Below are 67,141 nucleotides of genomic sequence, written 5' to 3'. Positions count from 1 at the left end.
TTGAATGTAGAAAATGTAAGCGCTAACTGCAGCACATTCCTTTTAATTCACAAGTCTGTCAACAGGTGAACACCACCGTCATGTTCTGCTCCTGTCGGATTTGATTCAGCATCCATGACAAGTGAAAGACTATTTCCAAAACGAAGAGTGTTTACCAAGTGAAAGTGTTGTGATATGTGAGCTTGTGGGGGCTTGATTGAGGTTCTCTCTCTTCCACTTTCACTCTCTGATTCCCAGACTCTCTCTCTCTCTCTCTCTCTCCGTCTTTGTCTCTCTCGCACTCTCACATGCAGTCAAACCCATCTCTCATCACCACTGTCTGGCAGGGCGGTGTTTCTTTGTTCCTCTCCAACTTTTCACTCCCAGTCTCAAGCTCCGAGTCCTGTTTCCAAACCGCCAGCCGACCCCACTCACTCACACCTCACTCACCCTCACTCCCACTCCCACTCCCACCTCTTACTGTGCAGAAACTGGTTTATTTTTAGAGCTCAGTTGATGGTTTAAGGATGCTAAGTCCACTTTTGTGCCATGGATTTTCTGTGAGGAAACAGGCTGTTTCTTTTTTTGCCCCCTCACTTCCATTTCATTTCCTTCTCTGCATCCTCTCTTTCCCCTCTCAAAAGCCCTTTCTCCATAACACCCCCTCGCCAACACACTTTCTCTTTCTCCCATACCTTAGCTTCACCCTGTCTCTAACTGCCCAATTGTCAACATACAACACCACTGTCATGCTCTCACCTCCGTCCTCACACCTACACTATTCCTGTCTCATTCTCTCTTTCTCGTCTTTGTTATCTATCTTCCTAGCAGAGAGCTTATGGTTTTTTTTTTCTTCCCCTACGTGCAATCTGGGCCTGTCATCATTCAGACTGCTCACCCACTCTGCTGTCTGTGTACAGATGCTTTCAGTATGGCACCTCACAGCGCTGCGTTCCTAAGCCCTACTTCATGTTTGGGATGTACAGAGCATCCCAAAAACGACCAAAAGTCCACACCCAATACTGTACATCATAAAATCCTGAAACAACAGTGGTCACTTTTGACACATTTTGGACTGCCAGGCTGTTAATCTAACTCTGGTTTTGTACACTAGGTTACTGATTTTTGTCAAGTCGCAGAGAATTTTAACTAAAAATACAGTATAAACCAGATGCAGGGATTTTTATAGCTCCACATCAGCTGGCTCCACGGGAAACTTCGTATTTTCTTTAACGTGAAAAATACAGTTACAGTTAAAGTTCCAGAAGCTAATGCAATAGAGGTAACAATGCTGGAATTTTAAAATTAAGGAGAAATTTTTTAGCATTTGTATACTCAAGGGTATGTAACTTGTTGAGAAAGGTTCCCAGCACAAGCTTGACATAACAGACTGCCGCTATCACACTTGTTTCACAGCTCAACTCTGCCCTCTATCACTGGCTTTCTGAAATGCAGAAACAGTATGTCCATATCTGTCATTTTCAGCAGAAGTGTGACACAAACCAAAAAATAAAAGACTGATTGGCTTTGAATAAAAACTAAAAAGTGTGAAATGTTTGGGCATTTTGGGAGATTTTATCAGTTGCTCTCACTTTGACAAATGAAAACAGCTCTAAAGCTACTTTTTTTTTTTTTTTTTACCCATCACCTGACAAAGCGTTTGAGCTAGTACACTCTGCTGTCAGAATGCAGTCAGAGAGCTGGCACGGCCACCTACTGGCATCTGTGTGTCTCACCAGCCATCTCAAATAGCCTTCACCATATGTTAACACTTTACTACCCAAATACCCGTGATGACAGCGTCGCTCTGTCTCTTTAAGACCCGTTGTGGAATGCTGTGGTTTGCCTAGGCGTTTGGGGTAGTGCCCTCATCCACACATAAATACAACCCTAAAAGTGACTATGACTCACACTCCTTCTCTCTGTCTCTCTCCTCTTTCCTTCTTAGATGCTTCCCTAGCCTTGTCCGCCCGTGTGAGGAAGTTTCTTGTGATGTTTCGTGGCTTGTACTTCTCTCCAGTGTTAAAACAATGTCCTGCCCTCATCTGGGCTGGCACCGTGTCAGTGAACAGCAGCGTGTTTCCTGTTTCACATGTTTGTTTGTGCCACAGGTGAAAAGGGAGGGTGCCATTGTTGTCTTTGGCCTCAATAACCCCACAAGCCCTTTTTATTTTCAAGCTTCACATAGTTCTGAATAGCAAACAAACAGTTATCTTGCAGATGTAAAGCCCTTGAGGTAATATTTGTTCACAGTATCCTTGGATAAGTCACAGGTTCATGTAAGTTGCTTTTTAAGTCAAACATCATTTAAAAAAAAAAAAAAGTTCCCTTAAGATGTTTTTATATCTTAAAAACGAATCACCTGAGCTAGGTTGCTCAAAAACTTCATCACTGGTCATCTCGATGACTCCCAGTCTGAACAAAGGGTACCTAAGTCCTCAATGAGCCTCCCCTAGCTTGAGCCAGAGAGCCCTCCAGTGGCGAGAGTTGGCAGCACCGCTCCCTATGAATAGGATCAATAGGCAAGCTCCCTTTATTAGATCCAGATTTGACCGTCTGAAGGCACAGATGAATGATTTTTGTAGTCTGGTGAGCAGCCCACATCGAGTTCAGCCTGTCAGACATGTCTGGGGGGACGTGGGGGAGGAAAGAGAAACGCGGGCCTCAAAGTAAAAGCCTTGAGAATGCGGGACAGGGGTAAACCCTAAACCTGAGAGCTCAGCCCGGGCTAGTAGCCTTCCAGGGAACAACACTTTTCTTATTGAGCCAGCGGGCCAGACCCAAATGAGAAGTGACAGCGTATTCATTTCACTCAGTGTTTTTCTTTAAGGGCTTTTTAAAATGCTGCTGAATGATGAGCGGTCAGTGGATTTATAGTTCAGGGGATGATTTGGGCCTTCTAAATGGCACTGCCTTCCTCCTGCTCTCGCTCGCCCTGCTTTTTTCCACAAGAGCAGTCATTTTCAGGGGCTTTATTTCAGCCTCATGTTGTTCATGTAGCGATGCCTCCCCCTTGGCAACCGAGATTGATTTAAAATGTGAAGTGAGCACCTTGGTTTCCATGCCCAGTCTGGACTAGAGGCAGGGTGTGTCCACACTTGGAGCTGAACTGACATAAGATAAGTGGTCTGGGAAATCCTTGTGCATACCCAAAAAGAAGGGAAATTCACAGTATTTTGTGGTGTTGTGGAGACTAATTATAACACAATGTAGCTCCATAAAGCATAGACACACACATAAACACTGACAAAAACACACTCTCTTTTCTTATAATTAAGCGCATACCAGAACATATTGTTTGTAATGACAACATGCATTTTGTCTCGACACCATATGTTCTTCCCCAAACATCGAGTCTCCCAAGCTCTCGTCCCGGCATTACCCCTGGGGGCGAGAATACCAAGACTGAACAGATAAGGTCATACAGTTGACGTATCAAGTGGTTTGCTCTGGACCCGATGAGTGGCAAAACATCAGGAGGCCCGGGAGGTCGTTAATTTATAGGGATGCTGTTACCTACATAAATGCTTGCCTCATAAAAGGACTGCCTTGCTTTAATTTAATACTTCCCCTTGCTAATTATCACCGCACACACAAGCGGGCTGCCGTCTGCACTGTGCATTGTGTGAGCGATTTTAAATGGACAGGCACTGTACGAGTTTGAATAGGTTGCTTTGAATCTTGCTGTTCCATACTCCTAGTTGTTTGGGTTAAGTGTCTTGATATTAGCCTGGGACGACCAGCACAACTTCTGAAAACTTTCTAACCCTTTTCTTACAACAGAACCAGCTAATGTCAACTTTGACATTACACTCACATGCCGTTCCATGTCTGGCCGATGACTGCATAGAAGCTTGCGTGAAAAGATTTGATATTCTGCCCTGCCTTCCCTGGTGCCACACTGCCATTTTCTCTCTCCCTGAGGAGTGAAAAAAAAAAAGGCTGGAATGAGACCGATCTCCATCTCCAGATCATCTCTCGGTAGCCCCTTCAACTAAATAAATAACTCATTACAGTTCAGAGTAAGGAGCTTCATTTACTCTAGGCGATGTAATCACAGATGTCTGTAGGTTGCCCACATCATCTCAAATACAAGTGCTTTTGGTGGGATCCCAAGAGAAGGAGCTCTGAAATGTTAACATACCAGTGAGGAAAGACTGGTTGTGGACTGCATATGGGAAACTGTTGATGGGAGGTTGTTTGGCCTTACTGCAGAGTGGGATTAAGTCTTCTTATTATTGAAGAATATGTATCGAAGAATATAATACAGTAACATAAGAGGTATGATAACTTCCCATTTAAAGCCATTACCACAGCAAAGCCCAGAAAGAAGAAGTCCTAGATGGTGCAAGGCTCGATGAAACAACCAGTGGACTTGAATGATTTGCAAATATATTCTGTTTTTTCACCCCCTTAAAGAACACAAGAGAGGGTGTTGCCACACAGGACAAAGCAATCAGTGTCAGAAGGTTTAGACAATGACTGCAGGCCAATTCAACAACCTCTGATATCTGACGTGGTGCTATTTGAATTGGCATTATGCTTTTTGCTACCTAAGGTTAAACAAATGTTAAAAAGAGTTACAAGTATTAATGAACTTTGTGTAGTATGGTAGCCTATAGAACAGTGGATGTCATTTCCAAATTAGAATGCCTGCCTATTTTTTTGTCTTTTCAGTGCATATGAATCCCAACTTCTTTTTCTTCTCATTCTAAACTGAATCCACTGAAAAGAGATTTAACTCAATATGTGTTTAATATGATGAAAGCTTATGATTTTGGACATTAAGGATTCCCTTCGAAAGCTTTTTTTTGTTGTTGTTGTTTAATTGGGAAAACTTGCCCGGGTGTTCTATTCATAGAGCTGGATGCTTCTGCCTTTATTAATATCAGAGAAATAAAAATATAAATTAATATTAGCACAAAATACTATATACTATATATATATGTATATATTTCGTCTTTAGCTTTTTTGGAGAATTTAATAGTTGCTTTTCAAATGTGTTAGAAAACTTCTTCTACTGTATCCTGAGGAAGGCAACACAGCAGGCGCATGAATGCCATTTTTCAGTAAAACGGATGTTGGGATTTCCGTCCATTGTTTCGTGCTGGGAACACTATTATCAATGTTGTTGTTCTTAATCATTGCATTAGGAAACGGTGCAACAAACAGAGGGTCTAGCCGGTGATGAAAGACGACCTTTTTACCAGATGAGCCCAACACTGTAAAAAAGAAGTCGGTATCATACTGCGTTTTAGGATTGTGCTGTTTTTATAAGTGATTATTTTTACATAGTGGTGTGTCGTTATTGAATTTCCTCCCAAAATAAACCAACCTGTTTCAAGTGAAAGTATCTATCAAAGAGTCATGTCATTCAATCACCATTTGGCAGAAAATAGCAGGTGTTGTCAAGTAATAATGAGCGGGGGGGGGGAATAATCCTAATTTTATGATCGATGTCTGTTGCAACGAGCGCGTGAAATAGGCCCAAATTACAGCAATAGTCCCCAAATCTCACGCTCATCCATGGCATGTCTTATGGGCCCTCTAATGCAAAAAAAGTTACAGGCGGCTTCTCTGTTTCACTTTGGTTTGCCCTGCGTGAAATAGCGACCTTGATGAGGCTGTAAAATGCCATGGCTGGCCGACTCTCCTCACCGTGAATTGCCCCACATCCTTTGGCGGGACTCTATGGTCGAAGGTGAGGGCAGGGGAGCGAAGGAAATGAAGTTAGTGAACTGAGTGGGGTCAACTGAGCAGGAAAAGACAAACCCGCTGCAGAGGAACTCGTGTTGCTGTTGTATTCCTGCGGGAACTGTCACCACGAGGACAGACAGGAACAGGAATGAGCATCTGCATAGAAACTCCAGGACAGATGCTCTTGGTGACTGATTATTAAAATAAATTATACACCTTTTTTTTTTTTTTTTTTTTTTTTTAATAAGAGCTGACATTTGGCTTTATTCGTCCTCAGCCTAACTGGAGGGGATGATGGTTTCCTTTGCAGAGCAGAAGTGTAAAAATCTAGAAGATTGTCTGGTTTTGCAGAAATATTCCACACCAAGTTTGATCCCATTCAATGATTTCCCTGTTTTTATTGGGTCATTCAAATTTGTCGGATAAGATTAATTTTGTAGTAGTACTGGAGCCCGAGCCCGTCCGTGAACACACTCCGTCCGCCACTTAATTTGCGGAAGGAAGGTTTACAGGTGATAGAACATGCAACCCCGGTTTCTTTCTAAGTGAGTAAATTGGTGATTTTGCAGTGATGTTCTCTGACTGTTCCCACAGCAGTTTCCCCCGCATGCACCGCTGCTGACCGGATCCACGTGCAAATGAAGACTAATAACAAATAAAACAAGCTAAAAGCACCTAAAAAATGTCTTCTACATTTTTGCCGACACGTTTCTCCACCAGAAGACTCCGTGAAGCAGATTTATGACACTCTTTCTCTCCCTGCTTTCCCCTTATTTCATGGTTCAGTGGCCTCACACTGCGGGCAAGGGGAGGTTTTCTCTCGCTGCTCATTGGTCGCGGCTCTCCCATCTCAGTCACATTTCCATTCATACACCCGGCGCTCCTTTTCAGCCCCTTTCAAAAATAACTCACTGTCACCATCAGTGGGAAAACGGCTTTGCCCGGACAGGACTAATTATTTAAAATTGGAGGAGGAGTGATTGAGTCGAAAGAGATCGAACGGTCGACACAACGACGACAGGTGAGTGAGAAAAACAACGAGAACTGATCTGCGTGCGCTAAAGTCCCGCAAACTCCGCAGCGGAGGTGTGCGTGCAGGAGGGCAATCGATGATTTCCACTTGTTATAATGCTATTGCTGATGCGAAGTCATACTGTAAATTAAAAAAAAAAAAGCAGAAGATTGCACCTTAATCGATCCGAACCCGTGCGGACGTTTGGGGAGGACCGCGACAGAGACATGAAACTGCAGCCTCCACCTCGATATTCGTGTTAATGTTTGCGTCTTATTGCATCAGACTCGTCATTCAAAGTTGTTTGCTTTATTCGAGCTCTTGGGTTGAATCGAAAAAACACTGAGCCTCTGTCAGCCCGCTTCGTTGCAGTTCCCACTGTAGGGGAGTCTGTAGGTGAGGGAAACAACGGAATGCGTATTAGCTGAAAATCAGTTGGCTCTCGCTTATGATGGATAACACCAAGGTAAGATGCTTAAAATGTAACACTAGAGGGGTCCCAGCCCACGGGGCTGTCTCGGAGGAAGGTTCACGCCGTTATTCAACAGTCCTCCTCTGCCTAATTGGCTGCAGATGCGGTATCCTATGCTCTTTTTACCGCGTAGAAATTGGATGCATTTGGGGAACTTTATGAGGCGAGCCCTACGTTTGCCTGCAGGAGCTGAGGAGACAAAAAAAAAAAAAAAAAAAAGAAAAAAAAAGAAAGAAAAAAAATGGGTCCCCTACAAGTATTTAAACCGTGCCACGTTCATGCATAACCCCCCTTCTTGGCTGATTTATCATGGGGCAGAATTCAATGCGCAAAGAAACTTTAGCAGAAACGTGAAATTGCGAAGTAAAAAAAAAAAAAAAAAAAGAGAGAGAAATTGTGGTGCTATTAAACCCCTGATCGCGTGTAGGAAAGTACAAGTCTCGCTGTGCTTTTTATCCTTCTCTTTCTTTTTAGTCGGATATCCCTGTCAGGTATTGGCCTAAGATCACAAGGGCCCGTGAGCTGCAACCGCCACTAATTATGCTCAAATGCACAGTCGGAGAGAGGTCCGTGATTGTTTATTTGTAATCCCGAGAAGCCGGAGCATGCATGCTCCTGAACACAAGAGAAAGATGTCCCAGAGGCCTTGTTAAGATATGTTGAACTTTAATGGTGCGTCCTGAATACCATTATAGAGCTCCATATACTTTCATTTGCTTCATCACACAGTCTATATAACAGCCATTTGTGATGGTATATGCCACTGCCTTCCTAATAATTGCACGGGGAGGGGAGGCCTAAAGACACCGTCCTCTAAGTGCCCTTTCACCCCAGACTTTGTAAGCTGCACTTATTAAAGCGAAAAGTGTTTCAATATGTGGTAAGCTTTAGGGTAGAACGTGATGGGGGTTGGGATGGGGCCCTCTTCTTCTTCATGCTGCCCAGCTCCTGTTGGGCGACGTGGAGAAATTCATTCATGCACCCAAACTGTTGATGTTGAAGAAGAGCGGGCAACTGTAGTTAAAACCCGTGTCTAATGCCACTGACCACTGACCACCGTTGAAAGAAGGGGAAGAAAAAAAAAAGAAAAAAAAGAAAGAAAAAAATGGGTCCCCTACAAGTATTTAAACCGTGCCACGTTCATGCATAACCCCCTTCTTGGCTGATTTATCATGGGGCAGAATTCAATGCGCAAAAGAAACTTCAGCAGAAACGTGAAATTGCGAGTAAAAAAAAAAAAAAAAAGAAGAGGTGTGGTGCTATTAAACCCTGATCGCGTGTAGGAAAAGTACAAGTCTCGCTGTGCTTTTATCCTTCTCTTTCTTTTTAGTCGGATATCCCTGTCAGGTACTGGCCTAAGATCACAAGGGCCGTGAGCTGCACTACCACTTCAATTATGCTCAAATGCACAAATCGGAGAGGTCCGTGATTGTTTATTTGTAATCGAGAAGCCGGAACATGCATGCTCCTGAACACAAAAGATGTCCCAGAGGCCTTGTTAAGATATGTTGAACTTTAATGAATTGCGTCTGAATACCATTATAGAGCTCCATATACTTTCATTTGCTTCATCACACAGTCTATATAACAGCCATTTGTGATGGTATATGCCACTGCCTTCCTAATATTGCACGGAGGGAGGCCTAAAGACACCGTCCTCTAAGTGCCCTTTCACCCCAGACTTTGTAAGCTGCACTTATTAAAGCGAAAAGTGTTTCAATATGTGGTAAGCTTTAGGGTAGAACGTGATGGGGGTTGGGATGGGGCCCTCTTCTTCTTCATGCTGCCCAGCTCCTGTTGGGCGACGTGGAGAAATTCATTCATGCACCCAAACTGTTGATGTTGAAGAAGAGCGGGCAACTGTAGTTAAAACCCGTGTCTAATGCCACTGACCACTGACCACCGTTGAAGGTTTCTGTGAATGAGTCAAGGCATGCGCGCAGTCACACATACAGGGGGCCATTAAGCAAATTTGAGTTTCCCTTTATTTTGGTGGAAGTGGTAACCCCTGTGTGCCCTGTGTGGAAGTTCACAGAACGAAGAAGAAGGTGATCAAGAAGAAGAGGGAGCAGAGGAAGAAGAGGAGGAGGAGGAGGGGGAATGTTATTAAGTTATGACTGATTCCCTATCTTTATCTTTTCTCAGGGCCCACTGGACACTGAGCAACCTTGGGCCAGTCTGTCAAGTAGACATGTTTCAAACTGTCCCTGACACGTCGTCTTACGTCAAGGTAAGACACCACCGTCTCTTCGAGCAGGTAACGTTGGAGGGACAGAGTGGGGTCCTTTCATTTCTTATGACTCAAGCTGAAAATATTGCTCAAAAAGTCCAAAGTACAAGACTGCTCGCCGGGTATTTCCAGCCAGGAAACCCGTGATGATCTTCAGAATCAAGTAGAATTAAGTGTTTACGCTGCAGTTTCGGCAGATTTTATATGAATAGAATAATATAAAAAAAGACTTGTATCATGAAGTTATGAGTTTGACACCTGTAACTTTACCCATATGCGACCATTCAGGGCTTATTTCATTTGATTGGCCCCTTGTTATTTTTCCCTCTTGCTGAAAATGCCTCCATGTGACACTGTCGAAATGTGTCTCTGTTGTGGTCTATCTCAAACGACAATATCGATTTGATTTCGACGTCTTCAATCCAAAACTGTTGCTGTTATGGCTCATTATCGTGCTCTCTCTCTCTCTCTCTCTCTCTCTCTCTCTCTCTCCCTATGCCACAGTCCTGGAAACGTAAATAAAGCAAACAGCGCACATATGGTTTTCACATAAAAACTGCATTGCGCCACATATGGCGCAGCGTGAATACCTGCGACTGCTCCATATCTGAGGCACTCCAGCCATTAAATATTTATTTTTGACATAAAACCGCATATGACCATATAATGCCCACACGATGTCAAGTTCAAGGTGCACTCTGCTCGCAGCTGTATCTGTGAATTTGGGTGGTTGCATGACGTTTGCTCACATCCATCATAATAACCCTACCGAGGGTAACTGCTCGGATTGTGCCTCATTAAAATGAGCCATTGTGCGGAGTCGAGCTATGGTAATATCTCCACAATCAAGGTATTTTTCCAAGGGCGACTTGTTAATGTTTTGAAGACTTATTCCCCCTTTGAATAAGGGCTCTTTTCATCCAGGCCCAGCGTTTGTGCCACTGTAGAGAGACTCGGCGTTTAGGGCTCAGAACAATTCCTGATTTGTTGTGAGGGGAGTTGAATGGCGAGGAATGTTTTAGGAGAAAATATGCTTTTAAAAGAGTCGCTCTGCTCCCGAAAAAAAAAAGAAAAAAGACAGGAGGCCAATGAAAGAGAGAAAGAGGTTAGGGGGACCTGAGTTAACTTTCGATTCGATTTGTTATGGAAATGCAGCCAGGATTATTTTTGTTTGTTCTGGTTCCAATAATGCTTTTTTCTCCTTCTTCTTCTTATTATTCTGCCGGGATTCAGGGTTAGCGTGTATTTTTTTTGCGTGCAAATGCTGCACTCACTTAACTCACACACATTCAGGGAGATATTGGTCAGAATGTGGCACGCCTCAATACAAAATTTAAAAGAAATATCCCTCATTCAAGCGAATCCGCGGCCCGGCATTTGGTTTTGTTTGGTTAAGGCCAGGCGAGACTGGAACTCTCCAATAAAAATAAATCTCAAATTAATTATGGCCTAGAGCGAGGGGCCAGACAGTTCGTGCTTATATGTGCTGCAGACTCTACTTTTTGCCCTTAGTATTTTGACTCGGGCTGTCTTTTAGCCTGAGAGAAGGAATGATCTGAATACAAGTCTGCATTCTAATAAACAGCAACTTTAGCAGGCTCTCATGGACAGGGACTATTTCTTCGGCTGAATAACAGTGCCCCGAAAGGTTTTCTCACAACACTACGGTTCCCATGTGTTCCCAGGAGTCACCAACTGATGTTCAAAATATACAAATCCTGAAATAAATAGACTACACTGTAAAAAAAACAAAAAAACTATGGTTTGATGCAAAGCGTAAGACAAGAAAAAAGATCATTTGATTGGGACAAATCCACATGCATGCAGACTTGTCTCGTGAAATCGCATATTCACTTGATATGAGGTTGATTTTAGAAACAAATGCCAGCACCTCGGCACACTGTCAAGAAAAAATGAGCTGTATTAAAGAAACTTCGTTAAGTTTATTTCCCCCCTTCATATCGCCCTTTGGACAGATTGTTTTCCATTGTTGAGCCTATGTGACAAATAAAAGCCTCAATAGTCCCTTTTTTTTCTCATCCAAGACATTTAACTCCATACTCTAAATCTTAGTAGATCTTCATATAAGCTGAAGACGAAAGGATGGCCCTAACAATTGAAAGGCTGCTGAACATAAACTCACCATAGTGTCCGCCCACCTCTGGCTTGTTGCCCCAGCGGAGAGACGGAGGAGCTACTGGCTCGTGGTGTAAGGAAGAAATGTCTGGCTGTCTAGTTCCAGCGTCAAGCCAGATGTTCTGTGGTTCACTGTGTAAACCAACTTGCATCTGTTTATTGGCCTTCCAAAATGTTTGTTACCACTGTATTCATTATGGTCTTGGTAGGTCCTGGACCCCCAGTCTTCCCAATCAGCTTTATGACTGGGATGGCGGGTATTTGAAAAGAGAGGAGTAATGTCTGACGGTTTTGTGTCATTTTGAAAAGCATCCTGTTCATTTGCAGCCGTTTTCCATAACACTTTATATCAGCTATTTACAAAACCTAAACTAATCTTGGCCTCTACAGTGGAGTGGAGGGTAAACTTCACTTTTTTTTTTTTTTATTAATGGAACCTGATGACATAAATCCAAAGAAATGGGGAATGGGGTATTTTAAGATATGTGTTTGTATTAGCGGTCATGAAGCCCCGTATGGTGAAACACCCAATCAAGGTCACAGCTTAAGCACCTCTCTAATTTGTCACTTTATCAATAGTCTCCCTACAATAAAACCACTATATGAAAACCACAAACACAGGAATGTTTAGAAGAAAAAACAAACCAAACCAGTCACTGAAGAGTTAAACAAGGTGTCTCCCTTAATTACACGAGGCTGAACTGGCCTCAGGCAGGAGAAGCCTTGACCCTTAGCAGGATCCAGATGTGGTGGTCCCAAGGGTGGGGGCCCACAGCCCCACCAGACCCCCAAGTCGAAAGCAGACAGGCCGGCCCTGCTGTCAGTCTGTCGCGGCAGCGTAGTCTCTGTTTTGCCACTCTGAGGCCGCTCCCCAAGGCAGAACTCCAACACTGCAAAAAATACTCATCATCGCCATTTCAGCTAAATCGTATTATATTATTAAACATTATAAAAACAGGCAGTGTAATGAGATACATTCACTTTTGTCCAAAGTAAAGTCTTAAAGGTTTTGTTGTTTTTTTTCTCTATCAAATGTGGTTTTCTTGATACTGGTAGAATGATCAGTTTTTTCCAAGCTAGGATTCTCAAGTTTGTCAAAAATCCCTGAAACAATACAATCTAGATTAAGGTATTTTTTTAAGTCTCTAGATCTAAGTTACCTACTTGTTAGATTTAGATGTCATTTGTCGTCAGTAAAAAAAAAAAAAAAAATCACACTGAAACACTGAGTGTGGCAATGAATTTGTGGAAATGGACGTTTCTTGCAGTGTTTTTGGTCTGGTCACGTTCAGAGCTGGCTCCATGTCTAGCATCTGCACTAAAATTATGCTTGAATTGATGAGGGCAATTTCATAGGGTAGACGAAAAGAAAAAAAAAAAAATCTATGTGGGGGTGGGGATTAGAGGATTTCTTTTTTTGGGGGGGGGCTCAGGCGAGTAGGGGGAAAACATCAAATAACAATGGCGAATTCAATGTATTAATAATAGTGATGATAATATATTTATGTCCATTTTTTGATTCAGGCTGCATTTCATCCATGCAGTCCTGTGCTGAGCAGCAGACGCACACGTGTAGAGCAGATCCTCCGACTGTAGTGTGGTTAGGAGCTTGATGCTTGGATTTTATTAATGGTGTCTCAGGAAAACTTCACAGAGGCTTCACCGAGAGCCGTAACAAGAAAACATGACAAGGTTGCAACAGCTCCTGCAATAGGTGTTCAGGTTTCTCTCATGTTTTGATTTAGAGCTCCATCAGCAGCACGTCTGAGAGAAACATCTGTCCACATTCAAAGATAAACTTTACCCAAAGTATCAGTTTCAGTATAAATTATAGAATAGAACAGAAAATCTGCTGATTTACAAAAGGATGGAGGCATGGCCAGATACCAATCTGAAGTGTAGGCGTGGGATCACATAACTTAGAATGCCCTGTGACATTAAACCTAATTCCAGAAAGAAAGAAGAAAAAAAAAAAAAACACGTTTAAAAGTGTGCAGAAATAATTCACAAGTCTGACAAATAGTAAACCCGTCCACGCCATATGTGACATTACTGGGAAAGCAAAACACACAACACTATTCTACAGAAATCTACATGGCAATGGTTGTGCACAACGCAGGCAGCCATCCTGTAAATATTTCCGAGCAGAAAAACATAACAGCGGAGCGAACACTCAATTGTTTTCCCTGCTTATCTCTCTGGGACAGTATCCTGCTTTTTTGAAGGCAGGGCTTTCGGTGACACACAGCTTCCTTCTCAACCTTCTCAGCAGTGGTGACTTCACTCCCCAAATTTAGAGGAAAGAAAAAACTCAATCCGGTAAAAGTGTCTCTTTCTCTCCGCCACATACCGGGGGCTGGAATTAATTCAGGAGCGTGTCATGTTTGGGATATTGTCGGGGTCCGCTGAAAATTGCGCAAAATGGACGGAACTATTAAGGTAAGGGTGGAGAACGGGGTGTATGAGTTTGTGGGAGACTGCTTTTTCGGAGTTGCGCCTCCTTTTTTTAAGCAATGGGTTGAAATGCCCCTCTGTGTCGGTCTATGAGCTGGAACCTCCAATCTGACGACGATGAGCGGCTTTTTTCTCTCGGTCTGAAAGCGGTAACCAGATTTCCATCTTTTTCCTCTTTCTTTGAAAGTATCCCTTGTCCTTCTTTCAATAAGCTTCCTGGTTGTGAGGATACGCTACGGTGTGGATTTAGGCTAAATCAAAATCACGCTTTGGATATTGGGGACCAAGCGCACAATTACGCGCGTTTGGAAAGGCACAAAGGAGTGGCTATTTGTTTCAGACAAAGCGCCGTAGGCGATTATTTCAGTATAAATTATAGAATAGAACAGAAAATCTGCTGATTTACAAAAGGATGGAGGCATGGCCAGATACCAATCTGAAGTGTAGGCGTGGGATCACATAACTTAGAATGCCCTGTGACATTAAACCTAATTCCAGAAAGAAAGAAGAAAAAAAAAAAAAACACGTTTAAAAGTGTGCAGAAATAATTCACAAGTCTGACAAATAGTAAACCCGTCCACGCCATATGTGACATTACTGGGAAAGCAAAACACACAACACTATTCTACAGAAATCTACATGGCAATGGTTGTGCACAACGCAGGCAGCCATCCTGTAAATATTTCCGAGCAGAAAAACATAACAGCGGAGCGAACACTCAATTGTTTTCCCTGCTTATCTCTCTGGGACAGTATCCTGCTTTTTTGAAGGCAGGGCTTTCGGTGACACACAGCTTCCTTCTCAACCTTCTCAGCAGTGGTGACTTCACTCCCCAAATTTAGAGGAAAGAAAAAACTCAATCCGGTAAAAGTGTCTCTTTCTCTCCGCCACATACCGGGGGCTGGAATTAATTCAGGAGCGTGTCATGTTTGGGATATTGTCGGGGTCCGCTGAAAATTGCGCAAAATGGACGGAACTATTAAGGTAAGGGTGGAGAACGGGGTGTATGAGTTTGTGGGAGACTGCTTTTTCGGAGTTGCGCCTCCTTTTTTTAAGCAATGGGTTGAAATGCCCCTCTGTGTCGGTCTATGAGCTGGAACCTCCAATCTGACGACGATGAGCGGCTTTTTTCTCTCGGTCTGAAAGCGGTAACCAGATTTCCATCTTTTTCCTCTTTCTTTGAAAGTATCCCTTGTCCTTCTTTCAATAAGCTTCCTGGTTGTGAGGATACGCTACGGTGTGGATTTAAGGCTAAATCAAAATCACGCTTTGGATATTGGGGACCAAGCGCACAATTACGCGCGTTTGGAAAGGCACAAAGGAGTGGCTATTTGTTTCAGACAAAGCGCCGTAGGCGGTTATTTCATATAGGTATAAGTAATCCACGAGTTCAACGATTTGGTTTAGTCTGGGAAGCGGGGATTGAGCAATAGCCATGACTGGATGTAACGCTGGATACGATGTGTCGAGCTGCGCAACAGCGGTGTGGCACATCGCCCGGCTCGGTCCGAAGATCCTTTCGTAGGTAAAAAAAAAAAATACAACCAAACGTGATGGTTTGGTATTTACAAAAGAAATAATCTTTCTCTTTCTTGTTGATTATTGTACGTGCTTTCCCTCCGTTGTCGGACAGAGAGTTTTGTCAAAGTGTAAGGAACGCTGTCGTTTGGTAACTTCATGCGGTAACTGCACAGTTTGCAACACTTTAAACCACAAGGCTTCACAATGATACCTTGGCTTGCTCCTTATATAGTTACACAACTATTTTGAAATGGTATGTTGGTAGTCAAGAGCGCTGGTCTACATTAACATTGGCTACTGGCCCCCGACAGTCAAATTCCAGATGTATTATGGCTGCAGCCACCAGATGTGGAATGGCACGTCCCTATTAGTCCACATTGCCATGCGTACAGTCTGTGTCCTCCGGTTAACAAGTGTAAGCTCAGAAGAATGCAGCATCTGTATTTACTCGCATTGTTGCTGGAAAGGCGATGGGACTAGTCTTCTTCTGGAAATTTAAAGTTGCGGCTTTGTGGCGGCTGGGTGTGGTGTGAGCTTTGGAGGAGTGTAAACGTTGGCCAGACGAAAATGTCAGGCTGCATATAGTGACTTAAAGCCCGTCAGTCCCCGCTCACAGAGCTGTGAGTGTTTTTTTGTTTTTTGTTTTTTGTGTGTGTACTGAGGATGAATGCCATGAATGTCACAGCCTGGTTGTCTGTAACAAAGCAAGAAGCCGTGTGAATTAATGCAATCATAACTGAATCCTTGGGTGTAAATGACTGGCCGCTAGCTGCATTCATGCCCGCTAAAAGAAAGGAAGGGCTCTCTAGCCATGAGAGCTTCCCGTTCTACACAATCTTTTCCTGACAGGTTTCCTCTTCCTCCCTAAACAAAAGACAGGAATGCCCCCCCCCCTCCCCATAGGGTGGCTCCTGCTAGATTGCTGTGTGTGAACGCCAAACAGACACACGTGTAGTCTGGATGTGGAGCTATTGCATATATATCCAATCTGCTCCAGACGCGTCGTGACGCACAGATAGACTTGGCTGATGTAAACAGAACAGAGGTGGCTCCCAGCAGGTGTCACACTCACACAATACCTCTAACGGGGCTTGCAGCTTCACATCTGAGCTACAGTTTACCTCATGTTCTCCCCCCCTCTTTGTCTTTGGCACTGTAGAAAGATATATGGCAATACTAGAATTATGTTTTCAGGAAAAAAAAATGTTTTTCAAAGACTTAGTGTTTTTATTTCAGAAGCTCTGTACAGTTATTTTTGAGATTAGGATTACAGATTTTAGGTGCGGTTTTCGGGAGATGTTCATCAAATACAATCTAATTCATTCAAATTATCTGCGGACATTGTGGGACAGACAAAAAACAACAAAAACAACAACAAAAAAACTAAAGCCAGGATAACTGCCTGTAGTGCTCACTGGCAGTATGTGTGTGTTCCTCACAGATACTGGAAAGAAAACAGAGCAAACTGGCTCTGCTCTGTCATCCTTTCAGCTTCTCTTCATTAGCGTGGAGGGGCCCCTATTTTAAAAAACCCTCTGCAATCTTGATAGGCACACACCACTTGCCAATCATGGTTTCAATTGCGCAGGCTGATATGTCACTGTAAATATAAAGTGCAACAGTCATAATACTTGACTAAGCCCTTATCGGGGTATAATGAGACATTCCCTCACTCTGCAACACCTTATCGTCCACAGACTAGCTGCTGTGCTCTGCTCAGATAGTGAGCCCTGCTGCCAGTGTTCAGACTATGATGGATCCGCTGATGAAATCACTGGAAAATCGAATTCTGGCGAGATGGTTAAACGCTTCTGGAGAGGTTCAGCTTTTTTATCCACCCATTAACCTGAAGAGTAGTACTTTATGAAAACCCCGGCGTTAGTTTTTTTTATCTGTTAAGTGGCATAGGCCTCACTATTTCTAACTGTGTGAAGAAAAATTAATTATAGTATCCGAGATTTCACTCAATGTCATTTGATAAGGAGTTTGACCTGTCACTCCATACGGTTAAACCAGAATATAGGTGCATTTTAGTCCAGGGTGTTCACAACAAATGATTAAAACTTAGTTATCACACTTTGTAAATCTTTATATCCTTACTTTACGGCCAGGACTAGGGCTGTGACATTACAATAGAGGGCACTATGGTACAAATACTGTTTTGAACATTTTTCCACTGCAAAGGTCGCCATAACTTCTGATAACAAATTACACAGAGCAAAGGCTTCACCTGCGATGGTTTCAAATAGTATTTAAAATGATTTCGACTGCAGTAACTAGAAAAGCACAGATTTAGTGGCTGACAATCAGTATTTAAATATATGATCCAAAAATTAGATCACGTATTGGCATAGTGGTGATCATAATCAAACATATTCAAATACATCAGTTTGCTTAATAATTTAGTCTTGCTGATGTTTCTTGTATGAGTACTCAGGTTTACTCCAAAACACCCAGGTTGTGATTATTGTAGTTAAAGGAAATTTTAGCGTGTTGTATTTTTCAACTTATTGTCAAAATAGATCTCTGCCATCTATAGTACTTGTAGTGTTTTTGTATATGGATAAATATTAGAGTTAATATCCTTTTGTACAAATGCAAAAGTTTGTTCCAGAAAGAGACATTTATCATTCAAATAAGCATAAGTGAAGTTTTTCTACTCGCATGAAATGTCTTAGAAAGGAATGGAACTGAAGTTAAGTGAGATCAGGAGGATTTCACTTTCATAAAAGTAACATTTTTGAGAATGCAAACGACATGTTGGAAATATTGATCAATGAATATCAAATAGCATTTTCCCCCTGAAGCAGATATGTGGCATTTTTGAAATGAAATAATTCAGTCCTCGGGGATTAGACACGTCTCGGTCTAAGCTGTGCCATCAGATCCTATCAGATCCAGATGTGCATCAGACCTGAGCCTAATCCTCAGCAGAGGCATATGACTATAATGATTTCACTTGATATTTTAACTTATGGTTTTTTTTATTCGTTTCTTTGGTTGTTTGATGATGGATGGAGCATTTATAACAAAGGCTGTCTCATCAAGTCATTCTAAGCAGTTTCTACATTCTGTGCCAGCTAAAAGTTATTGCCTGGCACAGGTCTGGGATGGTGACATTGCCCGAATCTGGTCACTGTGAAATGCTAAGTAGTGGCATCTGCATGTTAAAATGTAACCCATTAAGCACATAATCCATGCTTTACCTCCAAGACATAACACGAGGAGCATGTTGAAACCACGGAATATCTTGGCCGGCCCTGAGTTTCTGCATTTGTTTTCTTTAATAAACTTACATTGCTCCAGCTGAGCCACAGCAGAGGGGTCAGTGTAGCCATGACCCCCCCTGCTTCTGTTGAGTCTTCAGCTGCGGAGGGAAGCCCAAGGCCCAGACAAGACAGACACATCAGGGCCTGACAGGGGATTTTTGGGTCCAGTGGAGTTAAGAGGATACTGATAATGGGCAAGAGAGAATGACTACACAGCCAGGAATCTGGAAAATTTGGTTAGGATAATTTTGTAATGGCAGCATGAGTGGTAAATCTGAAATTCCTAATTTAAAAAGCTTGTTTTTGCTTGTTTTATTTGTAAACCTTTAATGGGTTGTTACTGCTGTATGTATTGGGTAATAATGTTAGTAAACCGGTACCTTGGATGTGCCCAATCTTACAACTCTGTCTTACTCCACTGTGGGCATGATTGAAGTCATCCTAACATCAACAGGAAACTACAGTTGCTACATGGGCTGTATACACAAACTACTTAGGATGCCAGACTGTGATATGACCCATAACTGCACATAATTGCTGTAAACAAAAATACACAAGAGACTGAAAAATTCACATCACAAGTTTCTGGGTAGTGTCAAATGAGAGCCTGATGTTGTATCATGTTGCTCATGATTTTGAGTGTATTCTAATCACTCTTATTGGATGACTGTATCCTCCCACTCTTAAAGGAATAGCTGGACATTTTTGGGAAATATAAGATTGATGCCTCTCTGATATCTGCTCGTTGAATATGAAGCTACAACCAGCGGGCAGGTAGTTTAGCTTAGCACAAAGAAAACAGGGGGAAACAGCTAGCCTGGCTCTGTACAAAGTTGAAATAAAGCATCTACAAGCACCTCTAGAGTTCTTAATGTCAACGTGTTATATGTAATATTTCATCTACCTCTCTGCAAGAAAGTGAAAGAGAGTATGTTCCAAAATCTGTAACAGTTCCTTTAAAACTTTTATAGGATAAAATGGCTATATAGACCTGTTTGGATTTATACATTATTCTCTCTTGCCCATTATACAAAAAAGAAATACATAGCATGTATTTGCTCCTTCCACCCCCAGGAGGCGCTATCAGTGGTGAGTGAAGACCAGTCCTTATTTGAGCCTCCGTACGCTGCTGCTGCCCCTCTCCCCAAGACAGACATGACTGCATCTGGCACACAGGACTACGGCCAGACCCACAAAATCAACCCCTTACCCCCACAGCAGGAGTGGATCAACCAGCCAGTGCGGGTCAACGTCAAGAGAGAATATGAGCACATGAATGGATCCAGGTATGGAATGACATCCACTTACTGTGTCCTACATTCCTCCGTTTAATATGAAATGAGACTTTTTCTTTAAATAGGCATTTCTTTACAACAACTAACCTTCACTTTTGCCTCTAATCTTCAATATACTTGGCCATGGCAAGTGTAAGGCTTAAATACCCCATGCCAAAGTCAATGACTGGAAAAGAAAACCAACAACACCGAATTTATCTTCTGATATTTTACAACTTACTTGTATGTGTTTGTTTATGTAGCAGGGAGTCTCCAGTGGACTGCAGTGTGGGTAAATGCAATAAACTGGTTGGGGGGAATGACACATCTCAGATGAACTATGGAAACTACATGGATGAGAAGAACGCCCCTCCCCCCAACATGACCACCAATGAGCGTAGAGTCATTGTACCTGCAGGTAAGACTAGCTATGTGACCGCCAGTGTAAAACTGTACATAATAAAAGGAAATCACATCTGACATGAGATGAATAATGGTGATCATAATATCTTATTCATAAAAGAGTGTATCTGTATATTCACTACTTATTATAAAGGTGCAAATTGCTGTAGGTGTTTTTCCTGTGCTGACGGACAGAATCACTCCTCTCTTTTTGTATCATTTTGCCAATGCTGTAAACGTTTTATGAGTCCCATTTTTATTTACACAGTTCATGGTGTAAAGCGTTGTTCCAGTGTTTTATGTCATCTATGGGGGCACAGCTGAATGCATGCAGGTGTCAGTTTGTCTGCCAGACCTATATATTTCTTCACTGGTTTCACAAATTTGATCTTTCAGTATGGGAAATAATACAGTTCAGGGAGTAACAAGGGCAGTTTCAGGGTTAATTCCTTTGGAAGAAATAGTTTCAACGCATAAGTTGATTATGTTGTTACACATAAGCCAGAGAGCCAGAGAGAATGACTGTATTTTCCAAAAAAATGAGCACATGTATTTCCTTTAATTAAAATCAAATTGAGCCTTGATAAATTTTCCATTATAAAGGCTATTCAAGTGTTGGTGCTAAACTGATGCAAAGGGCCACTTGTCTATTAACCTAATTGGAGCTCCACATGGAGGCCACTCCCCAACCACAAGGGGTAAATTTGTGGTTTGGTTTTCCAGATTGGCTGCGCACTATAGCAGAATTTAGGTCAAATAGTACTCGAAAATGCCTTTGTTTTAGCCTGCTTTGTTGCCAAATGGTACAAAGCAAAAGGTATTGCAAAGTTTCTTTGATTTACCTTAAACCTAATATGTGTCATTCAACACAAACACACCTGATTCATATGGTTAAATATGGAAAATAACATTTACAACTAACTAAAAAAGGTCTGCTACTGATCCAAAATCCTACTTCCAATTTGATCGTTTCTCCCCTCCCCTTTACCTTAGAGAGATATGAGACTCTCTCAGCGTTATCTCTTCACATCCAATCCTTTTGCAGTCAATTCAATTCTACTGTCTTTCTGCAGACCCGTCATTGTGGTCCCAGGACCATGTGCGCCAGTGGCTAGAGTGGGCCATCAAGGAGTATGGCCTGTTAGAGATCGACACAGCCATGTTTCAGAACACAGACGGCAAAGAGCTCTGCAAGATGAGCAAGGACGACTTTTTCCGGCTCACCACCATGTACAATGCCGAAGTGCTTCTCTCTCATCTCAATTACCTCAGGGAAAGTAAGTATACTTTGTGCAAATTAAGTGTAGGAATAAACAAACAGGCAAATCAAGAGGAACACTGTACCGTAACTGGTTAATGGCTTACTGGAACAAATATTGGACAAAAATTGCTGGACAATTTGTTAATAGAAAACAGAATACAAAAATGAAGAAAATTGTTCAGAATACTGAATTATCGGCATATAATGATTGTATTTGACAGAAAAAGGACAGTACAAGGACAGTAATGTTGATGCACTGTGCTCTTTTTATTCCTGCTGTACATGCTGTTTGTGCCCAGGCTGAAGTCTGTACTGGCATCCATCTTTGCCAAAGAATAGTCAAAGTCAAAATCGACTTTCAATCAAAACACAAGCTTCTTTTCATATATTTTTCTCTGCTTTTGGATGAGAAGAGAGAGAGTCAAAAAATGCCAAACCCAGGAAAACAAAATGCCACCTTTTTTTGTCACCGCACTATATTCATATTACCATCAATAAACAATGAAATTGCTCTTACTGGAAATTCATTTCTCTATAATGTCTACCCAGTATTAAGCAGAGCTGTGGAACCAAGAGGGTTTCTTTCCCCTCTCAAGATAACCATCAACTGCATCCCCCACTACACTTTGCAGCGCCTTATTCCACATGGTCCACAGAAAGATGAAGCCCAGGTGCATTGCCTCAGGAATCACGCTAGGCCTGTGTGTTCAGCACAGCAAAGAAAGTTGATCTGCAATTTGCAACGGAGGCAACTAAATTTGAGCCTCTTACCTTTGAAGAGTTCCTCAGCGCAATCCTACTTCATATGTTTCAGCGGGGAAATGAAGCCAATTTTCTGAGGCAGTATGTAAATTGCATTTCAATACAAGATGTAACATCTGGTGTTGGTATTGGTTTGAATACACAGTGATGTCTAGTTAAGACAATAGCTGTATCCATTGTTTACGATGGAAATAAGTAGATCATTAGTCATGCGATTGGTGGACATACAAAAAAGTATTTGTCCCAGTCTTTGAATTCTTTGCATTCTGTACTATAACATAGTGAGAGCTGCTTCTGCAGAATTTAATGACACCACGTTGGGTGGAGTGACTGATGGCTCAACTAAATTTAACATTACTCCCAAAAAATTGTGATGGGCCTCAGCGTGATGTAATGGGAACTGTATTTTGTGGGTGTCAACAGTTTTCTCTGTGCACAGCGTCTGGGCAGAGAGAGATGCTTGTCATGAGTATAACAGCCTCATTGTGTAGCGCTGCAGCGGGTGGATCTGTCTGACCGCCACTGGGCACACTCCGTAGAGCAGTTTTCATCATGGCCACTGGCTGCGGGACTTAGCCACGGCTTAGGCGTGCTGCACCGCGACTCTGCCCATTGCTGTCCTTTTTTTGATTTAGACCTTGTGTGTTTTGGAGACAGAAGAGATGTCTTGGGAATCCTCTCCACTTGCCAGTTGAAATTGCTTTGGATCCATTCCCAACAATCAAAAAGATGAATGCTCCCGTCCCGTGCCTGGACTGACTGACCTGTTTCGGGGCAGCTCTCTGAGAAGCGAGCAGTGTGTATTATTGACGCTGGGAGCCTAAGGGCAAGAGGAACCATGTTGGTAAATTAACGTCTGAGGAAGACTCAGAAGGAGGAGGAGAAGTAAGAGGAGGAGGGTTGAGGCTTCATGCAGACCCTGCAGGCTGATGATTTGGAAACCAAAGCCGTTCTCTCTTCTCCCCCTGCAGCACAAACAAACACAATCATAGACGAGGAGTAACCCCGTCCAGAAAATAGACCTCTGGCTTCACTCACGAGAGCTGGAGCTGGGCCGAGCTTCCAGAATACTGAAAAAGAGAGAGGGAGGGGAAAGGCTGAGCCAAGCCCTGGAAGTATTAGTGATTACAAGCTATGTGATGTCTTCCTCCAACCCTATTCACCACTCTTTACTATATTACCCCCCATTCTCCTCCGAAAGATGGATGGTCCAAGCGGGTACTGCAATCATTTCATACACATCTGTGTGCATCAAGAGAGCATTTGGTTCTAGTTATTGAACCTCTGGTTAACAGTCCTCAGAGTCATTAAGCCCTGTATGTACACTCAGCACGAGGCAGGGACATACCTCTCCACCCTACAGCCATACCATAACAAAACATTCCTGCCACGTCATGCGCAGAAATATCGTCCAGACAACCACACTGGTGCAACCGTGGGCACAATCTGAACATCTGTCTGGCTACCCAGCTGCTTGCAGTAACAAGGGTAGTTGCCCATGCATTATTTTGGCCTCATTGTTGGTCACTTATCCAGATTTTTATAAGTGATGGCCGCCCGCACCCCAATGTGCTTTCAATTTTGGGTGCAATTTGAGAATTTGTTCAAATTAGTCTGTCAGGGAGGGACCGCGGACTGTTTGCTTTATCGCACCCATGTAGGTCGGTTTGATACCACATGTGCTGGAAACAGAGCGGAGCAAAAAACCTCAGACAACGAGAGACTGTATCCTCTGACACACAGAGATGCAAGAAGAGAGGGAAGAAGGCAGAAATGAAAGCAGGGAGTGAGGAGGGAAAGTAAAGAGACAGAGAACTGAGAAAAAATCTGCTGTAGATCTAAAGAAACATAATGGTAGAAATTGGATGAAAAAAGATATCATTGACAGATAGCCTTTACAGTAGTTATTTGAGGACAAGGGAGGGAGGGTGTGAGCAGGGGAAATAGTTATTGAATGCGAGTGTGAGATAGAAAAAAAAACGTCGGGGGTTAACTATTTTTTATAAGTGTGTGGAAACAGTCCGAGGTGGTCATGATTGAGTGCCTTTGGAGAATAGCAATAGTTCTGTTTCCCAGCTGTCGCCATTGCTTGTGTGTCTGGATGGATTTACAGTGAGGGAGTCAAGGCGCAGAGAGAGAGAGAGAGAGAGAGAGTGATAAGTCTGGGCTTCTGCACTACTGCTGCTCGCTCCAGAGTGGGGGACATTCTCGAGCCCTCAATAGTTTATACAGACCATAAACATCTGGGCTCGAAGGCTGAGTAGGGAAAAAGGAGGACTGGAGAGCTCTCTCTTTCTCTTTCTCTCACTCTCTCACTCACTCTCTCTCCGCTTTCTCCTCTCACAACATTTTTATTGAGCTCCCCTTGCATTAGTTCTTTCAATTGGCAGATTATCACTGGTGCAGAGGGGCTCAGCGGCCTGGCTCTGCGCCTTTTACTGTTAGCTGTCTGCTTTTAGCCACCATTACAGAGCAGTCTGTGGCTGCTGAGTTGATCGCTGGGGTTCAGACACTTAGCACTACAAGAATTTATGTACATATCACATTAGCATAAGTGGAGGTGGGATAATAAGTAGTTGCTATTCATGTAAACACTGAGATGAGTTCAGCTGTAATTGAAGCTAGCTCGCTTAGCAGTACATGATAATTGTACTGGGAACCCAATCGCCAGTTAAGAATTCCTGAATATTGAGCAAGTGTGCAAAACCTTGAAAAATATATTAAGATTAAGGTCATGGCAAACAAATGGTTAGGGTTTGTTTGCTGCCACTATACTCCAACAAAAGTGGCTGAACAGCATCTGACACCCTGTCGCCCCCACACCTTTCCAATCTGAATTTTGACACCCACTTCATGCGGTGACCGGTCAGGTGTGGGGAGGTGAGAAAGTAAAGTTTTTTCATTCTTTACCCAACTACATCTGATACATTAGTATGTGTGCAATTGGTTGCAACACTATGAATGGCTTCAGGTCCCTCTGAAAATATGCTACAAACACTTTTGCCTTCTGACATGACAGGTTTGACGACACGTCATACAAACGAATTCTTTTCGAGCATACCCTGGCCTTTAACTTAAACAACTAAAACACTTGGTCAGGGTTAGTTAGGTGACAGTTGCGAGAATGATTTTTTTTTTTTAAGTTTGTATTTATCGCTGAGAGGTCTATGTGATCAAATTAAGGAGTAACGTACACAACAATGATATAAGAAATGGGGCTAGGCTGGAGGATGTGTGGGCGCAGCTTCACTGTGAGGATGTGTCTCTGAAGTGCAGTCACCGGGGCTAACGATAAGCTAGCTGTTGATTGTAAGAAAACACCTCCAAAGCTTAGGCTAATTTTCTACTTGTACACGTTAAGGACGGCGTATGAGATGTGTGGGTGTGTAGGCTTTTTTGTTTAAAGGCACTTTTGATGGAGCTGACGGCTGAGTATCAATTAATGTGACTGATTATTTTGTGCTTGAGAATTAGTTAATTGATGTAATTACTTTTAAATTAGAAGCATGACATTAGTAATTAATTACATTATAACTTTCTCAATACTGCTGACAAATAACGTAATTTGGACAGTAGGGGCGTCAGCTAAGAAAACACTCACATGGGTGGTTTTGGAAGGAAATGACAAAATAATACTTTGTGGTTTGGAGGTCCTGTTCGAAATTTCGCATGTGCACTATGTAAGGCAGGCAGTGGGGCTAGCCATTGCAGCTTTATCCTACAAAGCTAAAGGGATGACTTACTGTTGGCTGGAGTCCATTTAGCCCACTTGAGGTGGCAAGACGCCCAAAACTGGGTGACTGGGACCCTCAGTTTGTTGACAAAGCTCAGACCACATGTTTGAGGCGATGATATCAAATAGCTCTACAGAATAAACAGCAGGGGCCCGATGGAGGTCCGTCACAATCCTGAGCAAGCCCCGAAAGATCTCTGTCAATATTATGGGAGTGCCAAACTGGAGGACAGGGCCTTTTGAAAGAGCCATCAGTCATAGGAAGGACAGAAAAGAAAATTGTTTGTGGATGTTATGTAATCTAACAGACTCTGAGCAGATGTGACTGGAGAGGGGAAGAGAGAGTGAGGGTCTTAGAGGCTGAACACTGGCCAGTCCTCCCACTGTGCTGTCAGATTACCGGGACATGTTTGTTTTCTGAGAGAGGAAGAGGCCGTCCAAATAAATAGGCAGCACAGCCAAGACTCCCTCCACCAAACTGTCAGCTGTGGTGTCTCTCTCTCTCTCTCCCTCTCTCTCTCTGTATCTCCCTATGCTCTCACTCAATCTCGCTCTCTCTCATACAGCAGTCCTGCATTTCTCTGTGGGATGGTTTGAGGTTTTCTCAGCAATGCTGCCTGTTTGCCTGTCTGGGTCAGCCCACATATGTGGGACACAGTAGGAAAGGGGTTAACAGCCCCTTCTTCCTCTTCCTCTTACTTCTCTCCCTCTCCCTCATTTTTGCTGACAGTCTGTTCATCTTTCTCTTACATTTTCTCCCTCATTCGAAAGAGGGTGCTTCCGTGGCTCACGTGCCCCTGTGCGCTTACACTCTGCGTGTGGAATTATTTTTGTACGGGGAGCTGCATTTGATTGCTGAGCTGGGACCTTGCCTCATACAATGGCTCCCCTGTTCTGAGGCCCCCAGGTTTCTAAACTAGACCCAGAGCCTTGGGGGTGCCGTGGAGAAGGTAAAACTGGGAGGGGTGGGGTGTCGGGAGGTTAGAATACATTTGTGGAGCACCCCACTTCCACCCCACCCCCCAGCCACCCCCTAAAAAAACAGACCCCTAGTCTGCCACCATGGGCCCCTTCACCCCCCAATCCTACCACCAGCAGCACAGCGAGTTAGGTAAGAATCTTACATGAGATCTCAAGAAAAGCACATCACAAATTTAATTTTTCTCTGGAGTTTTTTTCTTTTTTATTTTGTTATTGTTGTTTTTTAGGTTGCTCCGTTCACAAAAGGTATCTTCCCTACTCAGCAGCTCCCCGTAGCCAAGCTAGTGCTAAATCTTAACACTCCCCATGTAGTAGCTGCTCTTGTGTTTTCTCTGTGCATTTTTGGGTCTGTTTTTCCACTCGCTGATTTATGCCTGGGGGCAGCTAAAATTAAGAGAGCATTTTGGTGCCGCCCAGGGTGCCTGTGTAAGTGGAGGAATGCAGCGCAGAGTTCTGCTCCATAAGGTGAAATGAATAGGCAGCCATATGCAGAGTCTTGCCTCCCTGACTTTATTATTCAGGAGTAGGGTTTGCCGTTAAAATGCCGACAGGCTACGGGGTTTTTCCTACGTTTAAAGGACTGACTGTGTGCTGGTTTTTCTTTATTTGGGACTAGATTTATGTGTCATGAGTTATTTTCCTTCTGAGATTATTTTTTAAGACAAAACAGGAACACAATTCAAGAAATGAAAAGGGCTCTATAGTGCAGTAAGCGAGCTGAACCTTTTACTGCCACCTGCTGGCTATTGTTACATCCTTTAAGCTCTTTGTAATCCAGGCTAAGGTTACTCTGAATTACACTTTCCTTTATAAAAAAATCCATCATGATAAATATACAGATTCACACCTGTAAATATGTGGAAGATCGCTTACTCTATAAACAAACAACAATAGAGTCGTACTGCCAATGTTGAACCTTTTAAGTGCAATAATGTATAATATTTACTGTTAATTTCCGGATGCTCTTGTGTAAGAATTCATGGAAAAGTATATTTCTTACCCAGGTTGCAATATGCTTGTTTGTGGTGTCATTCATTTCTCTTTATGCATTATCTCATTTTATTACAGGTAGCTCATCATTATCCTACAATACACCATCTCACACAGACCCATCACCACGTCTGGCTGCCAAAGAGGGTAGGAACACATTTTGTTTTCTATTCTCTTTCTATTCTTTATGCATCTGTACCTTTGGATTATTTTATTATTAGGACTGGTGTAACTGTTTTATATCAGGGGAGTGTGGTGAGAAATGAGAAGTCACGTAATTCTCATCAAACTATAAAAAGGCTAATTCTGCTTCACAGTACCTGCCGGCTTCATACAAGCAGATGCAAACAGATACACACAAAGCACACACACACTTGAGAATACAAGACCACTCACACAAATCCAAAGCACATGCAGTCAGTGTTGGCCATTGACAAAACTCTGGTCAGGTGCGCCTTTTGTGTTGTTAAAAAAATATGAGCCAAGCTGCTACGGCAGACCATGCCATTCAGAAACTGCTACCTGAACACTGAGACGGCACATCGACGCTCAGAGGAGCGGTCTCGGGATAGAGGCATATTAACAACAAGAATAAAAGCAGTGTGCTGATGAGTTCTGTCCACAGCAGTAGGGGTGAGAACAGTCTGTGAATGAACCAATTATGGGAAAGAAGCGGGACATTAAGACATGTGAATGAGGTTGTTTGTTGGAAAGACAGGCATCAGAGACAGGTGCTGAAACAACAACGAGTACGGCAAACATGGCCGAAAAAGTTGCTTGGCTGCTTCAGAGCAGACTGGAGTTATTATATTATATTTACAAGTGTATTAATGTCAGAGAGGATGACAAAAGGTTAAGAGGAGAGGAGGGGCTTTTGTCATCATAATAACTTACCACTTCTTGTCACTTTGCACTTTTACACATTTTGCACTTAAAAATCCATCTGTAGCAGCTTTTATGGGATTACTTCACTGTCTATCAAACACAAAATAGGTCATTACCTCAGTTCAAACGTGTGACACAGTGAATACTGGGCATGGGCCTGCACAACTATTCATCTTAATACACAGTTTCAGGTATCACTTATTCTATTTTTTTTTTTCTTTTTCCTATTCAGTCTTTATTCAAGGTATTGACACTTCTGTCTTAAAATTTACATTACCTGAAACAAATAGGAACTATTGCGTGAATGTAAGCCTAAAAGACATAATTAGAAGGGTTTCTTGTTTGCATTATTATCATGCGAGATTCTTGGTGATTGGGGTTCACAAGTGTCTAAGCTGACCAAAAATGACTGAATCTGTGTTTACACTGACAAATCTATACTAAAGTAAAAATGCAGCCATCAAACGAGACCTGTTATAGTGTCTGGACTGTTGACTAGTAAAAAGTCTTGTAAAAGCCAAGCTGAGTTTCTAAGAACAATGCCTACAGCAGCTCAGGATGATTGTCTTTTTCTTTTGGATACCTTCTCACTCTGCAAACATTATTTTGTGCTGACACAACACGAACTAGGCAAAGGCTGCACTGCCTATCTGTAAAAAAAGCTACACATCCTTTACATCGACTATATGGTGTCACCACCAGAGACGGGAGAAAGGTCTGCAATAACAATGATAGCCTTGCTTACAGGATGAGGGGCCCTATCAAGGCAGGAGGAGAGGAAACACTAGGTCTGATAAGTGTCCGAGAATGCCCTCTGCCTCTCTCTATCTGCCCCAGCGGTGAGCGTGAGCAGGCCACATACTTGTTCACGCCCGGCTTCAATACCAATAGACCAATGGGCAGGCCAGATAAGATTCTGCTCGGTCACCCCCGACCCCGGTCTTCCTGGTTCTCAGCGCCAGGTATTTGGACTGGCAGGAATAGAGCGTCACTCCCTTCAACAGCATTTCCCTCTCACAAGAGGTGACTTCTATTATGGGCTCCTGTAGCACCGACTGTGCCTCTAGTTGTGTCCTGTGATCCCAGCCGGTATATAGGTACAGGGTGACTTGTCATTGAATTATGAAAAGATGAGTGATGCCCATCCAAATTTACATTTATCACTTTGTTTTGAAATATTTCTATTCACCCCTAAACTTATCAACCACATTAAATATTATGAAGTGTTACTTTTATACAAAATTAAGTGAAAAAGTGAAACAAGATGAAGTAGAAAAAACTGTAGCTGGGAATTTGTGACGCAACAATAAAAAAAGTCTTGCTTCAGGAGAAGCCTTTATTAACATTTTCACAGATCAGCATTGCCAGATGTTCAAGTTCATATTGCCTTTTGAGAACAGTCAAATACCATACAGGCTCTTTGGGGTAGAGTAAGCATGAGCATACAGCAGGAGACAACCCTTAATCTGCTCCAGACTCTGTGGTGTAAAATGCAATGTTATGAATAAAAGAGAGCATATAAAACACGGAATGCAGCAGCTATGAAAGGGTGTGTGTGTGTGTGTGTGTGCATCTGTGTGTGTGGCTCTCTGTGTGTATCTAGTGTCTGTGTCTACTTTTTGCCTGTGGATAGGCATGTGTGTGTGGGTGAGTTCCTGTATGTCCTACTGCAGCATGTATTGCAGTATGCATTGACATTACTTTTGAGGGTGTATGTTGGGAGCTGTATATTGTACCTCTAGGTGTTACATTAATACATGGACAGTTCTGGTTATTGGATACATTTCTGGCTTTTTTTCTCCTGTGCTGAGTCTTTGCACCTTTTTTAAGTTTTTAGCTAGTTTGTGGTGCTGCTATGAAATTTTGGAACGTTATAATTCGCAGCAATCAGGACTCATATTCTCCGCCGCTTCTCGGGGAATGAGGGAAGATGATGATTCACCTCTGTGAATGTATTTATTTTGCTGCCACGTCAAAGTGGCAATACAACTTGAAGTGTGCCATTATGTGCACAAGCTGTTGTACATCTATGACTTCTCATACTCCTCGCTTTGGAAAAAAAACATTGATAATGGTCAGCTAGTAAAAGTTGAACACAACTGTTGGCCTTATTGTGTGTATGTTCGTGTGTGCAGCAGTGTTGTTGTCCCCTGTTAGTCTGAAGTGTTTTTTCAGGTGATGCTTCTCTATTCTGGTGCACCCACTGCCTCCTCACTGTGTATAACTCCTGTACTTTGCCATCATTCTCCTCCTCTTATGGCTCCTTCCTCACACAGATGGCTTTTAAAGCACCTGTATTACGGGTATTAAAAACGTTTATCCTGTCTGGGTCTCTCTCCTTGGCTCAGATTCTGGGTTAAAAAAGTCCACGACTTGACTCTCTACTCTCCTCTCTTTCTCTGCCTTTCTCACCTTCTATGCACAGTTGCTCTTTCTTTCTCTCCCACTGTCTCCCCACTGTCTTTGTCTCTCTGGCCCTCTCTCTCCCTCTCTGTCTAGCACTCAGGCCTTGTTTTGACTAACTGGTCCTGCAGTCTGAAGTCTCCCAGGAGCGTGCACCACACCCCAGACCAGAGTGGAAACTGGCTCAAGTCGCAGTCAGAGCGAGGCCTGGAAAAATGAAGGCGGGAGGGGGGTGGTGGGGGGTTGGGGATGAGGCGGCTCTGTGTGTGTGCACATTCGGGTCTGTGTCTGCGTTTGTGTGGCTGGCTCGCACCGCGTACCCCCGACCACTTGGGCTTTGTACATTTTACATCTGCTGCTTCTTCCTTCTTCTGCACTTTCACTTCCACTTCACCACTGTTGCCTCTGTCCAATTAAACCCAAAACGGAGTGATTCTGTTGGTGAAACCTTGAGTTTTGCAGTGCGTTTTGAGACTTTTTTGGCACAATCTGTCTCTATTCTTACTTGCGTGTTGGCAAAGGGAAAAATTGTTGTGGAGGTTAATGTAATCTGCTGCCAACAGCTACACTAAGGGTATCTAAAAGATGTGGATGAGCCCACATTACTGGGCATCTCCTCCAGCCCATACCAGACAGTAGCTGGGTTTGCTACCATTGTTTTCTTTTCAAATTCCAAAGTTGTGTTTCGTCTGACTCTATTTTTCTTTCATTATTTTTCTCTTCCCTCCCATAAGTTTCTTCTTCTCTTTCTTTTTCATTCCTTTTTATGCACTCACTCACTCCATCTCCATCATCATTTGTCTGCTTCAAAATAATCTCTCTTTCTCTTTCCTTAACCTTGTCTCTCATCTCGCCTTCATTTGTCTCTTCTTCTCCCCCGCCAAATCCTCTCCTGTTTGGGGATGGAGGTAGCCCTGTTGTGTTTTTTTTTCTTTTTCGGTGAGGAGGGAAGGGGATGGAGGGCTGGAGTGTGGGGCTTGGATTTGGGGGGGTGAGGAGAGGGGAAAAAAGGGCCAGTAAAACAAAGAGAGGTTGTCTGCAGGCAAGGCAGGCAGGAAACACAAGTCTCCCAGGACTCTCCCCCAGTCACTGCTCCTTGGCTATCCTGCCGGCCAACACCAGATTGAACCTGACAGCCCCGCTGAGCCACGGCAGCCCACTTGGTATTTGTCCCTCTTCTTATTCTTTTTGTCTTTCTCTCTACTACACCCGCATTTCTTCCTTTCATTTGATCATATGCCGGTTCATTCATTTTTTCCTGCTTTGCTGCAAGTTCATAGCTTTCATTTGACCTTATTTATGTTTTGAAACCGTCAATTGTACTGTCTTGCATTTCTCTCGAATTTTAAAAAATCCCTCTTCCCAGTCACAGAGACAAGAGCCGCTTTTGTCATCTTTAGGCAGGAATGGGCCCTTTGCTGGAATATCAGGGGTTAAATTGTGAAAAGTTAGAAATTAGTGAAGCGATAAGCAGCAGGAACTTTTCCCATTGGATGATATTCTGCTAGTAGGGAAAGGGAAAACAAGGCAACAAAACATCCTTTGAAAGTAGCACAAGGCACATAATTGGATTTGAAGTGTTTTTACATTTTCAGTGGTAGATTATGAAATGAGTAAAACAATAAAACACTTGTGTGGTAGGTTACCAGGCAAACTTTGTTTTCATGGTTGAAGTGAGATTAGAATCTAAAGTTCAATTGTGCCGAAAGGAGAAATAAGGAGTTCAGTTCAGAGTACTCTATTATTTGTTTATTTTAGGGAAACAAGGATGCCAATATGTTCTCACCCACAGGAGGGCACTATTGTACAGTATTTAGAAATGGCCGGACATGCAGTGTCTGCTGATGATGATAAATTTGATGTTGCTGGAAGTTTCTCTGGTGTGGCTGTATAAGGTCATGTGGGTCAAGAAGGCACATTTTCTACGTTCGGGTACTGATGAAGACCTGACCCTCTTCATTAGCCATGGCATATTCATACAGAATTTACACTGGCTAGCTATTGACCTGATTCAAAAAATAATGTGGTGTCCACTTTGCTGCAACAGAATCGACTCTTGCTCATTCTCCTTCTCTGTTAAGATTTTCAAATCTATGGATTCAAACTGTTAACTTTGATTGTCAATAAGCCAGCTTCTCAAAAATTCATTCTACACTGATGGGAAACGGGATTGCCTCTTGACCTTCTAACAGCTTGCTGATCTCAGAAACAACCTCTGTCATCACCATCGCACTGTCTCTATCCATTCCCCCCTGGGAGACACACTGCTGAGAAAAAGATTTACATATCATGATAACAGTGCGAGTAGCATTTTTCACACAACGCATATCTGGCCGCAATATGCGCCATGTTTCCCTTTATGCTTGCACCTGTCTGAGCTGTTCTAGCCCATAATAATACAGACCATCAAGGGTGCTGGCCAGGTGCACTATGAGTATACCAGGGTGTTTGTGAGACATTTGCCGAGCAAACGATGCATCCTCTGTTTTATCCGCTTATGTCAGAGGGATTGATTGCTACTGGAAGCCGTCCAACTTCACACTCAGTCATCTTCACAGGCTTGAACCGCAGACGCACAACAGGTAGAACTCATGAAAGCTGGGCCACTGCTTGTCAAGGCTTCTTAAAATTAGCTTGTGTTGGGAGGTGGGATGAGGGTGAATATCATGTGCATGTATTGTCTGGCTGTGTGTGCATGAGTGTGAGAGTGTGCGTGTGTGTGTGTGTGTGTGTGTGTGTGTGCGTATCTGTTGTACGTTAATTTGCATCAGACCCTTTATTTGTGGTCAGAGTGTTGCAAGCTGCTCAACCAACTGTACTGTCTGTCAAAGATTGTGCCATCTATATTTTAACCACCACAGCGGGCCAAACAAAACCACATTGCCATGTCCAGATATCCTGTGAAGAGCATCTTGAACCACATTTTGATAGATTTATTGATGCTATTTGACACTTGTCTCATTGCTTTTTTCTGTGACAGTTACATTCCTGAGATTGGCTAGCACACAATGAGATGATCCATTTACAGTAGTCACATACACACAGGCAGGTTTTGAGAATGTAACGTGACTAAACACGCAGGGATTTGGTCAGACAACTGCAGCTTTATATTGCACTTAAGCACATCCACTGATCTTTTATGAGTTGTGCATAGTTCTCAACCTAAAAAAAACAACAACTGGGAAACATTTTTAAAATATACTCAAACTTTGTCCTCCTTCCTTTCCTCTGTCTTCCTCAGACCCTTCATATGATGCTGTACGGCGGACAGCATGGTCAAACAACATGCACAGTGGCAAAGGTGAGGACACACAAATCATTAAAGATCCTCATGTATTTTTGAGTGGACAATACTGGTACAGTATGTATGGGTGGCTGTAACCTGCTAAGAGAGGGCATGACTCAACATCTCATCTGATGTGGTGAACTTTATCATTTGGTATGCTGTGCAGGTTAAAACACCCAGATTATTTGCAAATACTATTTAACCTAAGTCTGCATCACACTAGTGGAAGTTCCAACATCCACATCCACAGTCTAGACATGTGGGACACACTAAAGATTACAAGCCCCTGTCGTCAGAACATGAACACACAGTCAGAAGAAGTTAGTCCAGCCACCACTTACTGCCTTATTTACTTTGGACCTCTGCTGACTTGCCTTCAAAATGTGTAGCTTGGTTATCTGTAGCCACCCCACCGATGTTTTCTCTGAACCTTTTTGTGTGTGTGTGTGTGTGTGTGTGTGTGTGTGTGTGTGTGTGTGTGTGTGTGTGTGTGTGTGTGTGTGTGTGTGTGTGTGTGTGTGTGTGTGTGTGTGTGTGTGTCCTTCCCTGATTGTCTCTCTCTGCAGGCTCACCGGTGGTTACGCAGAATGTGACCAAGTCCACTGAGCAGCCCAGAGCTCAGCCAGGTAATAGCTTACCTGTGTCTTTCTTTGTCATGAACCTTAGGATGGGTATCAGATTACCTTTGTGCCAGTTTTCATAACAATTTAATAATGCATTCTAAAACCAAGCTTTGAGGGTTTATTAGTGATTAGTGGGGTTTTTTTCCCTTACCTCTCAGCCACACATCCATTAGCACTTGTAATTGGTTTTCCTGGTCAGCTCATTGTTTAGAGGGTGTGCAGAGCACAATAATCCAAACACATTAAACAAGATGTGACCACATAACATTCGCTTAATTTTTAATTGTTTTGCATCTTACGTATTATTGACTCAGCGTAAGCTGTGATATTATACAGTAAAGAGGAGGAACTACTGTCATTAAAATATGCCATCAGCTGTTGCCCGGCAAAATTTCTATTTTGTCTTCGGTCTTCCATACTAATTAGTACAGGTCACATGCTATTATATATATATATATATATATATATATATATATATATATATATATATATATATATGTGTGTGTGTGTGTATAAGAGTAATCAGTGTGTATGCCAACAAAGCTCTGCTCTTGTCCACAGATCCTTACCAAATTCTGGGTCCCACCAGTAGTCGTCTAGCCAATCCAGGTACGTTTTTGATCATACTCCAGTCTTTATAATGCATTTTCTATTAATAGGCAGTTGTTGCTTACCTCACTGGACAGATAATGAGACATCTGGCTGTGTAAAATGAAAAATGTAGTTGGTTGTGTTCTTTGTTGGATAAGGCTGCATCTCTCTTCTGACCAGTGTCTGTTTTTGTGCCACCATCAGGCTCAGGTCAGATCCAACTGTGGCAGTTCCTCCTGGAGCTCCTGTCTGACAGTGCTAACGCTGGCTGCATCACCTGGGAGGGCACCAATGGCGAGTTCAAGATGACGGACCCTGATGAGGTGGCGCGGCGCTGGGGCGAGCGCAAGAGCAAGCCCAACATGAACTATGACAAGCTGAGCCGTGCGCTGCGCTACTACTATGACAAGAATATCATGACCAAGGTGCACGGCAAGCGCTACGCCTACAAGTTCGACTTCCATGGCATTGCTCAGGCGCTGCAGCCACACCCCACCGAATCCTCCATGTATAAGTACCCCTCGGACCTAGCCTATGTGCCTTCCTACCACGCTCACCAGCAGAAGGTCAACTTTGTATCCCCACACCCTCCATCCATGCCCGTCACCTCCTCCAACTTCTTTGGACCCACTGCTCCGTACTGGAGCTCGCCCACTGCAGGCATCTACCCCAACCCAAATGTTCCCCGCCACCCGAACACCCATGTGCCTTCCCACCTGCCCAGTTACTATTAAAACACCCCTTTCTGTCCATCCACCATCCTCTAAAACCTCCCCTCTCCCCACAACACAGTCCACAATTGCTGATCTGCACTCCTAGTGACGCCAAACCGATGAAGACTGAATTGATAGAGGCATTTGTCCTCTGAAGAAATTTTGCTCCTAAATGAAGGATGATTAAATTGAGGATTTTTTTTATATGTAAGAATTTATAAACAACTGGATGCTATGCTCCAAAATGGAATACTACTTACCTTCACAAGACTAGCAACTGTTTGTTTATGTGCTTTGGACGTGCGTCTGAGTTTCCTGTGCCTTTCTATTTCCCAACCTCCTGAAAGCTGCACCTACAGGTGTCCTTCCCAAAACCTTCCCAAACCAAAGCCTGAGGACAGGAGAAACAATCCAAGTCTGTCTGCCTCCTCAACCTGCTACAGTACCAGACATGGGCCTATTATTTATGGGTCTCAATATTCATTCTCCTCAGTACATTATGTACATTATGCTTTAAAGATTCTGCCTTTTCCGCTCGTCTACAGCCTTGTCGTGGTTTTCCTATTCCCATCACAACTACCCTTCTGTTTCCACTGTCTCTGTCTGCTCGTCTGTCCATCTGCATCTTTTTATGTGTGTGGAGAGTCTTCTGGAATTCGCTGGATAAGGAGGAGCTCTCAAAGAGATGGACTTTTCTCAGCACTGAATGAAATTTGGCAACTGGAATATGCCATTCACAATTTTATTTATCCTCCAAACTGGAAGGCTAGAGAAGAGTTAAATGCCGGAGAGGGAAGCGCTGTATGTTTTGCTGACCTGGGTCAACTCAGTTACTTAAAATGCTTTCTCTGTGTTATGTGTGGAGTTCAAGATGGGCGATATGTACAGTTGAGTCATTTGTGCTGGGGAAGTATAGTCAAGATGTAATTGAAGTAATTTGCGACAATAATTCAACCCAGGTCAGATGTTTTCAGGGGGCCACACACTAGGCTATTAAATGTTTGCCATGTTGTTGCCTTTCAGTCATGCCATTTCCAGATGTTTTGTTGCTCGACCATGTCAGTATTAATGTGAATGTCTTCTGGTTTGTGAAACACGTGTAAAAGGGATACCCTGCAGCAAAATCAAAATTTGTCAGATGTTTTCGTTTTGTAAAAACTTTTAATGGAGAAATTAATTCCTTCACACTCGAGACCATGATTGCTGCACCTGTCTAAATCTAAAACATGAAAGTGCATTCTTGCTGATGTGATTATGTAGATGTTATCTACACAAGAAAGCTCAAGGCTATTTGTTGATAAGGGGATGTTTTTGTTTGTTTGTTTGTTAGTTAGTTAGTTTGTTTGTATCCAACGTACCTTACAATGCCCTGAGTGCATCTACTTTTACAATGAGGTGGTTTACTATATGCCATAACCCAAAGTCCTAACTCTCAAAGTGTTAGTGCCATGCCTTAACTGCTGTTTTATACCATATATTTGCTAATCATTAAAGATGAAACAGCATTACATCTTAAAAATGTATTGTGAGATACATAAATCATTTCCATGTCTGACCAGAAATCTGACAATTTTTGATTTTGAAGTGCACTCTGACAAAAACGGCTGCCACGGTGTCTCCTTCCTCGATGTAGGCCAGTCAGGACCATATGGGTCAGCACAGAGAAGTGGCTTAGCAGTAAGTCATGTTAGTAGACAGTCAAGTTGCATTTTTACCAGGGCTGGATCCTAGTTTGAGAGCAGCATGTGTGTTTGAATGTTAGTTTCTCACTGATCTAGAGCCTGGCAAAATGCACATGAATCTCAAGTCAGGATTTCATCATCATCATCATCATGTAATAGTACCATGTCAAAACATATCCATCTTCAGGTGTTCAAAGCTGTTAATAGCAAAAGTATTCCTTTAGAGTAACTGAAAATGGACACTTGAAAATAAATTACTTGGGACTAAGTAGTTTATCAGAGAACAAAACCAATAAAGTATGACGAGATGAAACAAAGAAATCCTCAGATTCGCAAACGCTGTGCGTTTGTCAGACCTATTTTTTATTATTTTATAAGCATCAGTCAACTAGGCATTAAAGCAACTTACTGTATAAATTATGCAGAGTTATTTTCATATGTGACACAGTATAAAAAAGTCAAGAGAATTAATACGAGTTGACCTCGGTCAAAAATGCAAACCTTTTAAGTCCATTTCTGCTAAGTAGTTTGTTCAGCATTTAAGCGTTTTTATATCTGTACATTTGGGCAATACATTTTAACATTTTTGTTTCCTTGTTATTGTTATTGTTTCTGAAATTCGGTTGTAACATCCTAAATGCCTCTAAGTGCACAAGATATTTTCTTTTATTCCAAAGACCATAAATGCCTGCTTAAGTCATAATCCAACAGCCAGGGATTCCTTTACTCTATATGCAAAATGTGATTAGGATGGTTTGTTTCCATTTTTAATCACTTTTTATGTCAGATTTTATGCCCTAGGATTGGTAGCTTTTCCTGTGCATTAAAGAATTTCAGGTATTTTATGCAAAATAATACCAACAGTATTAATATCCACAACCAGCTTCTCCTGAAGATTTATAGCTTTAAAGGAACAAATAAAAAGGGAACATGTAATTTGTAGCATAAAGAAATTATTGTAATGTACCCTTAACTTCCATGTTTCACAAGCATTATCAATGAATATCAATGAAAAGGGATCTGTGCTACTTCCTATATGCAATGTATTTTGGATATCAAATATATATATATATATATATGTATGTGTGTGTGTGTATAATTTTACAATTAACCAATGTATTATTATTATTGTCATTCCTGAAATGTATGAATACCTTTTGGAAAAGGGCTTTTGTATAGGAAAATGTGACAAAATAAATGTTTTTACCTCTCATGTTACCTTCCATTGCCTGCCTGTGGCTTCAGCAGAGTGTCAGGACGGATGAAACCAGATTCCCTCTATTTTCCATCAGGACATTTTGAGAAACTACAGAAGTACACAACAATCTCGATAGTGACTTGCACATTTTGCACAATACTTGTCTCAGCTGTGTTGAAAATTATTTTGCCTCAAGTTTTTGACATTTCTTGCAACTCATTACACATTTTCAAAGTGTATTTATTTGTTCCTTTAAGTGATCAGTAATGTGTTACATTTGTTAATTACATGCTGTATATAAAGTGCACAACACTTGTATTCTTGTATCTCGCACCTCTAACCCCTCTAACCCTCTGCTTTTCTGCCCCTCCTCATTTAAGCCAGCTTTGTTTGTGTCTGCATCAAGAAACAAACAAAGCATGTACTCATTCTAACAAAACAATCTTATGTTTTTTTCTAACAATGAAGTGTAGCTTTTTCACCTGGATCTACATGTGTTTTACAGAAAGATTAAGTGACTGCTTTTCAGTTTGTAGTTAGGCAACTTCATCTCATCCTTTAAAGGCTTGATATCTGATTGTTATATAATCAAATTTATGCAAAAACTAATCTTGACAAGGCACTATGGAAATTACGAGAATATACTCTCAGTCACTTCTCCTTTAGGTACACCTAATGCAGTCTAAATACAACAGCCATGCAATAAATCATCTTCATGAAGGTTATTATGTTCAATGTTTTAGAGAGGCCTGGATTCAACATTATGGTCATTTCAGAAGCTGTAGTTTGTAGTGCTGTTGAATATTTGGTGTCATACTTGTGTTACACTTGTCATAGATGTTTCTAATATTTTGTCCGCCCCATTTAACATATGTTAACAAGGGTAGAAAAACATAGGACTGTGTTAGTTTTAGCCAGCTGTACCTAATTATCTAGCAATTGAGTGTATATTTTAAAGCATTTATCATTTCCGATGGAAAGACATGGCTGGAGGGGAAGGTATGGGAGGGTGAGGAAAAGGCACCATTTTTTGACAGGCTTTCTTTTCTTGATGCCAGCTTTTTGCCATGATGTTTAAAAGTTACATGTTGTCGTTGCAAAAACAATGACAAACTGTGTTTCCACCCTTTTCAGTTCTATCAGGTTTTGAATCAACAGATCATACAAGGGCACAAGCTGTGAGCAAGGGAATTGTACTATTCTTTGTTTGTAGAAACTGACACAATAAAGACCCAGATACGCAGGCTCTATCTAGAAGGAAAAAAGAAACAAAAACTTAGAGTTATACCTTAACCATTACAGACCGGCACTTTCTTATCTTGGGAGATAATCAATACATTCAAAAACTTCCACTCTCATCTGCTGCACTGCAAGAATCCCTTAGGGCAGTTATTAATTCACTTTGACCGGGGCAATTTTGTATACCAACTACCACTTGAAGCTTACCTAAAGCCGTACATTACTGTCAGCATTATATTATATTTGTTTTTATTTTCGCCCTTATCTCCAACAAATTTCTATACATTTATATCCAGTCATTTTGGATGTGTTTTTAACTGTATATACCTTCAGTAAGGTTAGGCAACTGGCACCACTTGGATAAGTTCAGAGAGTGACTGTGTCATTTATAAATAAGAAAAATGTCAATGCTGACAATAGACTGAGACAGATCTTGAACCCATGTCATGTACACACCCATCTACCACCGCGGCCTCCACATCCTTCTCTTATGATGCACTATGTAAATATCAAATCCCAACTGAATGTCATGAAATGTAAACTGCACATGAGCATAATATATAAAATCACTGTAGTCTGTATCAACATGTATCAATATGTAGGTCTACTCAGTCTTTGCCTTTATATAAACACGCTAACCGACATTTAATTCTCTTTCTGAACCCAGCTTGAAATGATAGGCATTGGCAATTTAACAACCAGTGTGTACGCATGATGTCTGTGTCTAATGACAGCCATAGCCTTGTGAAGTGCCCTATTAGTTTGCATATGGAACCATGAAGAAAGAATTATGTATCAAAAATACGGTGAATAACGTCAAGAGTGAAGCGTGTATCATCTTTATGGTGCTGAGTAATTTTGCATATCTCTCAATATTTGTGATCTTTTACCCTGGCTTTGCCTATTACTCTGTCATTTGCTATAGCAACATCCCTGGGTGCAGACACACACATAAGACTCTAAGCATATGCAGTTCATTAGACAGGTCGTAGTGGGAGGTCTGCCTTAACAAAACCTGTCAAAGCTTCATGCTAGCATACAGTATGTGCTGTTATTTCTCTAAATGGAGAGTTCTGGTTTCATGTTTAGAACCTGCTGGCAAAATAATGGGCAGTAAGCAACAGCTCTGATCTCGCAAACACTACCACTCTGTTGTGTTTGGATCCCTGTTTGCTGTCACAACTTCACTTTGTTTACAGATGAAAAGCCATGATAGGGGTTGGCACCTGTCATTATGTTGCTTTGACCTTTTTGATCACAGTTCGTATATGAAGTTCCAGCATCGTTTGACAGCGAATAATAATACAACACAGACATTTTTTTGATTGCAAAAATAGCCTTTATTTCAGTGTATTTTTCCTGAGATCAAATACAAAAAGACTTCACAAATATAATTGATTTTCATATTACAATCACAACTACATGCAGCCATACTTTAAGTGTTTCCTGAGAGCTTTTTTCTCTCACATTTCTGTCTTCACTAACCACAACTACATCACCCACTGTTTGAAAAGACTGGCCCCTGAGCCCAACCCTTTGTTAGTGCCTCAGTGTCTGAATAGTTAAAGCATACTCTAGTGGTTAAAATCCAAGTGTCTCTCTGTATACGACAGTCTACACCAGCGTAAATTATGAATTATTGCACAACTACTTTATCTTTTTCTCACCCGTGACAATAGCATGGCCCCAAACACTGGTCCATCAAGTAACTGAAAGATTTATATACAGGATAATACATTTCCTTTGTTTTTTTTTCTGCTTCTCCATACTCCTAAACATGATGTGCAAGGCCAAAGGAAAATTACAACAACTCGTCTTCATTCAAAGCAAGAGCACATAGTAATTCGAAAAACTTTCTGTTTCTGTTCTTGAATTGTAGCTTCATCATCTTGCATGACCTAGCCTCCCTTTTGGAAACAGGTTTTTGGTCAGTAGACAGTGGCAGGTGTGGTTTTACATACAAATACTTAACAATGATTGTCCTGGCCCACAGACAGCTTCCTTATCTCTGTTAAACACAAAAGGATAACGAATAAGTAGGTTTCTTTACTTCTGTGATTAGGTTAGCCCACCTGCCTCTACCATCTATTTGTCCTTTAGAGTCTTGAGGAGTTTGTCTTTGACATGTACAGACCTCTACCAGTCTCCCATCTTACATCTTGGTGACAGTTGGGGGATCATTGATATCAATCACCTCAAATGCCTGGTTGTCATGTCCATCTCTGGAGTGGTGATGATGACCCTTGATGTTGTGGAAACAGTAGGCACAGTGTGCAGTAGCTACAGGCACCACCTTGGAGAAGTTGGAGAAATCTACTCTGTACTTGCCTTCCCTGCTTCTGGAGATGATGGGCAAGAAGTTGTAGCCCCACATGATCTCCTGAGGTATAAAGGAGGTCCGCACTTGGCAGGAGGAGCTGGTGGACTCTGCTGTGCCGTCTAAGAAGACAACCAGCTCAAACTCTTGCTTGTGGACTGTGTCCACTGCCATCTCGAAAAAAGGGCTACTCTTGTCGATAATGTGGTAGAGCGTGAGAGGACATACGAAGAAAAGGTTGTCCTTCCCAGCGTCCACCATGAAGTCAATGTTAATCTGGTCCATGATGATTGTCTCCCCATCAGGTGTGTTTGTTGTTCTCAGCAGCTTGCCGTAGAGCTGGCTTCCTATCATCAGGGTTTTGCGTAGGTTGGCCACTCTGATTGACAGGCACAGAGAACCATTTTTGGGGCTGATGACAGCCATTTCACTAAATGTGATGGTCTTTGCCCTCTTTTTAGGCAAAGAGATTTTGGACAGAATAACTCCACACATGAAGCAGTTGATAATGGCTCCGATGAGGGACTGGATGATGAGAAGGGCCACAGCACCTGGGCAGAGAGGGGTGAGTGCTCGCTCACCATACCCAATAGTTGTCTGGGTTTCAAGAGAGTAGAGGAATGCTGTGGTGAGTCCCCCAACACTCCTAACACAAGGAATGTGATCTGATGGGGGGTTTTGCCATGTCAAGTCTCCATTACTGCGGGCAATCCAGTACCACAGCAGGCCAAAGATGAACCAGCTGAGGGTGAAAGAGGCAATGAAAAAGAAGAGGACAAAACGCCACCGGATTTCCACAAAGGTGGTCCAGAAGTCAGCCAGGAAGGCAAAGTGTTTGCTGTACTTGATGTTTCCATATTCAATGTTGCAGCGACCATCTTTGGTAACTAGTCTGGTCTTGCGGCTTCTTCGCTCCACCAGAATGTCCTGGATATGTTTGTTCAAGGATTCAAACATTTTATATAAGCCCACGACCTATAGACAATAAAACAAGAAAAAATATATACAGTTAGGTCAATGAGTATTTGAGTGAGAAAGACCCAGAAACAAGAAGCAACTGAGGGTGGCTGCAGTAAAAAGGCCTGGCAAAACATCTAATCAGAGGAAACTCAGCATTTCATGATGTCCATGGGTTCCAGACTTCAGGCAGTCACTGATGGCAAAGTATTTTCATCCAAGTATTAAAAACAATCCTTATATTTATAATTATGTTGGTTTGTCCAATTACTTTTGAGCATATGAAAATGAGGGACTATGTATGCAAATGGCTATAATACTTTAACGGTTAATGTGATATTTTTGTTACACCCCTTGAGATAAAAATGAAAGTCTACACTTCCATCACGATGGCTTCAGTTCAAATCCATCATGGTGGTGTACAGAGGCAAAATTACGAAAATTGTCTCACTGCCAAAATACTTATGAACCTAGCTGTAGATACCATATAAGTACATCGTAGAAAACGAGTCATGAAGCAGTTATCTTAAGAAACACATGATTTTCTGAAGGAAACAATCCCCCAATAGAGTATATACAATTAACTGAATGCAAATTTATTAAAATCAATAATTCTGATCATTGCTTACTTGACGCTGCACTTGGGGCTCCACCACATTATTGTGGCCCCAGTAATAAGAAGAAAATGTCTTTATGAACATTTGCAATAAAGTTCATTGAAAAGACAATCAGAGTTAAAAAAAAATATGCAATTAACAATTATACTTGATGGGGCCCGGCTTTGCTTTGCAGTCCCTGTTATTTAACCAGTCAGGCAGTCACAGGCCCTGTCAAACTGTCAGTTATCCTTAAATACTATAATTCACCACAACCAAACAGCAAAATGTTGCAATGAAACTGCTTGTCAGGTAACGAAAGGGAGATGAAAAAAGGGGGATATGCAAGCGCATATTTTGCCAAGGACAAATAAAATACATTGCACATACAGCAATATCTAGCAAGGAATGACTCTGAAACTCAGATGAACGCTGTTAAATGACGTAATTTTTATGGTATTTAATATCAAAGAGAAAAAAAAATCATAATCAGTTCTAATGAGCACCTGTCCTACATCTGTATACACCAGGCATCTTTCTTGTTTCCCTTCTCCAAGTTCTTTACTCCTCTTCCCATGGTGTCATGGGTGAGTTTCACTGTGCTTATGTACAGTCTCAGATGTTCCACGCTGCTCTGTCCCACTGCAGTTTTAATCGTCACTCAAATGCTACAATCCTGGGTGGTTGCAGCAATGCAGTAAAGACTTGAAGTTAATGAGAAACAAAAGTTTGCACTGAAGCATAACACATAAGTGCTCTAAATAAACCACATAATTTGGGAATTTTGGTCCCGTGCAAGTGTCTCAACACAAGGATCATCTTTGTTTGCTGGGTTTCAACACAGCAAAAATAAACCAGGCATTAAAATAATTTGGGCAACCTCAGTCAGAAGGCCAGATGCTCACAGACGTAACAATCTTTGACTTTATTCAAGCTCTAAGTTCTCATAAGTCTGGTGCTTGACAGACGGTTGACTGGAGGTATTGGCTGCACAGAAAGTTTCCAAATAAGTATGGCCTCTATTTTTGCTAAGTCATGCAACCTACCCATTGGGATCACGGCATGCTTGTTAGTGAGTGTGAAATAGTACAAAACTATCAGTGCAGTGAATTTATGTTTTGTTTTCAGCCATCAAAGCTCAAATCCAGCCACTCTGCCAAAAGAAATCTGATAATAGCACTCCTTCGTAAATGAGAGGCTTTACTCCTCTTGGAAGTAAACCTAGTCATTCCACACCAAACCATTAGCTCATCATGTTTTCATACTGTAACAAGATGTGTGCTGAAAAAATTTTAGGTATTTTGGGATTTTAATTGTATGCCTTACGAGTTACTTTAAACTGTTGTTTCGCACTAGGAAACAGCTAGTTTTACTAATGGAAATGACCAGGGTGAAGAACCCGTGCAGACCATCCACACAGCTTTAAACGTAAGAGTGCCTTACTTTCATGGCAGAGTCAAAGCATTTCAACCTTAAGATTGACCATCGTTAAAACAGTTTAGAAATATTAAATCATTAAATGTAAGGACAATGGATTTTTTTGAATCAGTTTTCCTTTTTTTCTTGTATTTTACCTTGGACTGATGCTCCAATGGCTTTACACAGGCCTTTTGAATGTGCCTATACTGCTAATCATGGGTTGGATGTATTGTGCAATTTTTTCTGTGATTAAGATGTTACATTTGTGATCAAAATACACTGGCTCAGAGTTATTACAATAAATGTGTTGCGACTGTTCGATCTATACTGGTATTAAATTTACATTTAGGAATTAACTGTTTTCTTATTACAGACTGAATTTTAGGTAATTTTAAACTTAAATTTCAGTTATGTTCCACCAGCCCACTGAGCAGCATTAGAAAATTCATCCTTTTTTTTAACCAATTATAGTGGAAACAACTAAAATTGGGCTAGTATGTAGTTAAGTAACTGTGTGGCTTCTGTTGCATCAAATGCCATTAAGATTCATCTTATTCATCTTATCATTAAAACTACCTACTTCTTTCTCTTTAAATCATTATAATGCTGCAAATAATTTTGGCTTATTCTACTATCAGAATCAATGGAAATCTACTTTTATTATTTGCATTATTAAAGTGTTGTGTAACTGTTAAATAATTCCAGCTAGAGCAGGGATTTAGCATTACTTTTGATTTAAAAGGGAGATTACTGGAATAAGTCTCTAATGAGCCTTGGTGCCTCACTTGCAGCAAATACTTTCTTTTGTTAATGAGGTACAAGCCAGCTTTATGAGAGGAAATTAGACCGATCCGTTTAATTGCAACCCCCTTCCTAGAGTTTTTTTAATTTTATTTTTTGAAAACAGTCACACTGACAATCCTATTTCCTATGAAATGATCTGTATCAAAACTACACACACTGAGAAATAATTCTCACCACATTCTTACAGTAATGTACAATTAAAAATTTCAACACAAAAGTGATCTTCCTTTAGTCCAAACTCACCTCTATGATACAGTGAAAGTTTTTTGATGCACCTCCAAAGGGTGAAGAATGGCAATCTTCAGCTCAGCCTTCACTCCTCTCCGTCTGTGCCTTTCTTGTTCACAACTGATTGAGACAGTTTAGGTGTGTCCCCCTGTTATGCCTGTTCACCGACACCTGTGTGCATTTATACTGTCCTGTCTTGGTGTGCTGGAATCATCCAGGTGATGTTTACGCCCACAGAGACATCGAGTGCCCCTCCGCCCCCACACACGCATACACATGCACACATGCATACCCTTCCCCCAGCTCTAATACCTTGTGTTTACTCCACAGATGCCTGGCACCAAGGGCCAAGCTGACCTCTACCAGCCACAGTCCACTAAAGACTGGAAGTTGCTCTGGATTTATAGCTGGTTTTTTGTAGTTTGTGATTTTTGAGTTTAAGCCTTTTCACAGTTCACTCATTCTAGAAAAAATAGCCAAGTGAATGCTGACAACGTAAATGCAAAACCTGTACGTATTGTATCTGTATATGGTTCTGGTTCCGGTATGCCACAGTTTGGTAAATTAATGACAAATGAAATACTAATGATGTGAGTGGCAAGGATGATCAGAATCATCTGGAAGGTGCTTTTTATCACCTGATATTAATTTGTTATATTAATCTTGTTGTCCCTGGAATATGTGTTCCTGATAGAAAAGAGAATTTAACTCATGTATTCCTCCACTTCTCTGAAAATTATCACCATAAAAATATCTTTATATCTTTATAACTACAGGGCTGTGTTGTGATGAAACATGGGGACATAAGGGCCTAAATAGGTGATGGAGTGAGACAACAGAGGCTGAGGAGATTAAATATATGATGCTCCAGATCCAGATAGATAGCTCGCCAGTGTCAGCCAGGAACCAAACCAGTTCATGAGCTGAAGATGTTTCTGAGGGGAGAAAAGTTGTGAAGTGTGATGGGAGTCAGTTTTCAACTCTGTTGTTCCCAGCAAAAGTGAAAGAAAAGGCTGCAGTATTACCTTACATGCTGTAGAATGTGTACTCATTACAATACATTTCTGTTGACCCACAACAAGATTAGGCTTGTCTGTGTTTTTTACAAATCCGTGCTATTGTAAAAAGATGACTTGAATTTAAAGATTTTTTCATTCATGAGGGGATTTGCCAGTTGTTTAATCAACTCCCTTGATTTTATCCCCTTTAGAAGGGACAAAAGGATGGCAAATAGCCACCAGAGTACATAGCTGTACTGGCTGGTTTGGCAACTTAAGAGCTGTGGAGGCTGCATTTGATTGATAGCAATGCAACCTGAGACAGTTACTGCCACTGAATAATAATGACAAAAACAAAACAACAGATAAGTCCCCAGATGGGGTGATGCTGTTTTCATACTTCAGGATTATAAACAGAACTGATCATCAAGAACCTACAATTGCTCTTTTCATCAAGTAACAGACACTGAAATTTAGTGACATTGTTGACTATAATGATGAGCAATTAATCAATGAAGTACAAAACTAATAACAACACAAAATGTGCTAAAACAATGTAATAAACAGGGATTTAACTGTGGTTTGTCGATAGGACAAGTGTATGCAATATATCATCTTTCTGAAAATTTTGTGGATTTTTTTGTTATTATTTTAATTGTTAATCAAAATCTATTTCTCAAGCGTATTATATATCAAACTCTCTCTTTAATGGGCAGGTAACGGCATTATTGGGGGGGATTACATACTGCAACAATGTATAATTGCACAGCATGCATTACTGATGCACACTGATGCAGTTACAGGAACAATATTCACAAATATGAAGCTATTAAATACCATACTATACATTAGTGTAGATTAGTCAGGCCTATTTCTATTCACTGCTGCAACCTCTGGTGACAGCCTCACACTGTGGCATGTAAACAGATGTTCATGTTTACCTTTGTACTCATGATAAGCTGATTAGTACACAAAATCAACACTGTCACTGCAAGCCCTCACTGAATAGAAATACATGTTTCAGCACTTAAGTGCCTTTGATAACTAGATGTCTTGTGGTGATAGTAAACAATGGCGGTTTCTCTCTGCATCAATTGGAGCACTCAAATGAATAATGTCAGTTTCTATATCAGTTTCTGTCAATCAACTTTAGGGCCAAGAGGTTGGCAGGGGACAGTATTGCCTGCTAACCTTCACTATGCATAAGGTGATAAGTAGGTTAACAAAAAGATAAAATAGATAAAATGCAGATGTGTCCCTACATTTTGATTATACTTTTGTATTATTGAATACTATGTTTGCATATCTTAATCAAAAGATAGCACCGTCACTGTGATGGAATTCCCTTTTACTTCTCAACAAATGGTATGGTTTACGAATGAAAAATAAACTTGACCAACAATGACAATGTACAATATCTACCATTAACTTTATTTTATTAATACAAAGTGAAACTAAAATTGATTTTTTTTTTTTGGCCTTTTGGCGGCTACAAGAACAAGCTGTGAATACAGACTTATTATCACCTTATAACCTGATATAGCAGACGTGTTAGCTAACGGTTGTTAATTTACACATCTAGCAGACACAGAGCAAGATTAGCATTCAGTTGGAAGTCGTGTTTTTGGTCACCTGGCAAATTTAAGTAATATTCACACTCTTTTAACGCTGTTTTTGGTCATCTGGCTCATCTAAAAGCTTCACTTCCAACTTTATGTGTATCAGTTTTTTTGGGTGGGGTGGGGGGTGGGGTTTGTGAAGTACTCAGGTCATGTGACATCATGACAAAATTCAAAAATATACTCATCATTTGTATCAACATCCAAAATGGCAGCGTATGTGGCCAAAGATACAGGCCATGTGGTTAGTGTTTTTATTTTATCATGTTTATTATAGTTTGGGGGAGTTTTGGTTTTAGAAAATACATATTTTTAAGGATGATTTTATATGTTTTATGTCTATGAATTACATTTCCCAACTTTGATAATCAGGCATTGATTGTCAGTATCCTGAGGGATACGTTGCCCCAAATAAGCGTATAACACAGGGATAATCACTCCCAAATATACTTGTGTTTTGAGGCCTATACTCTACAGATAAAATAGAAAGCTGTGAAATATTGATTACTCTTTATTTTACTCTTAAATGTGTATTATTGATTAATTCACGATGTACACATTTTTTCAGGGAATTTCTGGTGTAAAAAAAATCTACGCAGCAAACCCAAGAAATACAGGTTTAATATCTTTGTGCGAGCTGGTGCATCTGGCTTTGTGTATGACTTTGTGGTTTACACAGGGCAGTCTACGAGACAGAGTTTGGGTTGTTGTTCCGCAGCTGTGCAGAACCATCAGAAACACCTCTAACCCCTCTATCTATCTATTTGACAATTTTTTGAAATAGTTGAGTTTTATAACTCATCTAAAAGAGTCTATGGGCATCAGACGTTTGGGTACAATTAGAAAGAACTGAATGATGGGTTGTCGGTTGGAAGAAGATTGAGGCCTCCTACAAGGAGGAAGAAGCAGCTTTGACTTTCGTGTAGACAACGATGCAAAGCTCACTGTGGTCAAATGGGCAGAAGACAAAACAGTCATCTTAGTGAGCTCCCGTGCTTCTGTCAACCCTGTTGGCCAAGAACAACGCTGCTCTACGGAGGAAAAGAGGAAGATAAGTGTGCCATGCCCTAAGATTGTGTCTGAGTACAACACTCACATGGGAGGAGTGGATTCGGCTCATATGATAAATGCCCTGTATCGCACTTCAGCAAAGTCATACCGGTGGTACCTGTGCATATTTTGGCAAATGGTTGACATTGCCGTCAACAATGTATGGCTTCTCCTCCGGCGTGATGCAGTGGCACTGGGTCAGAAATAGCAGGGTCTGAAAGACTTTGGGTTATTACTGCCAAAGGAAGGCCTATATGTTTTATTTATAGATGTTTATAACTTCTTGTTTATTCAAATATTAGATTTCTTTCCAGCATTCAAAACGTACAGTACCTGAATAACTATTGTTCATTTTTTTTTTCACTTCACAAACAAGAAGGAAAGTAGCTAATTAATTGTTTATAAAGAGTTTTAAAGCTGGTACATTAACTGTTAAAAAAGGAGAAAAGATTAAATTCATAGTATACCCTAAATGGGCAGTGTATCATGGAGATACAGAGTGTAAATTGGAAAATAAAGGAAATATTTTGAAAAAAATCATGAAATTTTGTCATTTTAGCTTAGCAAAATATTAATAGGTGCTTGCCCATTTAAGGGATATTAATATAAAAATACTGATTATTGCTGCTGAACATAGTCTGTTAACCTGAAAAATGAACCCATTTGATCGTATACTTACGTCCTACAAAGTCGTGGGGTCACCTACATATTGACAGAGTTAAAAAGCACTGAAAATAAAAGCTGGACCATAGAGAAATTTCAAATCATATCTACAAATACATAAACAATTCTGTACAAATCAGTGGGAAAGAGCAGGTTGAAAAGTGAGAGCCATTCTGCATAAACTTTGAATAGTGTGCCAGCGTCTGTAAGCATATTAATTCTGCTGAAAATTGGAAGTCATTCTTGACAACAACTTACTGGATTGTACTGTAGGTTCCAGACCCCTCAAATTAATAGTAACAGAAGTTGGGAGAAGCCACTTTTACTTTTGTTTTCATTAGTGGCAAATTGATGATTTGAAATGACAGCACTTCTTAGGCAGTGAAATCAAGACCATAGATCTCTTTTTAAGTCTGTTAACTCTTGATTGAGGTCCTTCTTTGAAGCTGTTAAGCATTCAACATGTTGTCATGACCCTTTACGGTTCATATCCTGCCTCACTTTACTCCCTTTGTGGTTCCCCTTGCTTGACGTACAGTTGCACCTCCAACCTGAACACTTGCACACTTCTCAGGGAGTAGTTGATGGTGAGAGACATCACTTTTAAGGGTTTGATTGGGCTATTCTTTTTTTAGGTTTCAAGTAACGCCTTGCTCATGCTGCTCCTTTCATGCCTATTCATACTCTTTTTTTCCTTTTTTTTTTTAGAAAATTTTAATTCCATTGTTGTCAGAATTAATTATGAAATGTAGCCTTGAGCATTGGGCTAATATTTTTTTTTGAGGTTTAATATCTTTGTGCGAGCTGGTGCATCTTTTTGATTTGTAATTCAGACATGCTTTGGAAACGTTTACATAGTTATAGTTATGGCTTTAGACCTTATAATCTGCTTGGGTCAAAATGAATAGTTCTATACTTTTGGGATGATGGTTGCATGTGTGTGTGTGTGTGTGTGTGTGTGTGTGTGTGTGTGTGTGTGTGTGTGTGTGTGTGTGTGTGTGTGTGTGTGTGTTAATAGAAACAAGGGGAGAGGGGGCCCTACAGTGATGGCAGCCATTTTGCTTGGTCATCATGTCAGTGAGCATTCGTATTCCATATCCATCTTTCTCAGAGTAAAAATGGCAAAGTGCTAAATGCCAAGCATTGCAATCCCAAGCTGTGCAATGTGCTTGCAAAGCATTTGCCCCTTGTGATAATACAAACATGGGCTGCAAAGCCTTTTTCAAAAGACGTCTCTGCAATTGGCTGCCTTATTGTCAGCATGCTTTTGTGAAAGAGCATCTTGTACTGGAAAATTCAGAGCAAAAAGCAAGCTGTTGTGGTTATAATGATCTCGGGATCTATGCATCCAGTATTGATGCCTTTGGGTGCAATGTGCATATCAATAGGAGCCTGTAAACGAGGGGTTTGGCCATCAAGACTGAATGAGGACAAAGGTGAGAAGCCTGGCCAACAGGGTTTGTGGGGATTTTCCACTACAGGACTTAGACTTGACTTGACTTCATCAAAAATAATGGAATTGTGTGTTTTTTACTAAGCCATACTTCATCTCTTTATAACCACAGTTGCTCTCTAAGACGGAGACAACCTATTTCTACTTCATAAGGAGATGGCTGGGACATACTCCATGATGTACACCCTTCTCATATGTATTTTGCCAGCTGGGTTTAATGTCCTGTAATGTATGGAATGACTTTATATCACAGTTATTAACTGAAAAGGGGAGGTCAAATTACGACCCTGTCTTCCTGTCGTACACCTACCACTCAAAGGACTTCAGCCTGATTAAGCAGCCACATAGCCTGAATAAATACCTAGATGAAAAGGAAAGAAAACACTCCTCCTAAAAGCTTAAAATCACTTGTTTCACTCGCTTTTTTTCCTCACCCCCCTTCTCTTCTAAGCGACGATCAGTGGCATGTGTGGAATGAGCACGAATTCAACTTATTACAATGTAAAGTGACACCCGGTGACAGAATCTACATGAGAACACTGACCTATTGTTCCACTTGTTCCACTTAAGGCTCCACTTTTCTCAGTTGTTGACTATACAGCCTCATATCACATTTCATGTATTTTCACAGTCCTTTATCCTTCTTTTATGGCTACTTCATTATTTTTTTGTATCTCAGAGAGTGATATTCTCCAAATGAAAAAGAAAGGAGCTTTTGGTTACAAAGACTAATCTCTGCTTTCCTGCATATTGAAATACAGTAATATTAGAAAAGAAGGTGTCTCTAAACTTGCATATTAAACGCTCTCCATGAAGGGTTTTTGGAACTGGAAGGTACCAGAGATCGCAAGAATCCTTCCGCCTGCAGGGATGCATAGAAGGTACATGACTTTACCTCTCAGTAAGAACGCAATATGACAGCAGTTCCCAGACGACTATGTTTTTCATCACATAGCCTTTAGAGGAGGAGATAAAACATGGATGCTAAGGATTTTTGACAATGATGGCCCTGGACTGAAGTATAGCATGGACTACAGGAAAAATGGCCCAATGAGCAACTGGCTAAAAACGTTGAGTGGACATTGACTATTTCATGTTATAAATAGGCATTTATTATTTATAAAAAGTGCATGCCAAGGATTTATATCTTTGAGGTGTTGGAATGTTTCTCCAAATTATTTCTTAAAAATAATTTAATTAAATAAAATATTTACGTCTCCCAGGAGGAATTGTGGAGGAACATTCCTTTTACTCCTGTCATAGAGAAAAATATGTGGTTTATTATGTTAATATCCCTGATGTTAGTCTGCAGTTTACTGAGCAGGGTACATCAACCCAGAAGGATGCACAAGATTTCTCATGACTTGGAAAAACCTGGAAAAGATTTTACAACTGACTACCAAGATCTTGATTTCATGGAAGGGTGCAAGCTAAAATTCTGGCTACCAGTTATATCAGCTACATGTAGCTCTTGCAGAAAGAAGCCAACAGACAGATGCAGCCTCAGCCTGCTTCAGACTGTCAGTCAAGGATGGATTATGACCAATAACAATCTGCTGATTCATTTTTACAGCTTTGATACACTTGCTAAAATTTTCAAAATTGCTCAGATCTGGAATATGTTATTGTACAAGGGTTAATTCCTAATTCATATAATATAGCAAAGATTTAAGAAAACCACCAGGACATTTGCAACACTCAAACTTCTTCCGGCGCAGAGCAATGATCAGTGATGATGTTTAATCACTGACTGCTATACCTCTTTCCTCCACATAGTGTCACTGTGTCTGGACTGTGTAGTGGTGCTCAGACCAGGATCAGTCACATTCTGTTCAACCCAGTCCAAAATATATAATCACAGCAGATCATTGATGGTTCATTGTTTTATATCAAATCAATACGGTGAGCTCTACCCTGAAAAAAGATTCATCTTACAATGTTTACATTTTGAAGAAGACCTACTTTATGAAGAAAATCTAAATACAGCCATTTTACATACAGATGGGTGACAAATTAAAGGAAAAAACCTTAAAAATGAGTTGAGAAGCGGGATGACAATTGCCCCCATCCACAGGGCACGAGGGGGTCACCGAATGGTTTGATGAGTATGGAAATGATGTGAATCATGTGCCCTGGCCTTCGCGGTCACCAGATCTCAACTGAACAGCTATGGGAGATTTTAGACAAGCGTGTTACACAGCGCTCTCCACCTCCTTCAAAAACACCAAATGAGGGAAAATCTTTTGGAAGAAGGGTGTTCATCCCTCCAGTAGAGGTCCAGAGACTTGAAGAATCAATGTCAAGGTGCCCTGAAGCTGTTCTGGCAGCACATGGTGGCCCAACAGCTTACTACAAATTATCACCTGTCTGTATATAGTATTGACATATATGAATATGCCTGTATTTGTGAAGAATTTCTCATCTGTTGTGTTATATAATTGTGGTCATTCACCCTCGACTATTAGGTCGTAAAAAAATGTCACACCTGCCATACATAATTATGTTCAGTGCAAAGCGAAGTGCATGAATCTGAATCTTGTTTTTGACAAAATGTTCAGTGGTCATTGGATATGATCTTTTATTATGCGTGTATACATCTGCTTTATTTTAGGACTTCCACTGTGGATACTTCAGTATTCTATGCACAAGATAAAAACATGCTACAGTATCTCTAAATTATGTATTCACGTTTAACAAGCATGGCGCTGTGCTGTAGATCTTCACACTCACATAATTCATAATTTAAACACTAATAGATGTACTTATTCCTTAAAGTTAAGCTTCCCTTTAAACGATACTGCATACATATAAAAAATAAGGAGTCTATAATGGTTGCTGGGATGCTCCTAAATCCTCTTTTTTTAAATATCATGATGTGTTGGACCAATATATTGACACTGATGAATTTGTTTCAGTTAAAGCTATACCAGCTTGCTCAAATAGACTGTTTAATTATTTAAACATTTTCCATTGCAAACATACCTTGCCTCTTCATGCATTCACCAGTTCTGCTATTAAATTCCGGCCTCCAGCTCTGCTCTTTGTGCAACACCACATGTAAAACAGCCATTTGGTTGAACAGTTAAATATTTTAGATATTACAATACAGCAGTGCACCTTAACAGCAGCTTCAACTACAACTTTTGCATTTTTGCTAAACTATTCAGTACTGAAGACAACAGTGTGACTCATTTGTGCAGATTTTGAAGGAAAGTCTCAACAAACATTCACACACATACTCATATCCATTATGCCCTTGTAGCAACATGTGTATTGTGGTTACCCTCTGATTCCCATACCTGCTCCTTTTTTGTTTGGAGCCACTATTAAAAGTGCAGTTCATCGCAGGGCAATAAGCTCTGACAAGAGGATCAATCAGGGCTAATGAAGCCTGGGAGAAGGTGAGAGAAAAGCATAGAGGGATGGAGCCAAAAGGGTAGGGAAGGGGAGAGTGAGGGTGGGGCTGAGGATGGGGGTGCAGGGAGTGTAAGGGTTGCTGAAGGAAAAAGAATACTAGAGCCAAGGGAGCAGAGAGAGGATTAAGAAAAATGACACTTCCTTCGTACCTCCCCACTCCATGCTAGGAAGAACTAATTCCCTTCTCTTCAATTATGACCACTGAAATGATCATTTCTTCACCTGATGGCCATGGCCGTGGCGCACTGTCGACTGTGGGCTGCCGTGGACGAGTTGTTGGTTTGGACTGAAGCATATTGCACGAGAGCCTACACTGACCCCAGATACTGCCATACCGTCTGAACTGTCTCTGCAGAATGGGCAAATCGGTTTATTTACGTCATGTACTGTGGATCACTTTTATGATCTCTACTATTTGTACAGATTTAAGCCACAGTTTACATGTTGCACGCAGTGCATGCTTATTTTTCAGTCTGCAAGAAGAATACCACGAATCGCACATACCCACAGTGAGCACAGGAGATAGAGCTCAATTTATTTCATATGGAAATGCCTGCATCGATGAATATTAAATCCGACTAAGAACATACATAACACAGCACTATTTGTATTAGGTGTCTTCATCCTGAAATTCACCTTAGCCGGATAATCCACAGTTTGATACTTCTAATGGATCATATATTTAATGACCAATGAAGAGCCTGTTATGCTGTGTTACCCACACCACTTTATTCTTATGCAAATGGTTCTACACTATACACAAGTTTCCTCCGAGCACTTGTATTAATGAATGTGCCAAGAAGCTTTATTAATGAGTGACTGATGTGAGCTAGTACAGTCAACTGAATGGTTTTCTCCACAGGATGAACAGCAGAGGAAATAAGGAGGAAGGGGCTCAGCTTTGATCAATGAAGGTGTAACCTCAGGAGGGGAAATAATTACACATGCTCTGGATCTGAACCACTGGGAGCTGCAAGGGGGCTGATCCACGCACAGGATCCATGTAGAGCTGCCGCCCAGTGATCGGAATTTTTACAATTACGATCACCAACACTTCATGATCACTGCTGAGACTAGCACCTCTACCTCGGGAGCAAGTGTTAGCATGGCCCAGGGGTCGTATCCCTCAGCCAAATCCCAAGCATCTTCATTATTGCAGCCTCGCTCCTTGATGTTCCATAATCCCCTGTTATTGGCTCCTCTGCTGGCCGATGCTAAGAAAAGAAGAAGTATCTCCCAGTCATCTCTCAGCAGCCCTGCGACTCCGAGGATGGGGGTGGGGGTTATGTGCGGGAACAAAGGGGGGTTGCAGTCATAAATCTCCTCCCAAACTCAATGCAGGAAGTACATGAGGAGCCTTGATAGCTTCCTCTGTTGCTCCTCCCCCACTTGTCATCATCTCTCTGTCTTTTTTTCTCTTTGCTCTCACTCTCATTGCTCCTCCTCTGTTATGTCAAGTCTACATTCAGTTTTCTCTATGCCTAATAACACCTCAATGTCAAGTATCCATCGATCTGTCTCTGTCTCTGCTCCGTATGTCCCCTTATGTGCACACACTTCCCACTTATAAATCAGACACTTCCCCATGGCAGTTACTGAACAGAATTTAAAACAAGTGGAAACAAGAGCCCACGGACTCCATTCTGAGGCTAAGCTATATTAATTTATTTTACATTTGAGCCTTTCCTTATGAGCCCACTGCTTTTCATCATGGTTGATGTGATGGTAACGCGGCCAAACTGAGGTCCATCCACATTCAATTCGGATTTTTCAGGAGGCATCATTTACTGTATGTTAAGAACTGCTGTTCAGGGTTCACTGAAAGCGTCACCAAACCTGATTTGTAAGTTACCCCTGAGGAGAAATTCTGGGTTAAAATATCCCTTTCCCCACTTTTATCTCTACCTAACTGCTTTTCCTTCGTACTTGGACCCCTTAACCTCATCCCTTTCACTCTTTTCTTGTACAACTTTGTTACTTTCTTCCTCGTCTGCTCTTTCTTTTGTCTTTCTCTGTGTGTCTTTTCCAAAGACTCTTTTCTCTGCTTCCACTTTATATCTCTGTCAAACCCTTGGGGCTTTTTTTTCAACTGCAGTTTTAGAGCAGTTGATTATACCACACTCCTCTTCACCATCGCTCTTTCCCTGTCTGCCGCTCCAACACGCACACACACACTCTCGTCTCTCTTTTCCTACCTCTCACTGTACCACTGTACTTGACTTTTCTGAGCACATTTCTCTCTCCCTTTGCAGCAGTGGAAAGGGAGCCATGTGGTAGATGTAGACAGACGTATACACACAGTGATGCTGATGCTCTGTAAAAAAAAAAAAAAAAGGCATAAACACACACACTCTGAAAAAGGACAAATCCCGAGAGTACAATCTCTGTGTGGAAGTGAGAAGAGAGGAGCATTCAAGAGAGAGAAAACGCATATTTACATCTCTTCCATCCGCTCTCTAACCCACTCTGCCTTGCTGTCTCTCTCTCTCTCTCTCTCTCTCTCTCTCGCTCTATCTCTCTCTCTCTCTCTCTCCCACACACACACACATAGATGCACTGACAGACCCCCCTCTCACACAGAAGTAGATAGAGAGTGATGAAGAGCGGAAGGAGCTGGGTGGCAGGAGAGAGGCAGTAGGGCTGTTGTTGATTGAACAAAGCCAGGAAAAGAGTGCGCAGTCCTGGGGAGAAGAACAGCTGTGAAATGCCTCGAAGGGAGCCTGCCAGCTACTCCTGCAGAGACCTGAAGGTAAGCCTTGTGCACTGTTGATGAAGAAAAAAGAAGAGGTGGAAACAGAGAGAGGAAGGCAAAGGAGGAGAGGGGAGGTTTTAAACCCACTAATGTATGATACGACTGTGGCTCCACATCCAAGCTGCCTCTGCTCAATTTGTATATGGTTGGCATAACATGCTGTGATTGCGTTATGTGTTTCATTGCACAGCTACAGATCCAATCTGGAGTGGGTTGTCTAATAAAAAGTGTGAATTAGTTGGGGAGAGATAAAAAAAACAACTATAAGAATCAGATAGCTATAGGACACAAGGACAGATAGCAAGAGAAGATGTGAGAAATATGCAAGACACTTCAAGAGCAAGACGGCAGGAACTCTTGCCTCCTTCATCTTCTGTCATCGCAGAGATACATAGATCATCACCATGCATCTCCTTGCCCTCATAGCAGAGGCAGGGTAATCAAAAAACCAGTGGATTTCTCTGACGCAAGCAGAGAATAGCCTGTCAACACTCCTGCTGTTTGTGCCCACTCGTGTGCTGTGCTGTAGTTCGCTCAGTGCAATGCAGGAGTTTTACAAGCGCAGCAACAGCAGTGGCAGGAGCAAACCTGAAGTGAATGTGCATCTGTCTGTGTGTGTGTTACAGTAAGTGTGTTTGCGTGTGTGTGTGCTTGGAGGAGGGGGTCTTGTACCACTGCCACATCGCACAGCATGTTTCAGCTCTACGCGTTTTTTTATACATACGATAAAAGTGGGAGATAAAGCAACAGGGGTAGTGATAGCTGTTGGCAGTGTTTTCATGAATATTGTAGGCTAAACCACAAGCACTGAGAGAAAATCATGTATATTGATTCCCTGGAAACACTCACCGGGCTGAGGATTAGGGCTGCTTGCTTTAATGTCTGATGTACACCCCTATTTTCTCCTCATCGGTAGCTCCAGTTCAGTGCACACTGCGGGACACACATCTCGAGAGTTGTTGCCGTAAAACTTTGATGACAACGCAGTGGGCTTAGCAGCCACATTAATCGAACACAGTTTTCCAAAAGCTCCTGTCTTTCCTGGCACTGTCATCAACAGGGAAGGTCAAGACAGCATCAAGGCAGAGTGTGGACCCAATCCTCATTTTTTAATATCTATTCATGGGCGGACAGTAGAAGAATAACTAAGTGCTGTCATCATTAACTACATTTTTACAAAATGGCACATTCTCACCTCAAGCCCTTTGGAGCAGAAGGAATCGGAAAGACCAGTCTGCCAGAGTGATTTCTTAATAATGGCTTTACAACAAAACCTGCCTATTTTCAAAACTTCAAGCTACTTTTATCACTGTAGTCTTCCATGACCCTGCTCACAGCTGGTGGAACCAGGACTGGCTATTTAAAGGGTGTAGGGGGAAGTGCGAACTGCTAAGATGTAATGGTTTTTGATGGATGGCCTTTTGACCTTATTATCAGTGCTATCATGTAGCTGCAACTCAGAGCTGTGTACCTCACTCCCCTCCTGCTCAGTTATTATCCATGTCCTGATCTCCCTAACAAAAGGACAAAAGAGGTCAAAGGGTAGATGTAATGCTCAGCAGGATCTAGGGAGACTATCTATAGAGAAGACACTGTGAATAATTAATTGGATCTGTTTATTTAGTCAAGACTGTGTGTCTCAAAGGGATGTGGGGAAAGCTCCGCTCTTCAAGCAGATCCACATTCTTTAATTCCGCAGCGGCACATTTGTGTCAAGAGCTTAGCCAGGCGTGAAGACTTTTTTTTTCTTTTTCTTTTTTTTGTATTTAGTGCCAGGGAAATGTGTGTGCATGTCAGAGTACTGCAAAAAAATACAGTATTCTATGGTAGGGCTGTTGATAGACCTACATGTAGATGCCTCATTTATGCAGCATAACTGAATTTGTTGCCATGTATTTATTCTCCTTGAGCTCTAGTTTGTACTCTTCGCTTTTTGAAAAATAACTTTGTGTATAATTAAAAAGTCATAGCCTTGCACTTTATGAGCTGACTAGAATTCAATCCAGTCTCTTGACATTTCCCTGCAACTGATAAGCGGCATAAAATTTCTTACACAATCTTGTCATCCCCCAAGGAAAATCACTCTGTTTATGCCCTCATAAATCTGTAACTAATGCAAATTTAAGCCTCTGTGTCCACTGTGTTTTAAAGTGTCACCTACGATCCTTAAGTACCAGATTTATTGTACAGACCGCTCACTGAATTGGCACCAATTTCTCGATGCGTGTATTTCTCCTACAGTCGTGTCACACATAAAGTTGATACAGTGCATGGAGCTGCCGCTTCAGCCTACATGCGGCACACACAAACCTTCACCTTCTGTGAGGTAGCGAGATGTTTGTCCACCACACCTATACTGACACAAATGGAAATGAAAGCGTATGTAGACATGCACACACATCCAGAGTCTCCTGTCAAGGACAAGAGATGAGGGCAGAAAATACAGTTTGCTGGCTCTTGGGAGTGTGATGGAGCTGGTTTCTATATCTGTAAAATTCTCGGCAAATAAGTAAAAATGGCCGCTTGTGTCAGGTCACCTTGCCCTTAGCTTCAGTCAGTGAGCTCATCTGCAACACTGTTTATACTGTTCAGGTGGTACATTGGAAGGAGTACTATTTATGTAGCAAAACTACCTGGTTACCAGTTAGACTATCCAGCGTTATCTCTCACATATCACATTTCGACATCTGTGAAAATGCATTCCAGTGTACCCTTGTCCAGGTTAACTGGCTCCCAAGAATCTTCATAATGGCTCGTGTTCTTATCTTTTAGCAGCAGGTTACGTGGAATGAAATGGAAGTTTTATAATGTCTCCTGCCCCTGGCTTAGCTGGTGGGGATAAACCAACCTTTATCTGGGGTTAGTTTAATACAAGGTTGATCCCTCATTCTATTCATCAGGAGTCCTTTGTTAAGCGTGACAGACGACGGCAGAGGTGCGTTGCGCTGTCCAGCTGATAAGTATTCAGGTCAGGCCAGTTTAACGAAATCACATGAGTTCATGTTTATTGTGTTACAGGATTCATGCATTTTTATAATGCATGTTCTTGTAAATATCACATCTCACACATGCAGCCCGGTTTGGATATTGTGTAGTCTATTATATGATTTAAAAACAAAAAGACTACAAACCACAGTCACTAATTGGCCAGTATAACAAATGCCCATGAATATGATTTTCTTCCACTGATGCACAGACACACTGATTCATATGGTGAGAGGGCAATTTAGCTCTATATTCAATGTAAATAGAGGACATTCAATACATTGACACACACATTTGAAAAAATGTTGCTAATCACTGCAGTATTATTAAGATGTAGGATGCAAACACATACGAATCTACTCTACATCTGGAGAGTTTTTTTTTAGTTTTTTTTTTTTACAGGTTTTACATAAGCATCTATGAAGTGCAGAACATCCATCACCCAGGGGAAGTACATCCCTGTACACTTGCAGCTCATTAACACAGATGGAAAAGAGAAATACTGTATGATTAATAAGGCCTGAGTGGCAGCATGGATTTTTTTATTTGAGCTGCTGTATGTGTGTGTGTGTGTGTGTGTGTGTGTGTGTGTGTGTGTGTGTGTTTGGTTTGTTTTCTTTTTTCTTTTTTTTTTAAATATTGATTTTTAAAGATTAAGTGATTGCTGAGCATTTTTCTTCAACACCAACTTGCTTCACATTTACACAGCTAAGACTCCTTCATACCACGTCATCCACTGTCAGCAGTGGAGGTTTAAGCTCGTCACTAAAGGACACCTTGTCAGAAAATGCACCGAGCAGAGGGTGCATTACTCAGCTGCTTCGCCAAACAAGCTGGTCTGAGGATTTTTAACATGCAACTGCAGGGTCATAATCTCATTTTATTCTGACTTTCTATGTGCTGACTATAGAGAAGGAGGATCCTCGAAGGGACAAGCACGGGGACACAGTGAAGCATGTCAGGAATTCCAATCAAGACCATTTGACCTTTGGCTCCTCCAGCATTCGGCATGTGCTGCCTGGCTCTGCAGCCCAGCCCCGCCCCGCTCATGGCCTCCCATTCTCCCTCCTTCCATCCTCCCCTGCTTCCCTGTCCTCTACAGTGAGGTGAGGCAGAAGATTAATGAACCACATGCAGTATAGTAAGATTAAGTTTGATGCAGAAGATTTGTATAAGTGGATCTGATTAATAAGCAATCAACAAATTACTTTGTAATAATATTTTTGTGAAATCATACTATATTTTATGCTGGACACAGATTATTATACCCCACATACTTCCCTCTCATTCCAGTTTTTTCTTTTGCTTAGCCATCACTGTTCCCTTCAAAAACAGAGCAGTGGCATAGGGAATATGGGATCTAAAGCTGTAAATCACAGCAAGAGCCTGACAGAAACACCTGATAAGAAAAAGAAATAGGTTGCTGGGGAGCATGCCCACCCAGCCTCTAACATCTCACGAGTCTCTCCATCACATCTCTAACGCTCCAGGCCAGCACGGTTGAAGAGGGTGTTATTTGGCTCCAGGAGGTGTTGGGTTTTAATCCCATCTACCCCCACTTCAGCGGCAATGTGAAATCTTGGCTGTCACTTTTCTTTAAAAAAAAAAAAACATGTTCATCTTAGTGGAAGAGCGAGGCAGATCTGAAACATACAGCAACACAATAGCTATTCTTGGTTTGAACAACTGTACTTTTTTTTCCAAGGATGTGTGCAAAATGTAATGCAAGAGGGAGATTGAATGCAGGACAGAGAGAAGGATGTGTGTGTGTGTGAGAGAGAGAGAGAGAGAGAGAGAGACAGACAGAGAGAGAGAGAGAGAGAGAGAGAGTTGGACATATCATTAGGGAAATTGTTTTTCGAGTGTGAGTTGAACGTCTCGGACCAGCAGTGTCACTCCAGAGAAGGTCATCCATGAAAAGGACACAACTGGATACACTCAGCTCACTATCGGGCATAATGGGAAAATGGGAGGGAGGGAGGGATGGTATGAACCTGTGTGTGTGTGTGTGTGTGTGTGTGTGTGTGTGTGTGTGTGTGTGTGTGTGTGTGTGTGTGTGTGTGTGCGTGCGTGCATGTCTGTGTGTGTCTGTGTGTGTCTGTGTGCTAGGCCTGGAGCCAAACTAGCTGGGGCCGTTTTTAGTCATTTGACCCGCCCGACCTCAAAGTGTCATAAGTGAGCAGAGATAAGGATGAAGCCATGTTATTTTATGGGCCAATCTTAGCCTGGGACATAATCATGACAGGTCCTGTAACCATGACTCTTCACTCAAGGGGTAGAGTGAAAGATGGTGGGTAATCAAGAAAATAGAAAGTTCTAGTGCTTCCAGGACAAGGGAAAAGAGATAGCAGATAAGCTAGAACGACTCTCCCAGTGTAGATATCTATCTGATACAGTGATTCAGTAAATACACTGTAGTCGCTGTTTCAATACTCTTAAAAACTCAGCTCTGCTTCAACTTTGTCTTTCTTTTTTTTCCATTTCCCTCTTCCTTTCCTCTCCCTCTTTCTTTCTTGTCTGCCTATTTTTCAATGCCTCTCCGGTGTCAGCATTGTATTTGATGAACCAACACAAAACTGCCAGTTATGACGTGAAAATCTATGAATGAGTGCCCACTAATCATCATATTTGTATTGTAAACGAAGAGGTGCTGCTGAGTGTGCAACATCTTACTGCCATTTGTAACCCTGTCATGCTCAGCAGTAGGGTTACAACCTAAGAACTATTTTCAGGTGAGAGCCTAGGTTTACTGAAATGCATATAAATGCATATATTTTAGATATATATTTAAGAATATAATTTTTTTATCCCTGAGAAGTTAACAATTTGGAGCCATGACGCTTGTACCTGATGGCAGCGAGCAGTATTCCCAAATTTGTGCAAATTTCAGGCAGGAAACAGGCAGAAAAGCTAAATTGATTACGTCCATATAATGACAAATAAAAAAGGTAATTCACAGAGTGAAACAGTTTACAATTATTTTGATAAGGTGAGAATTATAATTCATGTACTTAATCTGTTGCAGGGTTTTTATTGGGGCAGTGATTAGTATTGATAAAAAGCCTCTCTTGGCCCAACTCCAGGTCAGCTCTTGCCTTTCAGAACTGCACACAGAGCTGACAACACAAGTCTCTGAAGTTCTGAAATTGTAGAAAATTAAATCCCAGAGCAAGTGCTTTTCAGTACAATACTGGCCCTAGGCGAAAATTATAGATCTTTCCACAGGTTAGAAGGATTATTATTGTTTACAGCGTGCAGCGTCAGCAAATAAGGAAAATATATGTACTATAGATATCCCTTAGGAAGCAAGTTCCCTGGTTTACTAGTACCCCTTTGGCTTCAAGCACAACAGATGAGTGTTCTTGTTATCAGGACACAAACACAATTCAGCCAAAGCATCCTGTCACTCTCCCAGTAACAAGATAAATGCTTGTTACCCTCTTAAAGTGCTAAGATAAAACACCCCAGCTGGTATCCATGTTCGAACACCTCTCATTTGGGCTTGTTGAGTCTGCTGCTATGAACAGACACCGCAATCACAGCCTCACTGGAAATACACACAGGTCTGGAGTTCATAAATCTCCGGGGAGTCATGTTTAATTCATAAGAGAACCTAAAATGAGTCAGAAAGCGAGACCTTGCAACCCCTTTAATGTATTCAGCGAGGTTTTCCAGAAGCTTTGTGTGTGTCCCGCACCTCTGCTGTCCGTCTGTCTGTCTTTTCCCTGCTCAGATGCCTGTCACGTCACTCTGCCCTTTGCTTTGGACCATCAATGTCAACACTACATTCCTGTGTGGATCTGATTTGTGACGTGGTCCTCTCACTTCTCCGTGCTTGCCTTTGCTTTCCCTCTCCCTCTCTTGTCAGCGATCAAATAGAGTAACATCAAAGACAGATGACAAAGAAATGTCAAATGTTGTCAAGGCCAGGAGCCAACGGCAAAAGCAGTTTACCCATGTTCTTTTGCTTGGTTGGTTACAAGGCCCTGTTTTTCTCTTGCTGTTTTAGTAAATTAAAAGTCGTTTATTGTCAAACAATATCTAGGGGATCTATAAATTAACTGCCTCTTGTGGAGCTCCAAAGGTGTTGTAAGATTGCCGCTAAAACTATGGCTTTATCAGAGGTTCCCCCCACATACTCACCCACCCTTCTATAACTATAGCAGTGGCTGTTATTATTATTAAATCCCACATCATTCACGAGACATCAAAAGTGTTCCTTTTCTACTCCTGTCTCTTTGGACCTGTCATGACAGATGTTTAAAAATACCAGTTTAGACATACAACTCAGGAGCAGAGAAATACTCTTTAAAATCACATCACACATATTATATACTGTCAGCACATCACCTAGTTGCTGCAGTGGAGCTAAAAACAACCACAAGGATAATATGTGCAGTCATTTTATATTTGATTGACTGTAAAGTAAAAGAAACAACTGGATTTTCTGTGAGAGTAAGTATTTATTTCTCTGTCTCTAGCTCATCAAGGAACAAATCACTGTCTCTGATCTGAAGGATGATACGGCCATGGTGGAGCAGTGTGTGAGAGCAGTCTATTTGTATGTAGAGAGTTGTGTGCCTGTAGCTGTGTGTGTGCATATATTCATCTGCATGTGGGCACATGTAGCTGAAGCAACTGGCGAGGCTGGCAATGACTAGCTTGCTCTTTGGGAAAATGAGGGGGTTAAAAACGCTGCAGCTGAGCCTGCCTCATTGTACAGGCAAATTAGCCAACAGTGGACACTTGGTCATCTCTAATGTGATGTTAACAGCTAATCCCTTACTTAATTCTTCCGGCTGTGACAATGCAGCACCCTTATCATTATTTTTATTATATTTTAATATACTATATTGGGGGCATACACAGCAATTTTATTTGTTTTTTTTGTTCTCTGTTATTGATTATCAAAGTAGTACTGTACATTGTCGCATGTATTTTTCCCCATAAACAAAATGCCATGATTTGTGATATATAATACTGATATTTAAATGATATGAGATGAAATATAAAATGTATCTGTTAATACTTATTTCAATATGGTTGTATTTTTATGAGCTTAAAATGCATCTGCTGGTCATTACTGATGT

The 67,141-nt window shown here is 41.5% G+C and overlaps 2 protein-coding genes across 7 annotated transcripts; one reads left to right on the top strand and one right to left on the bottom strand.

Moving 5' to 3' along the window:
- The first annotated feature begins 6,568 nt into the window (after positions 1–6,568).
- fli1 (Fli-1 proto-oncogene, ETS transcription factor) lies at positions 6,569–39,890 on the top strand. Of its 6 annotated transcripts, none has more exons than XM_040130459.1 (10): positions 6,569–6,697; positions 9,306–9,390; positions 19,845–20,056; positions 20,308–20,462; positions 21,520–21,723; positions 28,252–28,320; positions 34,703–34,762; positions 35,314–35,373; positions 35,932–35,979; positions 36,166–39,890. In XM_040130459.1, the coding sequence occupies exons 2-10, from the start codon at positions 9,352–9,354 to the stop codon at positions 36,693–36,695; spliced, it is 1,377 nt and encodes a 458-aa protein (XP_039986393.1). In that variant the 5' UTR covers positions 6,569–6,697; positions 9,306–9,351; the 3' UTR covers positions 36,696–39,890. The 6 variants fall into 6 exon arrangements, with proteins under 6 accessions (XP_039986393.1, XP_039986391.1, XP_039986395.1 ...); XM_040130457.1 differs by having other exon boundaries at positions 9,306–9,417; XM_040130461.1 differs by lacking the exons at positions 6,569–6,697; positions 9,306–9,390 and adding an exon at positions 13,809–13,965.
- Positions 39,891–42,158: 2,268 nt separating this feature from the next.
- Positions 42,159–47,255, bottom strand: kcnj1a.1 (potassium inwardly rectifying channel subfamily J member 1a, tandem duplicate 1). The gene is made up of 2 exons (XM_040131037.1): positions 47,130–47,255; positions 42,159–44,085 (listed from the first exon to the last, which is right to left on the bottom strand). Exon 2 carries the CDS (start codon positions 44,065–44,067, stop codon positions 42,946–42,948), a length of 1,122 nt encoding a protein of 373 aa, XP_039986971.1. The 5' UTR covers positions 44,068–44,085; positions 47,130–47,255; the 3' UTR covers positions 42,159–42,945.
- Positions 47,256–67,141: the final 19,886 nt, after the last annotated feature.

The sequence above is a fragment of the Xiphias gladius genome, chromosome 7 (assembly GCF_016859285.1).
Source record: "Xiphias gladius isolate SHS-SW01 ecotype Sanya breed wild chromosome 7, ASM1685928v1, whole genome shotgun sequence".
Taxonomy (NCBI): Eukaryota; Metazoa; Chordata; class Actinopteri; order Istiophoriformes; family Xiphiidae; genus Xiphias; species Xiphias gladius.
Note: the sequence above shows the minus strand (reverse complement) of the source record. Positions and strands in the feature narration are given on the sequence as shown.

Bases quoted from the DNA above. Each gene is read 5' to 3' on its own strand.
- kcnj1a.1 (XM_040131037.1), bottom strand. From the start codon at position 44,067: ATGTTTGAATCCTTGAACAAACATATCCAGGACATTCTGGTGGAGCGA.
- fli1 (XM_040130457.1), top strand. From the start codon at position 9,352: ATGTTTCAAACTGTCCCTGACACGTCGTCTTACGTCAAGGTAAGACAC. The intron at 9,418-19,844 runs GTAACGTTGGAG...TTCCACCCCCAG, and splicing joins ACCACCGTCTCTTCGAGCAG to GAGGCGCTATCAGTGGTGAG. The intron at 35,980-36,165 runs GTACGTTTTTGA...TGCCACCATCAG, and splicing joins TAGTCGTCTAGCCAATCCAG to GCTCAGGTCAGATCCAACTG.